The sequence below is a fragment of the Coffea eugenioides genome, chromosome 3 (assembly GCF_003713205.1).
Source record: "Coffea eugenioides isolate CCC68of chromosome 3, Ceug_1.0, whole genome shotgun sequence".
NCBI lineage: Eukaryota > Viridiplantae > Streptophyta > Magnoliopsida > Gentianales > Rubiaceae > Coffea > Coffea eugenioides.
In genome coordinates, this window is record NC_040037.1 from 2,435,007 (window position 1) to 2,503,570 (window position 68,564).

Here is a 68,564-nt window from a genome sequence, read left to right on the forward strand (position 1 = left end):
TAATATGGCTCAATTGCCATTTCAGTTTGTACGTGGCTTGCTTTTTTTTTTATATGTATTTATAAATCATGATGTTATTTACACTTTTTTTCCATTCTATGCTAATCTGTTTTGTTGGTGATCATTTGTAACTCCCAAATTCTTGGCTTGCAATCAATGGTTTATGTCTTAAGTTTCAAATAAAAATATATAAATGAAGAGTTTAAACTATAGGCAAATAAATGAACTACTTTAGAAGGGAAAGAAGTAATTTTGTATTTTGTAAAGCAGAGGTCAGTTTCACATTGCTTCACATAACGATATTTACTGCAGTCAAATTATTCCTTTCCCTTTTTTTGATTCCGGCAAACTCATTAAAAACCAAGAAATGAACGAAGACAAAAATATTTGGTCACTTCTATCCTTCTCTCCATTCAATAGACACTTTATCTTTCAAAAACAGGATTAAGAGAACTAAAAATCAATTCATTGTATATCATATTTCATTCATATATAGAAATGCAGGACACATGTTCTTAAAACTCTTAATCCACTTTCGATTTCTTTTCTCCATGCATTGAAGTTCCATTTGATAGTAATACATGGCAACAAGAAAAACAAGGAAGACTAATAACATGAAAAAAAAAAATTGAAGGGCTTAAACTGTAGACAAATAAAAAAACTGCCTTGAAAAGAAAATAGAAAATGAGTGTGTTTTTTTTTTGTTATGTAATAATTTTGTTTTCTTAAGCATATTATTAATCAAAAATCAAAGCCATATTTTGTTTACAAGATAATAATAAAAAGTAAGAAAACCTATTGTAGGTATGATGAAAGGTCAAAAATTCCATTTTAGAAAATCATGCCCGTAAAAAACTGATAATTTTTTTCAATAAAGAAAACACATAAAGAGCTGGTAGTTTATGGGGATCGGTTAGAAAAGCCATAAAGAACTAGTAGTTTACGGGAAAAAGGTCATGTACTTTTATATGTAACTATCAAGCACTCATTGTTTCTTTTTTTTTTAAGTCATTTATATGTGATTTAAAATGCAAACACTTAATTATGAATTAAAGGCTTTTAAAACTTAAGATATAGACAATTGGTTGTAATACAAGAGTTTTGTCTTTGACAATTTTTTTCCTGCCATTTGTATATAATCAAAACTATTTTTGTTTTCATGGAATTGGAATTTGGTCTTTTTTGTCTATATTAGTTAGAATTATTTAGAAAGAATCAAAATAAAATTGATGTTAAGTTGCCGAAAAATACAAATACTTAGTTAATCTATATTTTCTGTGAAGTTGAAGAGAGTTGTTAAGTATACTATATTTTTTTGTTTTGCCTGTTTTTTATTAATACGCTTTATTTTAAAAGAATTGTTGCTACCCAAAAAAAGACGCTTTCATTTTTATTCGTGTATCAATTTGTTGTTTAAGTAGCTCTTAATTCATTTTGAACTCTGCTGATTCTTTAATGCGTATCGCATTTGTTCTAAAACTTTGTTGATTCATTAGTAATGCTTCGATCCACTCTCTGTACAGTGTACTGAATCTGTACTATTTTGGTAGACCTCAGCTCCACTTCATCCTCAGTAGAGCCACAGAAGTTAGTAATTTTTATTTGATAAAGAAAACACATAAAGAGCTAGTAGTTTATGTGAAAAAGGGTTCTTTTACTTTTATATGTAACTATATCAAGCACTTATTGTTTCTTTTTTTTTTTCAGTCATTTATATGTGATTTAAAATGTAAACACTTAATTATGAATTAAAAGCTTTCAAAGATCCATTCCTTTTAGACTTTATTAATAATCAGCATACTTTTTCTGCATAAATTACTATTTTTATTACTTCAAAATTGAGTAGGGTATTTTACACTTTCATCGTGGGAAGCGTGTTTATGCCTTCTAGTATTAATGAAACTTGGCATAGATAACCCACGATCAATAAATCACGCCAACTACACTCAATTTCCTTTCCCTTTGTTCTCTCTAGGTGTCTTTCATTTAAGTTTCGTGAAGAAAAATGCATGTTTCATCCCTATTATTTGGGAATTGGACTATTTTGGTATCCATTGTTTCGGTAGAAACACATTTCGTCTTTTAAATTTGGATTTTTGACCAATTCAGTTTTTTGATAATTAATTACTCAATTTAAGCTTAAATTGATAATTAATCACTCAATTTGAGCTCAAAAGTTAGTTGCTAATTATTGTAAAAACATTAATTTGCTAGTCAATTGTAAAACATCTTCTCTGCCTTTTTGCTAACCCTTTCCCCTTTTCAGACAAATTTTTTCTTTCTCTTTTGGAGGCTAGCCTGCCTTCCTCTAATTTATTTTCCTTTGTTTTAAATAATAATCTCTCCATGATATTTTCTGGTGGGAATATTTTCTCTCAGAGTATTTCTTAGTGAGAGTTTTTATCTCTATTGGATTTTTCTATTGAGTTTTGTTTTGTCTAATAACTTCCTTCTGAGAGCTTTTCTTATTTTTTATTAGATTTAAGATTTATTGTATTTGTTTTGTTAGATCTAGAAATTCTTAAGTCTGTTATGTCAGATCTAATGTTTTTCCTAGGCCAAATCTGTTGCACATCAAATCTGACAGTTCATGACATGCACAGAACAGAGCAAGAATGATTCACGTGATTAGAATGTGCTTTGGAATTTCATGGTGTTTTCTTTTTAGAGCAAATTATCCGGATGCCTCGTTAAATTTTTGCAATCGTCGAGTTTTGGTTACTAAACTATTAAATATCTGGTTTTGGCCACTGAAATATCTAAAGTTAAGACTCGAGACTATTCCGTTAGATTTGTATTACAAAGATGTATGAATAGTCTTATTTTCTTCAGCTTGATCTAATATTAATCATGAATTTGTATTACATATTTTAGACGTTAAATAAATTAAAAGCAGAAGCACAAAAGTAAGTGACAACTATAGCTTTAGATTTAGACAAAAAAATTAATAATATAATTAGTTAGTTTTGAATGACTAAAAATCACTGACCGTCACTCAAATTAATAGTGATGCAAGTGTTCTTCTTTTAGACCTAGGGATGGCAATGGGGGCGGGTGCCCGCCTCGCGGGGGTAGAAATGGGGCGAGGCGGGAGCGAAATATTTACCCCCGCCGGGCGGGGGATGGGGCCCGCATAAAAATTATATATATACACACACACACACACACATACACACACAAAAAAGTAAGTAACAACCATGACTTATGAAAAGATGTTTGTCTAAAAACCTTAATGAAAATGTAAATACGAGAGCCTAATGGAACAAGAATTCTTTTCATGACCTATGATATCATTTATAAGCAGTTCCAACAACCATGACTTTGTTTTTCCCTTCATTTTGCTAATTTTCTCTTTTATGTTTTTCATTGATCTTTGCCTTTTGTTATTTCTGAATTTTAACTGTTCTTGGTATTTTTGGTTAGTGTTTAGGAATTCTTCCTCTCTCCTATTAGTTCTTAAAAATGTTTGGACATATGAGAAGAGTTTTGCTTTTCGTAAGTTGATTTCTTTCCTTGCGGGGGATCGCGATGGAAACGGGGCGGGGGATAAGGGGAGTTATTTGACAACGGGGCGGGGGACGGGGGAACGATCCCCCGCCCCACCCCCGCCCCATTGCCATCCCTATTTAGACTCTCTTATTCTCTCCCACACCCTCTTTATTTGAACTGTCAGACTTAGAATTTGAACAATGAACCTGGAGAGCTCTTTTTTTACCACTGGACCAATCCAAATGGTTTAATAGTGATACAAGTATTCATTTGATGATTCCTAAAATTTGTCACTCCCACTAAAGTATCATTTCTCAAATTTGTTTCACTCACTAAAGTTTTTCTTCTTTAATTTTCTCAACTTTATTTCAAGTCTGTTATCAGTAATGTTTTAAAATTCATTAATAAAAATATATTGAATTATGCAAAACAAGGTTTCTGCTACTTCTACACAAATCATTTTCTCAAACTTATGTGTTTAACAAAGATTAATAGTTTTGATAATTTCTAACAAACAAAATAAACACTTTATAACTTTAACTGACCATTATGTGGAGCGCAAATCCCAAATCCCCAAAAAAAAGTAAGCCCACCAGATTTATTTCGAGCAAGATACAATAGATTTTCAAGCAAGGCACCAGAAACGGTTCTTTCTGAGGGTTCGGGTACCATTAAAAAGAACAAGAAAAAGAATAGATTTATTTATGAGGGTAGGAAGGCTTTTACGAGAAGATCATATCCGTCTTTTATTTTATTAGTTTCAATCTATAAATTTCTCGTGTTACTATTCTAATGTCCAATCTTTTATTTTACTGTAGAAATCCCCCAATTGAATTGAAACTAGTCATGAAAATGTGTTGAACAATTTCAGAGAACGCGACTATCTCACACATACAATCTCGTGCTCTGAGACTCCTAGTTTTCTATTAATGGTTACTGTTAATGATCTCGTATAATTCAACATGAATAGCTACCATATTTTCATCGTTGGTATAAGAATTAATCAATGTTTGAAGTGAATAAGATAATGTAATGCAAAATAATTCTTACTACAGTTTATGATACATGAATAAAGTATAATTTAGAAATCAATCAAATTGTAAAAACATTCTATTATATCAAGAAATTAATTGCACAATCAAAGAGTGGAGTAGGTACTAAAAGGTGTTTAGTTTGCAATTAGTAAATCTAACATCAATTTATATAAACTCAAACAAAAAGTCTAAAACTCAATTCGATACTTTCCTGCTGCATCTTCTTTAAGAATGGTACGAAAATTACATTTTTTTAATAAATTTTCTTTGACTTTTCTCTCAATTTCGTTCAAATTATCTTCTGTAATATCCATGGTCTTGACTTTGCCTCCTTTCTCTCGTACTTTTGCTTCTTCCAAATTGCCGAACAAATTCACAATTGAATCGGCAGCTTTGTTGGTGAAATCCTTCACATACTCCACACGGACTTTAATTTATCGCATCTCCAACTCGAATTTCAAAAGTTATGAATTTGCTATTTGCAACCAACAAGAAAAGAAGGCGATGAGAGTAAATCTAACACATTCATTTAAAAACTTTAAAGGCTATACAATAGAGTTAATTAGCAGAAAGAACACTGACATATATTTTAAAATTACTAACATAATCAGTTTAACATGCTCCTCAATAGTAGCAAGTATAATTCCATTCGCAAAGTGCACTGCCTCATAATTGTTACACTGCACCAACAGCTTCTCGTATTGCTTACAATGTCCTTGTGCAACAAAATACTGTAAAACTCCAATAATAGCTTTGAACTCTACATCAAAAATATTTTTCGCGTTCTCAACAACATCAGTCCATCTCTCACCTTCCATGAAAGAGATATAATTTCTGTATAATTATCCACAATACCCTTTACTCACAAGACCACCACGATTGAATATACCATCTACAGAACATGTCAACTCCTTAAAAAGTTAAAATATTTTCTCTTTCATCAGCCCCAAAACATTAAAATAAGTATAAGAAATAGCAATCCACTATATCCTTTACCCACAAGATTACCAAGATTGAATATACCATCTCCAAAACATATGAACTCCCTAAAAAATAAAAATATTTTTACTTTCATTAGTTCCAAAACATCAAAATGATTACAAGAAATAGCAGAATAAGAAACTTACTTCTCATCTTGTGATTCTTTCCATTTTCCAATACTTGGGGGTCTCGTCAACTTCTTCACAGGTGCATCTATATCGTGCACCACTTGAATGTTGTATTTCTTTATCAAATTGCACAATTCTCGTCTTTTTTCACAAGGCACGGAAGCGAGCCACCAACACTAACTGTTTAATGAGATGACTATGGATCGGGAGCTTTCTGTGATATTCATTGTTGGATGCAGCGAAGCAAGCTTTATTACGTATTTGACCTCAAACTCCAACGTCGTTTGCTTAAATTAAAACGACACTTGAACATGTATTAATGATATAGTTATATATTGTTAGTCTTTTTAATCATAACTCATAAATTATATAAATTACCAATGTATGAAAATTTTCTAGAATGTTGCCATCTTTCATCTCTTTTTCACCATGTATTGGTTGTGAAGGACTTGACTTACTTTTAATATCAGCATACTTTACAAACAAATTCAAGCCTATATCAAGAAAAATGAATACATAATCAATTCCCATCATTTTCTCTCTAACTCTATTCTCTAATTCTGCTCTCACTCTTTCTATCTTTTTTATTTCTTTCTTTGTTAGACCTTTCTTTAAACCCTGGGTGCTTGACTCTAATCTTCAACTTTTGTTCCAATTGAAATGTTCTTTGTGTATTTGTTGATGCTGTGTTTGTCCTATAGTGTCCATGGCCTTGGCAATCGCTCGACGTTTATTGCGCAACATCATAACAACCCAAGATTAGTCATTACTTTTATAACTTGATAAAACGTTTTGGCGGGTGATAATGTTATGGTCTAAGAAAGAAAGAAACAAAAAGGATAGAAAGAGTGAGAGCAGAATTAGAGAATGGAATTAGAGAGGAAATGATAGGTATTGATTATGTATTCATTTTTTCTTGATATAGGCTTTAATTTATTTGTAAAATATGTTGATCTTAAAAGTAATTCAAGTCCTTCACAGCCTATACATGGTGAGAAAGAGATGAAAAATGGCAGCGCTCTAGAAAATTTTCGGACATTGATAATTTATATAATTTATGAGTTATAGTTAAAAGGATTAACAATATATGACTATATCATAAATATATGTTCAGGTGTCGTTTTAGTCTAAGTAAACGATTTTGGAGTTAGAGGTCAAATACGCAATGGAGCTTGTTTCGTTGCATCCAACAATGAATATCACAGAAAGCTCCCGACCCATAGTCATCTCATTAGACAGTTGGTGTCGGTGGCTCGGTTCCTTGCCTTGTGAAAAAAGACGAGTCTTGTGCAATTTGATAAAGAAATGCAACATTCAAATGGTGCACGATATATATGTACATGTGAAGAATTTGACGAGACCCCCAAGTATTGCAAAATGGGAAGGATCACAAGATGAGAAATAAGTTTCTTATTCTGCTATTTCTTGTAATCATCTTGATGTTTTGGGACTAATGAAAGTGAAAATATTTTTACTTTTTAGGGAGTTCACATGTTTTGTAGATGATATATTCAATCGGGGTAATCCTGTGGATAAAGGATATAGTGGATTGCTGTTTCTTATACTTATTTTGATGTTTTGGAGCTGATGAAAGTGAAAATATTTTTATTTTTTAAGGAGTTGACATATTCTATAGATGGTATATTCAATTCTGGTGGTCCTGTGGGTAAAGGGTATTGTGAAGAATTATACAGAAATCATCTCTCTTTCATGAAAGGCGAGATATTGTTGAGAACACGAAAATATTTTTGATGTAGAGTTCACAACTATTATTGAAGTTTTGCATTATTTTGTTTCACAAGGGTATTATAAGCAATACAAGAAACTGTTGGTGCAGTGTGACAATTATGAGACAGTGCACTTTGCGAATGAAACTAGACTTACTACTACTGAGGAACGTGTTAAACTGGTTATGTTAGTAATTTTAAAATATATGTTAGTGTTCTTTCTGCTAATTAACTATATTGTATAACCTTTATATTCTTTAAATGAATGTGTTAAACTTACTCTCATCGCCTTCTTTTCTTGTTGGTTGCAAATAGCAAATTCACAACTTTGAAATCCGAGTTGGAGAGGCGAGAAATTAAAGTCTGTGTGACGTATGTGAAGGGTTTCACCAACAAGGCTGCCGATTCAATTGTGAATTTATTCGGCAATTTGAAAGAAGCAAAAGTACGAGAGAAAGGAGGCAAAGTCAAGACTATGGATCTTACAGAAAACAAGTTGAGCGAGGTTGCGAGTGTCGCGCCCCACTTTTCGATCGTCGAATGTATGTGTGTGAAGTGTGGTGTGTGAACGTGTGCAAAGTAAAAGTAAAGGCCATGGGACTTTGGAAAGCGACGATTTGGCCAAAAAATAGTTTTAAAAAGGGTTTTGAAATGAAAAGTTTGGAGTCGCCACTTGGTAATGGTTTAAGGTGTACCAAGTCACCCAAAAATGAGTTTTAAAGTCAAGTAGTAATAAACCCTTTTTAAAACGACTCCTAGTCTACGTAAACCAAAGAAAAAGGTTCGGGAGTCACGTTTGACAAAGGGGAAGGCAAGGATAGAATCCAAGGCACCCCTTTGACCTAGCCAAGGCTAGTTGCGTTGATTTAATCAAAGATTTTCTTGTTTTAACCAAAGAATTTATTACATTTGAGTGCTCTACATGAATGCAAACCCTAGACCTAGGGGAATTGGAGGAAATTTCCCTTCAAAGGTTGAGTGGTGCCAATCACATTAATTGTGAAGCCCAATATCAATCCTTTGAAGAAGTCACGAATAATGCAAGTGGGATGCAAATGAATGAAATGCATGCGTGCAATGTGAGGACATGAGTTTGAAAAAGTAATAAAAGAAAATAAATATGTAAATGAAAGTGTGTACGTGAGTGGGCAATGTACGGTATGTGAAATGATAATATGAAGTGCATGTGTGCAAGTAATGATAAAAGTGTTCGTGTGCAAGTGAAGAAACTCAAGGGTGCACGTGTGCAAAAATGAGGAAAAGTGAAAGTGTAATGATGGAGTGGACTTTAGAATGCATGAGCCTAGGGAATTCATGCATATTGGGACGGGGAGACCTATATCATGACTCAATTTGCCCTTTTATAGAGAGGATATAAGCGTGCTAAGACTTTAGAAAAAGCCACACTCGTCTATATCCCATATTTAAGGGGACTCTCAAGCAAATGAACCCTGTTACTAGCATGAAATGCAAAAATCCTAAAATGGAGGGAAAAGGGGTTCGAGGAGCATGCCAAGTGATAAAACTAAGAAAAATGCATGATATGTGGTGAACAAGCAAATGATGTGCTAATGAAGGGAAATCCCTAAGGGTCTAGCGTTGGACTAGCCCATTCTATGAATTCCGACTAGCCTTGGACTAGCGGAAACGTACATTCATCCATTCCATTCATTCATGGCTATGAAAGCAAGTAGACATGCCAAAATACTCGTAAACACATAGCACATAGCATTTAGCATGCTCGACTAGATGCAAGAGCCTATTAAAGCAATAACATGTAGCAACAAAAACAAGCAAGCACGGGGAAGGGGAAATGGACCAGATGCACTCCGAGCACTATCTATTACAAGCCAAGAGGTGTACACATACCCCATAAAACTTAAATAAAAGGGAAAGGGAAATGGACCAGATGCTCTCCGAGCACTATCTATTACAAGCCAAGAGGTGTACACATACCCCATAAAACTTAAATGAAGGCAAAAGCAAGTAAATGCACGCAAAGAGGTAAGGAAAGCGAAGTAGACATGCAATTCACATTTAGCACATAGGAGCACGTAGGAAAAATAACTCAAAAGTATAGAAGTTACCTCCCTTGCGATGGAAATCGAGTAAATGAGATATTAGCTTCAAAATAATAAAAAAGGTCAAGGTACCAATTTATTTAAGAAAAATCAAAAGAAATGGGCAAAACAAAGCTCACTTGATCATGAAGCCCCTAAAGTCATGAATTAAATGCAATTGAAACAAAGCATAGTAATTAATTAAAACAAACAAACAATGAAGTTGTAAAATTAAAATTATCAAGGACCAATTTGATGAAATTCTTTAATCGATTGGGTCCTAGTGGAACAAGGGGAGACTTGGGGGGCCAAAGTGAAATTTTAGAAAATAGTTTCATGCAACTTTCATGCAAAAGACGTAAGAACTCATTCAGCAACAATCATTCATTTTTCTTTCCGAAAGCTTTCTGCAGTCCAAGACATATTGCTACTTTCATTTTTCACAAACATGTGTGAACTTTAACACAAACTTGATTAAAATTCTTCCAAACAAACATCCAAAAAACATGTCAACAACTTCAACATTCAATCAAACCAAAGCATAAAAGAAAAATCATGCAAATGCCAGGAAGAGAAATTCTGCAATTCATGTATGAAGCTTGCTGCAATCCTATCTTCTGTTATAGCAACAACAATAGCAACCAAAACAAAACACTTGATCTTGCATAAATGAAGTCTTTTCATGTAACTCTAATGCTTAGCCATCATTATAACTAGATAACATAGGATTTGGAGCCTAACATAAGATCATGCAGCTGGATGAATCTACTCTATTCTACAACAAAATCTGGAAATTATCTAACAAAGACAAACAGCCATAAGCCACGGCAAACTTTAAACAACTATCTCAACAAAGATCCCTCCCCAAGTTCCCATCAACTTCATCATCCCCAAATACTTCATCATGCATGCAAGAGCCAAAACGAAGATGATTTCTATGCAAATTTGGTACAAAAACCATTCCAGCAACAAAAGACTTTCAGCAACAACGAATGAAACTTGCTGCAATTTTTGCAAGCTTCTCTAACAAAATCATTCGCAAACTCAAACAAAAAACTATACATTTGTCAATCTAAAAACCACAAGGACTTCATCCCATTTTAATTAATGCCATCTAAACAAATCGTCTGATTATCCAAACAGAAATTCTCACAACAACCGAAAACTAGACAAAGGTCAACATCTTGTAGCTTAAGATGGAAACGTCAAAAGCCAACATTCACTTAACCAAACCCCAAGACCATTGAGCATTGACCCATCCTAATCTTTTGATGAATTCAAACCACAAAAGACAGCTTTTTCGCAATATCAGAAACAAATAAAACCCGAGGAACAACAATTCATTCAAAAGAAAAGGAAAAGCTCCCGCAAGAATTCTGAAATTTCATGAAAGTTTTAGCCAAAGGAAATTGTTTCCATCTATAAACAATGAGGGACGTAAACGAGTATGGGAGAGGCTCAGAAACGATCACCTGAATTGCTGGGCCGAAACAAAAGTTTCTGCTGTGTTTTCGTTCGGTGCAGTGCAGGCAGAGCGGCTCCTTTGTGGCCAGATTTGACGATCTTCCCGTTGTTATTTGCGAACAATTTCTGAACAAGAAACCTTCCCCTTACTCCCCACTTGGTGCAGAAACAAAAATCCAATCGGATTGAACAACCAGACCGGAGATAATCATGCCGCAAGGTGTGCCGAAAATCAGCCCGTTCTGCCGAAAATTTTGCAGAAAATTTCTTCTTCCTTGTCTGATTTTCTGTTCGCCTTTCTACCCTAGCCGCTGCTCCTTTTCTATCCACCCTCTCTTGGTTTCTTTTTCCTTAAAGCTCCCCCGGATACTCAAGACTTCATCCGACCTCCCTTTCAAGTTTTCAGCCGCCAACCTCCTATGTTGCTCCTTTCTTCACTCTATCTCTCCAATCCCAAACTCTCCAGCCGTCCCCCTCCTCTCAAGTCACAGACTTTTCTCAGATTTTTCTTTTGTCGGTTTTTCCTTTTCCAAACCCTCAACCCCAGATTCTAGCTGTCAACCTCTCTCCCTTTTTTCAGTCGACTATCCCCCCTTTCTCTTTTGTTTTCTTTCTACCGTCGTTAACTGCCCCCTCTCAGTTTTCCTTAGCCGGCCGTGTTCTCTTTCTCTGGTTTTTTCTTTTGCCGTTTGTTCGTTCCTTCCCCGTATCCTCCCTAAAACTCCCTTGCGGCTGTCCATCCTTTTGCTATTTATATGGGAACTTCCAACCCTAAACCTTCAGCCAGCTCTTCTATATTTACAGCCCAAGGGGCTGCCCGAAGTCCTCCCTTGCAAGCTGCAAAAACGCAGCTTGCAAGTCGCGTTTCTTTTTTTTTTTTTTTTTAACTTTCAACTTAATAAATACAGAAATGATAAAATATAAATAATAATAATAACAAATTGCCAAAAACCAAGTAATAATAATAAGAATGAAAACAAATAAAAAAAACAAACTAAATAAATAAATAAAAACAACAAAAATGTCCATTTTTCCAAATTTTCTTCATTTTTCCTTTTTTCTCTTCTTTTTTCAAAATAACTTAATAAAAATAACTAAAGTGCAAAAAGGTTGCATTTAAAGAAATAAATATATTTTTGTGAACAAATTTCCTTTTTCCCTTTTTTTCCATTTTCATTTTCATTTTTCTTTCAAGAAAGCATTGAATAAAAACAAAATGACTAAAACATATTTTTTTGAATGCTTTTCTTTTTCTCTTTTTTTTCTTTTTCAACAAATTCTATGATAAAACTTAAAAATAAAAATAAAACTGGAAACTAAAAACTAAAAATGAACACGACAAATAAAAACTAAAAAATGAAATTACACCAAAAATTTGGTGTCTACAGTTTGCCCCTCTTTGTCTGAGTTTTGAAAAAACTTGAGACAAAGAAGTAGACACCAAATACTTACCAGTGTTATTCGGTTGCAAAAATGATCTGAACGGACAGGAATTCTAAAATGGGACTGACCCGAACATGAATTTAAAATTGGGGATAGACCCACGGGATAGACCCGGACAGAAATGTAAAATTGGGATAGACCCACGGGATAGACCCGAACAGAAATTTAAAATTGGGATAGACCCAAGGGAATTTAAAATTGGGATAGACCCACGGGATAGACCCGGACAGAAATGTAAAATTGGGATAGACCCACGGGATAGACCCGACAGAAATTTAAAATTGGGATAGACCCACGGGATAGACCCGGACAGAAATGTAAATTTGGGATAGACCCACGGGATAGACCCGAACGGGATAGACCAATTGTAAATTTGGGATAGACCCACGGGATAGACCCGGACAGAAATTTTAAATTTGGATTAGACCCACGGGATAGACCCGGACAGAAATGTAAAATTGGATAGACCCACGGGATAGACCCGGACAGTAAATTGGATTGTTAGACCCGGACGGCGATAGACCCGGACTGAAATTTAAAATTGGGATAGACCCACGGGATAGACCCGGACAGAAATTTAAAATTGGGATAGACCCACGGGATAGACCCGGACAGAAATTTAAAATTGGGATAGACCCACGGGATTTTTAAACAATGAATTGAGTTCTTACCTGAGAGTAATTCAAACTTTTGTACCAAGAGGGAGATTTGGATCTCTATGGCTAGAACGATAGCTGATGTTGTTCCTTATGACCCAATCTTTGCCAAATTATCACTCCGTCTTTGCTTACTGGGGAACTTTTCTGACGTCGATTCAGGTGCTAATAGAAGTGTGGTTGTTTGTGTTTGTAAATGCAATGTTCCTGCAAGACAAGAAGAAATAATGGACTTGCCACCATCATTCGATCCGGCTTGCCTTGAGAATCGTGTAAACATGAGTCTTTTGATGCCTTTGCCAACTTTTGCTGCGGCATCTGCCTTGGTTGAATTTGTAATTTTGAAACCTTTCGATTCCGGAGACCAATAAAGTGCGCATTTTCATGTCACCAAATCCATGTAGCAGCTTGGTTGTATTTTACTCACTTTAAAAGATGATTGAATCCCATATTCTTGCACAAACCTTAGGGTTTATCATTCATCCGAATCCAATGGTAAAAGAATGATGCATGAAAAAATCAAAATATATGGAAGGTGATTTCCTATGTTCTGCATGGAATGAATATGTCAAAGAATGTAAAACACATCCAAAAATGCCATGAATACAAGCACATGAGAAAAGATGTATTTGGAAAAGAATATTTTACAAAGCAAAACAGTTTTGGCCAACAGATGTCATTTTCAAATCTTTGGATATTTTTGTTCTGGAATTTAATATTGGCAGAAGTATGACAAAAATGAGAAGAAATCCAAATGAACCAAGTCACCAGCTGTTCCTCCTCGTGCTTGCTCGTTGCAAACAACTTGCCTTGGCGCCCTTTCGGGTTTTCACCAAGGTTGCCCCCACCCCTTTTGTTTTTGTTTTTGTTTTGTCTTTTCTTTCTTTCTTTCTTTCTTTCCCTTTTTCCTTTCTTTTCCTTCCTTCTTCGAGGCGCCCTTTCGGGTTTTCACCCTAAAAAAAACGAAATATCTCGACCATGATCGACTCAGAAATGTGAGTTAGAGATTTCAGGCATCAGTAAAATGCACTTCCCTTGTAAGATTAGGCGAAGGCCTTATGAACATCACTTGCCAGTTGATTAGCAAAATTCCTAATAGAAATACAACAAGTGACGAAAGCCAGGACTTTGGGCTTTTGTAATGAGGTCAGGTGGGGTGTTTTCAAGAAAAGTTGAGGCTTGAAAGCAAATTTGATGAGAGGTGTGAAATAACCTGAGATTGCACCATTTTGAGATCATCTCCGAATTTTGAACAAAACTGAGGAAATTTGCCCCAGTTTAATTGAATTCTTCTCTTTGTGCTTTTCATTGCATTTTTCACTTTTGCATTTTTCTTCAAAAACTAAATTTGCCCCAGTGTGGGGTTTCCTTTTCTTTCCGATCATCTCTTTTCAAAATGAATTTGCCCCAGTGTGGGGTTGGCAATTCTCAGGGGCTGCCAAACGAAAATTTGTCAATTCTGATGGCTCAAAGGGGACAAGTAGGGATAAAATGCTTTAAATGTAAAAGAAGAGGGCCTGACTTGCATTTCGCCATTTGCATTAATTTCTAAGGAAAATTTGCATGATCAAATGAAAATCTTCTTGCACATATCTGATTTGATGGGTTGAGGGAATGTTTGACCATCCATCTCCGCCAAAATGAGTATTCCGCCAGGTAATACCTTTTGGACAACGAACGGCCCTTTCTGATTTTGGGCGAATTTGTCTCTGCCTTCGTCTTGTATTGGCAAAGTTCGCTTGAGTGCTTTGTCGCCTTCCTCAAAATGTATGCTGATGAAACTTCTTGTCGTAGGCTCAGGCCAGGCGTGTTTGTAACATTTCATGACAAACGGCATTCTTGGCTGAACTCCCATTAGAGTGTGCAAAGATTGAATTTCTGCTACTGCAAACGAGACTGCCTCCAACCATCTGTACACCTTGACACATGGTCAAACTCTTAATCATCTCCTTTTCTGCTTTTGTCCAAACGAATGCTGATTTATGTCCTTTTGACCTTATTCTCAGTGCCAATGTGAACAATTGCTATGGCTTCTAGGTTTGGTTCGAATTTCTCCTCGTTTTGTTCAAGATTTTTTTGAAAAAGAATCAAATACTTTCTCATTATCACTCTCGCTTTGAAATTTGGGTTCCAAAATTCTCAAGTCGTGAGTGAGATAGAGATTGCCATTATTGAATTCCAGAAAAGTGATATCCAAAGGGTCAAATAATTCTATCTTTGGTCATTTGAAAGAATTAACGAATTTAGAATAATAAGCAAACAAATATACAACAAACAAATGAACAAGCAATATGACCGAAATATAAACAAACGAATAAACAAAATAACCTGACAAGAATGACTTGTGCATTTTCATAAAACCTTTGATTGAAAGCAAATGAAATAAAACTTAAAAAAAAATATTTACATGCGCAAATTTTAGTCAAAAGTAAAGATGTTTTCATTAGCTAATTACAGATGCAAAAGTTTTTTCCTCATGAATTCGCATGAATAACAAACCCCCTTTAGGTTTACCGAAACTCCTTCTGAATGGGTAGAAATTCGGCTGTCCAATTGGAAATTGATCCCTCAGGGATATCGGGAAATTCTGCATCATTTCCAAACACTTCAGCCTCACTTGATGAGTTTTTAGCAGGCTCCTTAAATTCCGTATGGTCCATAATAACCCCAATGGTGTTATCGTACTCTGGCAGGGGGTTCTTATCCACATTTGGCGCTTGTGCCTCTTTTCTTCTAATTACAATCTCTCCTGCTTCAATCATATCTTGCACCTTGTGCATAAGTGCTCTACAATCAGTGGTTGGGTGGCCGGGTGCTCCCGAATGATAGGCGCAAGTGTACTGAGGATTGTATCCGGCAGGGACGCCATGAGAGTAAGTTGGAGGGAGAATTATGCCAATTCTACCAGCAGCCTTTAATTGTTCATACAATTGGTCCAGAGGCCTGCCTAGGTTGGTGAATGTTCGGCTACGGCTTTGATTGTAAGTTTTAGTGTGTTGGGGATAGTTGTAGGTAGGTCTGTTTGGTGGAGAAAATTGTTGATTGTAGGGAGGTCGGGGTCGAACTTGTTGGAAGTTAGGCTGAGATATTTGAAAAGGGGCTATAGACGAGTTGGTGTATTTAGGGCGAGGACGAGGTTGAGTGGTATTAGGGTGATGAACAGGATGAGGGTTCGAATGATAAGGGTAGGAGTTTGAGTAGGTAGGGTGCTGTCTAGGCCTGGAGCTTGGGACACGGTTTCGATCACAAACAAAAACGATTTCCCCCTTTTCCTTTTGGAATTGTTGCTTTTTCCCACTGCTCCCTTGTCCTTGCAAAGCATCCAACTGCGATTCGAGGGCAGAGACATTACCCGTCCTATCATACTTGTTAAATTTAGGGGTTTTGAACCTCTCAGGCAACCGCACATTCGGCAAAAGGCAAAGCTTATCGTAATCCAAAACTCCTTGCTTGTTCAACCCCTGACTTTTCCCCATAAACTCATCAAAGCGGTCAAGGCGCTTGAGCAGCTTCATATCAACGGGAGTGGAAGATTCCCCCATTTCTGGCTTGGTTTGAACAGTGTGGTCTGGTAGGAAAGGTTCAGCAGCAGGGTAATAAAAGGTATGTAGCTCAGGTGATATATTTGAAGTAGCTTGGGGTTGTGAGCCTTGCCTGCGAGTAAGAAAAGATGAAGGATTAGGAGGGTAGGCGTATGGCAAATTTGTGGTGGGATAGGCGAAAGTTTCCTCGGGTGGAATAGGGAATGATGGAGTATCAGTGACTTGAGTTGAAGGGATGACAAATGATTCTGGCCCCGATTGACTGACGAGTACTGGCTCGGGTTGAACTCCGCTACTGATAAGCTCATCGATTAATTTCTTTTGGGTGGCCATTTCAGATGCCATCTCACCAAACTTCGTAAGCATCTCGGTCAGTTGGACCCCCAAACTTGCAGTCTCAGGTTGGGCTGTAGTAGCAGACATATCCGACTGTTCCGGTTCTGAACTCATGTTTACACGATTCCTCTGGGCTTGACTGCGGGATCGCGTTATGATGGGGCTTCGACGAGAAGCTATGTTTAAATATTACCTGCGAATTTTGAAAGATTGCCTTTAAATTCAACTCTCGCTTAGATATTCCAATAAAAATAAAGAAAAGGAAAAGAAAAAGGCAAGAGTTAGTAACTATCCAAAAAATTCGGATGCATGTCCTATTGGGGAGCCCTTTTTATGCCAAGGGTAGGCCTAGCATGAAAATGCGATCCTCCAGAGCAGGCACTATACAATACCTGATGGATCCAATCAGCTTATGGAGTGAAAATAATTTTGAAAAATTTGGCCCATTGGAATAAGAAGAGACGTTTGTCAAAATGAGGACCTCGTCCGAAGGGATTGATTACCTTTGATGTGCAAAACGCATGGGTTTGACCTTGACGAACTTCCTATCAAAGAGATTGGAATTCGTTGATAAAATTTCTCAGTGAATTACGGGTCAAAACCCCAATTGATCAAGTGATTGGATGCAATGGACGGTTTTCTTCAAAATTGACTAGATTTCCCAATTTGGAATTTGACAATGAAACCCCAATAGGGCAAATGGATTGAATGAAATTGACAATTTATTTAAAATCGATCAAATTACCCTAAAAGGGAAACAGGTCAAATGAATTCAAAGAAATTTCAAAATTAATCAGAGCACCCTAAAAAAGGGTGAATTGATCAAGTAGATTAAACGGACCTTGATTTATTCAAAAACGGCTCGGTTGCCCTAAAAAAAAGGTAAATTGGCCAAATGAATGAAATTGAATTAGTGACTTGTTCAAAAATCGGCCGAACGACCCTAAAAAGGGTAAATCGGTCAAATGAATCGACGATTTAAAATCGATCGGATGACCCTAAAAAGGGGAAATTGGTCAAATGACCCTAAAAAGGGTAAATTGGTCAAATGAATTGACGATTTATTCAAAATCGACCAGGCGACCCTAAAAAGGGTAAATTGGTCAAATGACCCTAAAAAGGGTAAATTGGTCAAATGAATTGATGATTTATTCAAAATCGACTAGGTAACCCTAAAAAGGGTGAATTGGTCAAATGAAATGATGATTTATTGAATGAATTGGCAAAATGGATTGGTTGAATTGTCTGGCCATTGGTTATTTCAAAATTATTGAGATGCATTAGCCTATGAGCTTCTAAAAATCAAATTTTGGCCTCAATTTATTTATCGTCTCAATAGAAGGAATCATTTGTGAATTTCTTCAAATTAATGTCCTTCACGCAAGGGATTTTTACCAATTTTTGATAAAATGGCCAAAAAGTGATTATTAGATGCTCATATTCCACAGATCACTCTATGAAAATGATCGGATCCTACCTTACCTTGTGCACTACCCCTTTGGATGGTACAAAATGTAAACGTGCAAGTCTCTTTGGATTAAGTATCCGAGACACAAGGTGGTTTATTCCTAAACACGGGATTCCCTATGTGGCATTCCCTTTCTATGGTTTATGCATGATGCCATTTATCAAAGCTAGGTAAATATGTGACAAACATGAAATGTGAGCTAAAGGACATAAATAATGCAACGGGGGGAAAAGGGCTAAACATGAAATGTATTTACTGAAAAGTAAGTGCAAAGACTGAAATTTAGACATGTGAGCTATCTAGTGGGTGAGTCACTAAAAGAGTGCCAATAAGGCCTCTTATTGCTAAGGCACATGAATGCAATCCAAGAAAACAAAAGAAATGGTTAGTGCAGTTGATAGTACACATAACACATTGGGAGAAATTAAGAAAAGAAATACGATAAAAGCCAATAAAAGGGGTGGAACCCCTTCCCTCGTGCCTAATTGTGCTTAAAAAAGGGTGAGGCTGACTCTAGCCTAGGAAAATGCTAATATGGATGCATGAGGCTGGGGTTCACTAATGCAACTAGACTCGATAAGTCTCGGCTCCCAAGCCTTCAGACCTAAAGGCGAAGGGTCATCACTCCCAGGGCCTTTGATCGGTGGCTCGAGTGATCCCTTAGGTAGCGCTATGGGCGCAGAGCACACCAGCCGCCTACCCAAGGCAATCGATCCTAATCCTATAAGGCGGTGTGGGAAACGCCCACGAAAAAAAAATAAAATGGGATAAAGCAAGTAAACGTGCACGTATGAAGTGTTCCCCTATTTTGAGGGAAAGGGGTGAGAACCACGCGAGGCTCTAAAGGTGACACACACCCCCCCAAATGCAATGCAAGCGCGAGATACATACATCCAATCAACCAAACATACACACGTGAGTGAGGGAATAGTTTGATACGCGCGCGAGGCAAAAAGTCCTAAAATAGAAAATGCAACCCTAATATCCAAATGCAATGCATAAAAAGGGTAGAAAAAGGAAACGAATGGTTAAGTCAAAATGCTTGGACCCACTTAGGAGTCCCCAGTGGAGTCGCCAACTGTCGCGCCCCACTTTTCGATTCGAGTGATGTGTGTGTGTGAAGTGTGGTGTGTGAACGTGTGCAAAGTAAAAGTAAAGGCCATGGGACTTTGGAAAGCGACGATTTGGCCAAAAAATAGTTTTAAAAAAGGGTTTTGAAATGAAAAGTTTGGAGTCGCCACTTGGTAATGGTTTAAGGTGTACCAAGTCACCCAAAAATGAGTTTTAAAGTCAAGTAGTAATAAACCCTTTTTAAAACGACTCCTAGTCTACGTAAACCAAAGAAAAAGGTTCGGGAGTCACGTTTGACAAAGGGGAAGGCAAGGATAGAATCCAAGGCACCCCTTTGACCTAGCCAAGGCTAGTTGCGTTGATTTAATCAAAGATTTTCTTGTTTTAACCAAAGAATTTATTACATTTGAGTGCTCTACATGAATGCAAACCCTAGACCTAGGGGAATTGGAGGAAATTTCCCTTCAAAGGTTGAGTGGTGCCAATCACATTAATTGTGAAGCCCAATATCAATCCTTTGAAGAAGTCACGAATAATGCAAGTGGGATGCAAATGAATGAAATGCATGCGTGCAATGTGAGGACATGAGTTTGAAAAAGTAATAAAAGAAAATAAATATGTAAATGAAAGTGTGTACGTGAGTGGGCAATGTACGGTATGTGAAATGATAATATGAAGTGCATGTGTGCAAGTAATGATAAAAGTGTTCGTGTGCAAGTGAAGAAACTCAAGGGTGCACGTGTGCAAAAATGAGGAAAAGTGAAAGTGTAATGATGGAGTGGACTTTAGAATGCATGAGCCTAGGGAATTCATGCATATTGGGACGGGGAGACCTATATCATGACTCAATTTGCCCTTTTATAGAGAGGATATAAGCGTGCTAAGACTTTAGAAAAAGCCACACTCGTCTATATCCCATATTTAAGGGGACTCTCAAGCAAATGAACCCTGTTACTAGCATGAAATGCAAAAATCCTAAAATGGAGGGAAAAGGGGTTCGAGGAGCATGCCAAGTGATAAAACTAAGAAAAATGCATGATATGTGGTGAACAAGCAAATGATGTGCTAATGAAGGGAAATCCCTAAGGGTCTAGCGTTGGACTAGCCCATTCTATGAATTCCGACTAGCCTTGGACTAGCGGAAACGTACATTCATCCATTCCATTCATTCATGGCTATGAAAGCAAGTAGACATGCCAAAATACTCGTAAACACATAGCACATAGCATTTAGCATGCTCGACTAGATGCAAGAGCCTATTAAAGCAATAACATGTAGCAACAAAAACAAGCAAGCACGGGGAAGGGGAAATGGACCAGATGCACTCCGAGCACTATCTATTACAAGCCAAGAGGTGTACACATACCCCATAAAACTTAAATAAAAGGGAAAGGGAAATGGACCAGATGCTCTCCGAGCACTATCTATTACAAGCCAAGAGGTGTACACATACCCCATAAAACTTAAATGAAGGCAAAAGCAAGTAAATGCACGCAAAGAGGTAAGGAAAGCGAAGTAGACATGCAATTCACATTTAGCACATAGGAGCACGTAGGAAAAATAACTCAAAAGTATAGAAGTTACCTCCCTTGCGATGGAAATCGAGTAAATGAGATATTAGCTTCAAAATAATAAAAAAGGTCAAGGTACCAATTTATTTAAGAAAAATCAAAAGAAATGGGCAAAACAAAGCTCACTTGATCATGAAGCCCCTAAAGTCATGAATTAAATGCAATTGAAACAAAGCATAGTAATTAATTAAAACAAACAAACAATGAAGTTGTAAAATTAAAATTATCAAGGACCAATTTGATGAAATTCTTTAATCGATTGGGTCCTAGTGGAACAAGGGGAGACTTGGGGGGCCAAAGTGAAATTTTAGAAAATAGTTTCATGCAACTTTCATGCAAAAGACGTAAGAACTCATTCAGCAACAATCATTCATTTTTCTTTCCGAAAGCTTTCTGCAGTCCAAGACATATTGCTACTTTCATTTTTCACAAACATGTGTGAACTTTAACACAAACTTGATTAAAATTCTTCCAAACAAACATCCAAAAAACATGTCAACAACTTCAACATTCAATCAAACCAAAGCATAAAAGAAAAATCATGCAAATGCCAGGAAGAGAAATTCTGCAATTCATGTATGAAGCTTGCTGCAATCCTATCTTCTGTTATAGCAACAACAATAGCAACCAAAACAAAACACTTGATCTTGCATAAATGAAGTCTTTTCATGTAACTCTAATGCTTAGCCATCATTATAACTAGATAACATAGGATTTGGAGCCTAACATAAGATCATGCAGCTGGATGAATCTACTCTATTCTACAACAAAATCTGGAAATTATCTAACAAAGACAAACAGCCATAAGCCACGGCAAACTTTAAACAACTATCTCAACAAAGATCCCTCCCCAAGTTCCCATCAACTTCATCATCCCCAAATACTTCATCATGCATGCAAGAGCCAAAACGAAGATGATTTCTATGCAAATTTGGTACAAAAACCATTCCAGCAACAAAAGACTTTCAGCAACAACGAATGAAACTTGCTGCAATTTTTGCAAGCTTCTCTAACAAAATCATTCGCAAACTCAAACAAAAAACTATACATTTGTCAATCTAAAAACCACAAGGACTTCATCCCATTTTAATTAATGCCATCTAAACAAATCGTCTGATTATCCAAACAGAAATTCTCACAACAACCGAAAACTAGACAAAGGTCAACATCTTGTAGCTTAAGATGGAAACGTCAAAAGCCAACATTCACTTAACCAAACCCCAAGACCATTGAGCATTGACCCATCCTAATCTTTTGATGAATTCAAACCACAAAAGACAGCTTTTTCGCAATATCAGAAACAAATAAAACCCGAGGAACAACAATTCATTCAAAAGAAAAGGAAAAGCTCCCGCAAGAATTCTGAAATTTCATGAAAGTTTTAGCCAAAGGAAATTGTTTCCATCTATAAACAATGAGGGACGTAAACGAGTATGGGAGAGGCTCAGAAACGATCACCTGAATTGCTGGGCCGAAACAAAAGTTTCTGCTGTGTTTTCGTTCGGTGCAGTGCAGGCAGAGCGGCTCCTTTGTGGCCAGATTTGACGATCTTCCCGTTGTTATTTGCGAACAATTTCTGAACAAGAAACCTTCCCCTTACTCCCCACTTGGTGCAGAAACAAAAATCCAATCGGATTGAACAACCAGACCGGAGATAATCATGCCGCAAGGTGTGCCGAAAATCAGCCCGTTCTGCCGAAAATTTTGCAGAAAATTTCTTCTTCCTTGTCTGATTTTCTGTTCGCCTTTCTACCCTAGCCGCTGCTCCTTTTCTATCCACCCTCTCTTGGTTTCTTTTTCCTTAAAGCTCCCCCGGATACTCAAGACTTCATCCGACCTCCCTTTCAAGTTTTCAGCCGCCAACCTCCTATGTTGCTCCTTTCTTCACTCTATCTCTCCAATCCCAAACTCTCCAGCCGTCCCCCTCCTCTCAAGTCACAGACTTTTCTCAGATTTTTCTTTTGTCGGTTTTTCCTTTTCCAAACCCTCAACCCCAGATTCTAGCTGTCAACCTCTCTCCCTTTTTTCAGTCGACTATCCCCCCTTTCTCTTTTGTTTTCTTTCTACCGTCGTTAACTGCCCCCTCTCAGTTTTCCTTAGCCGGCCGTGTTCTCTTTCTCTGGTTTTTTCTTTTGCCGTTTGTTCGTTCCTTCCCCGTATCCTCCCTAAAACTCCCTTGCGGCTGTCCATCCTTTTGCTATTTATATGGGAACTTCCAACCCTAAACCTTCAGCCAGCTCTTCTATATTTACAGCCCAAGGGGCTGCCCGAAGTCCTCCCTTGCAAGCTGCAAAAACGCAGCTTGCAAGTCGCGTTTCTTTTTTTTTTTTTTTTTTTTAACTTTCAACTTAATAAATACAGAAATGATAAAATATAAATAATAATAATAACAAATTGCCAAAAACCAAGTAATAATAATAAGAATGAAAACAAATAAAAAAAACAAACTAAATAAATAAATAAAAACAACAAAAATGTCCATTTTTCCAAATTTTCTTCATTTTTCCTTTTTTCTCTTCTTTTTTCAAAATAACTTAATAAAAATAACTAAAGTGCAAAAAGGTTGCATTTAAAGAAATAAATATATTTTTGTGAACAAATTTCCTTTTTCCCTTTTTTTCATTTTCATTTTCATTTTTCTTTCAAGAAAGCATTGAATAAAAACAAAATGACTAAAACATATTTTTTTGAATGCTTTTCTTTTTCTCTTTTTTTTCTTTTTCAACAAATTCTATGATAAAACTTAAAAATAAAAATAAAACTGGAAACTAAAAACTAAAAATGAACACGACAAATAAAAACTAAAAAATGAAATTACACCAAAAATTTGGTGTCTACAGCGAGAAAAATTAAAGAAAATTTATTGAAAAAATGTAATTTCGTACCATTCTTAAACAAGATGCAGCAGGAAAGTATCGAATTGAGTTTTAGACTTTTTGTTTGAGTTTATATAAATTGATGTTAGATTTGCTAATTGCAAACTAAACACCTTTTAGTACCTACTCTACTCTTTAATTGTGGAATTAATTTCCTGATATAATAGGATGCTTTTACAATTTGATTGATTTCTAAATTAAAGTTTATTCATGTATCATAAACTGTAGTAAGAATTATTTTGCCTTACATTATCTTATCCACTTCTAACACTGATTAATTCTTATGCCAACGATAAAAATATGGTAGCTATTCATGTCGAATTATACGAGATCAACAACAGAAACCATTAATAGAAAATTAGAAGTTTCAGAGCACGAGACCGTATGTGTGAGATAGTTACGCACTCTGAAATTGTTCAACACATTTTCATAATTAGTTTCAATTCAATTAGGGGATTGCTACAGTAAAGCAAAAGATTGGACATTAGACCAGTAACACGAGAAATTTATAGACTGAAACTAATAAAATATAAGACGGATATGATCTTCTCATAAAAGCATTCCTACCCTCATAAATAAGCTCATTCTTCTTTTTCTTCGTTTTAATGGTACCCGAACCTCCAAAAAGAACCGTTTCTGGTAGGGGTGTGCAAAATCGAAAAATTCGATTTACTGACCGAATTCGAATTGAATTCCAAATTTCGAATTCGGTAATGAGATTTTTCAAATTGAAATTTTAGTCAAAATCGGAATTCGAAATTTCTATTTTGATTTCAAATCTTTTTTTAATATATATATATAATATAACATTTATATTATAATAATAATTTTTATATTCATGAATTCGGTGAAATCGAAATTCCTTTCAATTTCGTTTTCACACATATATTTAATATTTTTTATTTATATATGTAATATAATTTTTATATAATAATAATTTTTATATTCATGAATTCGGTGAAATCGGAATTTACCGAATTTCGAATTGAATTCGGAACGAATTCGAATTCGGAATTGGTGAATTCGAAATCGAAATCAATCGAAAATTTTGATACCAAAATTTCGAAAAATTTCGATTTCAAAGTTTCAAATTACCGATTTCGATTTCGATTCACACCCCTAGTTTCTAGTGCCTTGCCCGAAGACCTATGTTGTCTTGGTCGAAATAAATCTAGTGGGTTTACTTATTTTTTTGGGGTTTGAAATTTGCGCTCCACATAATGGTCAGGTAAAGTTACAAAATGTTTATTTTATTTGTTAGAAATTATCAAAACTATTAATCTTTATTAAACACATAAGTTTGAGAAAATGATTTATGTAGAAGTAGCAGAAACCTTGTTTGGCATAATTCAATATATTTTTATCAATGAATTTTAAAACATTACTGATAACAAACTTGAAATAAAATTGAGAAAATTACAGAAGAAAAGATTTAGTGAGTGATACAAATTTGAGGAATGATACTTTAGTGGGAGGGACAAATTTTAGGAATCGTCAAATGAATACTTGTATCACTATTAAACCACTTAGGTTGGTCCAGTGGTCAAAAAAGAGCTCTCCAGGTTCATTGTTCAAATCCTAAGTCTGACAGTTCAGATAAAGAGGGTGTGGGGAAGAATGAGAGGGTCTAAAAGAAGAACATTTGCATCACTATTAATTTGAGTGACGGTCAGTGATTTTTAGTCACTCAAAACTAACTTATTATGTTATTCTTTTTTTGCCTAAATTCTAAGTTATAGTTGTCACTACTTTTGTGCTTATGTTTTTTATTTATTTAACGTCTAAAATTTGTAATACAAATTCATGATTAATATTAGATCAAGTTGAAGAAAACAAGACTATTCAAACACCTTTGTTTACTTCACATTTCTCTCAAAATGAGTATTAAGGTCGTTTTCATTCTAGAATTTCTCTCAACCAACCTTTTTTCTCATTTCATTCCTTTCTATGGCCTTAAAGTCTAAAGAGAATATTAGTGCCAACCAAAAATAGAGAAGCACAATAAAATAAAGGGGACAAACAAGAATATAACATTATTCCAAATAATTGGCCATCCAATAGAGCCAGCGTTATTAATATAATGGCTATAATTCTTTCAATTTACGATAAAGTAGGCAAAATTCTTCATGCGGAATCTTTTTTTTTTAGTGAATAAAGTTCATATTTAATATGAAACTAGTGAAAGGATCCCAATGAAAGAATTATTAATCTTATCTCCCATATTAAAGTTGACATTTAAGCATTTTCTTGCAGAAGTAATAGAGTTGTTAATATAGTAACTAAAGTTCATGGTTAAATGATCTACTAAAAATAGTTCGTAGTTCATCCGAACCAAGTGATTCAATACTCTAGCAAACAAAATTTTCCAATGGTTAAATACTCCAAATGAATAGTGGCTCCATGAGAATAGGCAAAGTTTTCAATTTAGTTGAAATATTTGAAAATTTTGTTTGTATACCAATAATAATATTTCCTATTCATCACAAAATTATTTGAATATCGACCAAACTTTTGAATGAATAACTCTTATCTCTTACTACTTATTCTGTACTACAAATATGTAGTTCAGTTTTCACAGAGAGTTTATAGTTACATTTGTTTTATGATCATTTACCTTCTAAAGGATTAACTAAGAAAATAACAATTAGACCTCCCATTGGATTTGTACCTTCTAAAGAATTAACTAAGAAAAGAAAAAAAAATTAGACCTCATATTGGATTTGTAATTTCATCTTATCTATTTTAGGATAGTTCTTTTTCGTCTTATATATTGGACTAATACATTTTAAGGTTCAATACAGGCACAGATCCTACTATGGTCTCCATATCCACAATGTAAACAATATCTCTTTTAGGCATAAACTTGTGCCTAATCCTATCAATTACAGTCTCTATAATCTTATACCATTACGCTATCCTATGATGACATGTGACCTTGGTTTACTATCTACAAAAATAGTATAGTCTATGTTGGTATTCATACCCTATCGATTTTTTTTTTCGGGAAACGTTAGATAATCATACCCTATCGATTGGTCACCCCTCTTACTGCTTAAATGAGCTGCAAATACGTCACAAAAGCCTTTTGAAAATGTCAAATAAATTTGTCAATACAACTAGCACGTTATCACAGTTTATAGTTATATTTCAACAAGGTTAATGTTCCAACACTTATATATTAATTTATATATCAGACACCCCTTTATATATAACTCATTGAGAGATATTTTTGTATATTATATATAAATTTGTAGCTAAAACCAACGGCCCTTTTTGTATGGCAATTTCGAAATCTTGAAGTTTTTAACGGTGCAATTGCTTAACTGAACTGACGAAGGGTGTAAACGGAGAAAAAATAAATGTTGGGGGGTAAAGTGAGAAATGACCTATACTTAAAGGGGATAAAGTGCGATTAACCCCTCAAATAATCAGTTATTCAACAAAGAGTTATAAAGTTTCACCTCTTATGCTCAAAGACCACCTTTCTATTTCAGTAATAGAAACTATAGAATTTTCAGTAAAAACAGAACATTTGGCAAATATGTCTTCAGGAACTGAATGTCAGTAGGCACAACTAGTAATTAGATAAGTTGTACACAATTGCTGTGCAAATGCACAGTACCTAATCCAACAACTGCATTTCTTTGAACTAGAACATATTAATTAGGAAAGCAGCTGTCTAATATCAAACAAGTGCAGAATGAACAAAGGTATAAGGAAAGGTGTCCAACAATTTAAAAAAAATAACAGATTTCAAGTTTTGTAACTGCTTTCAGTCACGTATTTCAAGTTTCCAGTAAACTTTGATGTTAGTAGCAGTAGCTTATGCACAAACAAAGGTTTAGTCACCAATCAGTTGATCTATTTATTCAAAAAAAAATTCACAATAATTTGTCAGCATTTTAATAATTTCTGACCACATCAATTGTATGAGAATTCATGAATGTACCAGTATCCTAGTTAAACTCTTGATTAATAACAAGAACAAGTAATAAAATTTCTTGTAAATTGCATGAGTACTTACTGCTAATTCATTGAAAATCTCATGCTGGATATATTAGGCAATTAAAGACAAAAATTTCAACAATTAAACTTTGCTAGCTCCAAAATATATGCTTGGTAAGGCTACAACAATAATAGAAATAAAAAGTATAATCTCGCTTCTCCAAAAAAGAAAAAAATAAATTTATTTATTGAAGATTATACCACAAATTTTTCAGCAAAAGAACAGAAGAAAATCCATGAGAAATAAACAAAAAGATCAAAATTCATGAAACACACATTCTTAATGGTACCCGAAGTAATGGAAAGAAATGTTTCTGATGCCTTACCCGAAAACCTATTGTGCTTTGTTCGAAGTAAATCTAGTGGGCTCGCTTCCCCAAAAAAGAAAAAAATCATTTATTGAATATTATACCACAAATTTTTCAGCAAGGGGTTCGCGTACCATTAAAAAGAAGAAGAAGGTGTATTTCATGGATTTTGATCTTTTTGTTTATTTCTCATGGATTTTCTTCCATCCTTTTGCTGAAAATTTTGTGGTATAATTTTCAATAAATGAATTTATTTTTTTCTTTTTTGGAAAAACGGACCCACTAGATTTATTTCGAGCAAGGCACAATAGGTCTTCGAACAATGCACCAGAAACGGTTCTTTATGGGGGTTCAGGTACCATTATTTCGAGTACCATTAAGAAGGTGTATTTCATGAATTTTGATCTTTTTGTTTATTTCTCATGGATTTTCTTCTATCCTTTTGCTGAAAAATTTGTGATATAATTTTCAATAAATGAATTTATTTTTTGATTTTTTAGGGGAAGCAGGATTATACTTTTTATTTCTGTTATTGTTGTGACCTTACCAAACATATATTTTGGAGCTAGCGGAGGTTAATTGCTGAAATTTTTGACATGAATTGCCTAATATATCCAGCATGATATTTTCAATGAATTAGCAGCAAGTGCTCATGCAATTTACAAGAAATTTTACTATTTGTTCTTGTTATCAATCAAGAGTTTAACTAGGATACTGGTATATCCATGGACTCCCATACAATTGATGTGGTCAGAAATTATTAAAATATTGACAAACTATTGTGGATTTTTTTTTGAGTAAATAGATCAACTGATTGGAGATTAAGCCTTTATTTGTCCATAAACTACTACTACTAACATCAAAGTTTGCTAGAAACTTGAAATAGTGACTGAAAGCAACTACAAAACTTGAAATCTGTTATTTTCTGAAATTGTTAGACACCTTTGTTCATACCTTTGTTCATTCTGCACTTGTTTAATATTAAACAACTGCTTTCCTTAATTAACTTGTTCTAGTTCAAAGAAATGCAGTTGTTGGACTAACTACTGTACATTTGCACAGAAATTGTGTACAGTTTATCTAATTACAAGTTGTGCCTACTGACATTCAGTTCCTGAAGACACCTTTGCCAAATGTTCTGTTTTTACTGAATATTCTATAGTTTCTATTACTGAAATAGAAAGGTGGCCTTTGAGTATAAGAGGTGAAATTTTATAGCTCTTTGCTGAATAGCTGATTATTTGAACTGTTGGTGATACTTGGATCACAAAAATTATTATCTCAGGGCATTTAGTTGGGTGCATCGATTCCATTTAATTAGTTTGTTAATTGATCTTACAGTCATTGTGAACTTAAACTGAACTGAAAGAACTTGCATTTTAATGCAACTTAGAGATTGGCTGTTGCATACCTCCTAAATAATTAGCCTTATGTATTAGATGTCTGAGATTTATCTTGTCAGACTTGATAATGATTGAACAACTTTAACAGATTTGTCTTGGGATATATTGTTAGTATGCAAATAAAACTAGCTCAACATACAATTTGGTTAGCGTCATGCCTATTAGTCTTAAAGCTACAATTTGCTAATTGTTTTGGCTATCTTAAGGGTGTGATTATAGGTGGCAAACCAACCCACTTAACTAAATTTACCCATATCCGTCCATGAATAAATGGGTATGGGTATCTTAAATTTTTGTATATGGGTATAAATGGGTTACCCAATAACACCCATTTAACCCATCAAACCCAATTAACCCATTTAGAATTCTCTTCTCCCAAGTCTCTTCTCTTCCCCCACCCCTTTTTTTTCAAATTTTTCATTTTGTCATGATGTTAACTAATTTTGTTTCATTATTATTATTATTATTATTATTTGTTGGTTTTATCTTATTATTTTATTTTCTCTTAACTTGTTAACTTGCTCATTTTTTAGCATTACCAATTTATGATAAGTTCTAGCATCTTTTCTTATCTTTCTAAATTGAAATTTTAAATTTTATATATGAAAAAAAATGTTAGGGGTTCAAAATTTTTGGATTAAGTATTTATATTAACTTTTATAGTACTTAGTTCAAATTTTTATATTCTTATTATTCAATTATTAAATAATATGTAATTTTGTGACATAGAGTATAAATGGAAAAAAAAATTGGTAATTAGGCTTATTGAACATTATAAGTAAATATTTAAAACTAATGATGGGTACAAAGAGCGGTTTAAATTGATAATTTAGTTTGCAAAAATGAATTTAAATGAGTTTATAAAAAGTTAAAATAAATGGGTTATAAATGGATAATTGAGTTACCCAATTCATTTTTGACTTACCCATTTATACCCATTTAATTAAATGGATATAAATGGGTTGACTTACTTATACCCATTACCCAGTTTATCCAACCCAAATCCACCCAAGTCACCAATTTTGACATCTCTAGGTATGATAAACAATTAAATGTATTTCTACCTCATGTTACACTTAAAAGAATAGTAAATAAAAATGGGGATAAAAAACAAGAAAGGAAAATCCCTTTGGCCAGCTTTTCAATGATTCCTAAACCTGGCAAGTGGGGTTTGAATATGTTAAACAGGTTATTTGTGCATCTCTCTCTCTCTCTCTCTCAGATGTGCACGAACACAAGACGTTTTACTTTTATTATTTTATAGCAATAAACAATTGAAATGAAGTTCGCTGCTTTATTTTATCTTTTTCTCAGTTGCCGATTATTCTTCTGAGGTCTTAATCTTTCTGTATTTGCGCTTCTCTCGTATATCAGAAAGACTTCTTCTTCTTCTTCTTAATGGTACCCGAACCCCCAGAAAGAACCGTTTCTGGTACCTTGCCCAAAGACCTATTGTGTCTTGCCCGAAATAAATCTAGTGGGCTTGTTTTTTTTGAGGTTTTGGGATTTGGGCTCCATATAATGATCATGTAAAGTTACAAAGTGTTTATTTTGTTTGTTAAAAATCATCAAAACTATTAATCTTTGTTAAACACATAAGCTTAGGAAAATGATTTATGTAGAAGTTGCAGAAACTTTGTTTGACATAATTCAATATATTTTTATCAATGAATTTTAAAACATTGTTGATAACAGACTAGAAATAAAACTGAGGAAATTAAAGAAGGAAAGCTTTAGTAAGTGATACAAATATGAGGAATGATACTTTAGTGGGAGGGAAAAATTTTAGGAATCATCAAATGAATACTTGCATCACTATTAAACCACTGGGGTTGGTCCAGTGGTCAAAAAAGAGCTCTTCATGTTCATAGTTCAAATCCTAAGTCTGACAGTTCAGGTAGAGAGGGTGTGGGGGAGAATGAAAGGGTCTAAAAGAAGAACACTTTCATCACTATTAATTTGAGTGACGGTCAGTGATTTTTAGTCACTCAAAACTAACTTATTATGTTATTCATTTTTTTGTCTAAATCTAAAGCTATAGTTGTCACTTACTTTTGTACTTTTGCTTTTAATTTATTTAACGTCTAAAATATGTAATACAAATTCATGATTAATATTAGATCAAGCTGAAGAAAACAAAACTATTCATACACCTTTGTTTACTTGACATTTCTCTCAAAATGAGTATTAAGGTCGTTTTCATTCTAGAATTTCTCTCAACCAACCTTTTTTCTCATCTCATTCCTTTCTATAGCCTTAAAGTCTAAAGAGAATATTAGTGCCAACCAAAAATAGAGAAGCACAATAAAATAAAAGGGACAAACAAGAATATAACATTATTCCAAATAATTGGCCATCCAATAGAGCCAGCGTTATTAATATAATGGCTATAATTCTTTCAATTTACGATAAAGTAGGCAAAATGCTTCATGCAGAATCTTTTTTTTTAGTGAATAAAGTTCATATTTAATATGAAACTAGTGAAAGGATCCCAATGAAAGAATTATTAATCTTATCTCTCAAATTAAAGTTCACATTTAAGCATTTTCTTGCAGAAGTAATAGAGTTGTTAATATAGTGACTAAAGTTCATGGTTAAATGATCTACTAAAAATAGTTCGTAGTTCATCGGAACCAAGTGATTCAATACTCTAGCAAACAAAATTTTCCAATGGTTAAATACTCCAAATGAATAGTGGCTCCATGAGAATGGGCAAAGTTTTCAATTTAGTTGAAATATTTCAAAATTTTGTTTGTATACCAATAATAATATTTCCTATTCATCACAAAATTATTTGAATATTGACCAAACTTTTGAATAAATAACTCTTATCTCTTACTACTTATTCTGTACTACAAATATGTAGTTCAGTTTTCACAGAGAGTTTATAGTTACATTTGTTTTATGATCATTTACCTTCTAAAGGATTAACTAAGAAAATAACAATTAGACCTCCCATTGGATTTGTACCTTCTAAAGAATTAACTAAGAAAAGAAAAAAAAATTAGACCTCATATTGGATTTGTAATTTCATCTTATCTATTTTAGGATAGTTCTTTTTCGTCTTATATATTGGACTAATACATTTTAAGGTTCAATACAGGCACAGATCCTACTATGGTCTCCATATCCACAATGTAAACAATATCTCTTTTAGGCATAAACTTGTGCCTAATCCTATCAATTACAGTCTCTATAATCTTATACCATTACGCTATCCTATGATGACATGTGACCTTGGTTTACTATCCACAAAAGTAGTATAGTCTATGTTGGTATTCATACCCTATCGATTGCTCACCCCTCACTTAAATGAGCTGCAAAGACGTCACAAAAGCCTTTTGAAAATGTGAAATAAATTTGTCAATACAACTGGCACGTTATCACAACTTATATTTATATTTCAACAAAGTTAATGTTCCAACATTTATATATTAATTTATATTTTCTGATATTCAAAATTTCCATCCTATAGCTCTTGGCAAGCATTTATATTGTTGAATCATATCTTCGGAAAACTCAACAAGTCAATGTGATTCATGATAACAAAATACATTAGTTTGATCATGACCTAACTAGAGCTGTTAAACGAACCGAACTGTTCGGTATTCGGTTCGTTTCAACACGTTCGTGTTCGTGAAAGACCCGTTCGAAACTTTTAACGAACCGAGGTCGAACGATTTTTTTTGTTCGATTAATAATCGAGCGAACACGAGCATGTTCGCGAGTTTTAACGAACGTTCGCGAACATAGACATAATTATCATTTGACAAATTTTATGATTAATTTTATGGCTAGACTTTTATATTTGGAGGATTTTATTTGTTATTTTTATGTTAATGTTAGTTATATAGTTAATGAATAATAGAATTTAATCACTTAGTGCTTTAATTATTTTTTAGAATGATTAATGATTTGTATGACATATTTAAGGTTTAAAATAATTTGGATTCGAGCATTTCGAGCATGTTCGCGAACAACTCGTTTATATTAAACGAATCGAACACGAACTCGAACTCGAACATGAACTTTGCTTAACGAGCCGAACACGAGCACAGGTTTGGAGTACGAAAATTAACGAATGAACACGAACGTCGTTCAAATACCTTAACGAACAGAGCTCAAACATGAAATACTCGGTTCGATTCGGCTCGTTTACAGCTCTAGCCCTATCCATATGTTTTGATTCAGAATGGTCTAACAAAGCACTTTTTAGGAAAATATTTGTAGTTGTCAAACCCCCGAAAAAGCAGGAAAATTATAATGAACAGGTATGAAAGACAAAGCTTATCACCAAATTTGACAAGTAAGACAGCAGTTTTAAAACCCAAGCGGCGAACCTCTGTTTAAACCCGGCAGCCGGATTTAATGCTCGAAATCCATCCATCCACCTAAACAACAAAGAGGAAAAACCAATGAGAAAATGAACAAAAAATTAAAGACCATGTCCAAGTACTGAACCAGATACTTGATTAACAGATTTTGACAACTAATTAACGTAAAAAACAAGTCAGACCTGCAACTCAACACACTCACCTTCATCTAATCATCATGAAAGAATTCATCAAATCCATAGTTGGAATGAATTCATGAAATTATCGTGTCTATTATCTTTTCTTTTTTGTGTGCAGCAGACCGGTAGTTGGTTGACACCTGATAGTGCTCTCTTCTGTAATGGCCACATCCCCCTCGTTCATCATCCCACCACAGATCATAAGTTGGACTTCAGTAGATCTGGATAGGATAATAGAGTTCTGTTCCTCCCTAACTATCGGCACAGACATGATGCAAAGCGGGGCTTGGAGGTGGCTAGCCGAGCCAATCAGAAGAACTGTAAAATACCAAATCGCGAGAAGATCAGGAATAAGAGACGAATGATATAAAAGCGATGAAGAATTCAGGATTCATCCTGGTAGCAGAGAGAGGGGTCAAGGTTTCTTGCTGGGATGCAATGAAGGTTCTAGTCTGCCAAGAGCAAAGCAGGGAAGAAGATGGAACGAGAGAAAACTGGGGAAAGGAAACTTAAGGACTGCTATGCTATGAAGTTAACGAGGGTTCATTGAGCAGAAACTTTAGGCAGCGAGGAGAGCTTGAAAACAGGAAACTTTGGGTATTTTACTTTCTTACCCAAGTGCAACTTGTGTAGTATTTAATTTAACAGTGACGATGACACCGATAAAAGCCCTCACTGATAAAATGGTGCATGGAATTTGAATACTTGCGTTGCCAAAAATGTACTTAAACAGCACGATGAGCCTGAGGAGAAAACAGTAATTCAAGCTTTCACTGAGGTAGTTGTAACTTATATTAATTCTAGTAACGTAGGAATTACATTTGGACTCCTTATATTTGAGCAAATAACTTATATAACCCTAATGTTTGGAAAATAACAGTTACTCTCTTTGATTTGACAAAAAAAAAAGCAACGTAAGTTTTTTTTTTTACCCTTCCGCACCTTCTCATGCCCTTTTCATCCCCAACCATCAGGTTCATGATAAAAAGATAATAATATGTTATAATTATGATGCCCCTCAATTAGAAAAATTTAGTGCTTTATATGAAATCAGTTGATCGACAATAAAAAAAAAAAGAGAATATTCTAACTGCACTAGTAATTCCTTTCCTTTTTTTTTAAACAAAAAAAATCGTATACTTTCTTTATCGAAAACTTTTTTGAAATCAATTAGCAAAAAGTTGCAAACATAGTGGGATAAATTAGTCAAAGCACCATCGCTTAGGGCCCTAGGTAAAGGCTCATTTCATGCAAAACCAGTATTAGTTATGTCATAAGGTTTTGAAGTCCCTGAATTATGAGGACAAGGTCTTCAAACCATAATTTTCACATACAACACGTAAAAAATAGCATATAATTGATCAAATTCTTAAAATTTTGTCACAGGGCAATGCTTTCGTGCTCTAATTAGTGCTATCCTTCGTAATGATTAGATATTTTCTATAGAGCTCAAAAACCAATATATACGACAAGTGAATTATGTTGAAGTAAAAAAGAGTCCGTTCTTTTTTACTTCAGGTCCAGAAGATTAGTCCGGCAAAGGTGGGATACTCCTGGGTTTGACAAGAAAAAAAAAAAAAAGAGTCCGTTCTTTAATTTGATCAGATTAGAGGTCAGTTGGTCCAAATAAACAACAAGCAAATATGCAGTAGACAAATGCTTAGCCTTTTTCTTTTTTTTTTTTTTTGGGGTGATAGAAGTATGGTGGTTCCCTTTATTACCCCTAAACATATGAACATGTTAATTGGGCTTTTTTTTTAATGATCTAACAAGTGATTAAAAATGCATCTTGACTAAGATGTTGCGCGTTAAGTATGTTGTCGGGGTTGTGAAACTAGAAAAAGAATAAACTATAAATGTGACTGGACCAGGTATGAAAATTTTCCACTGTTTTTCAATGTGAAAACTCAAGACTAGCCATGCACACGTAGTCGAATCTCCCTCCTCATTATGGATGCAACTTTAACGTTAACAGCCATGGCATTTTGACCAAATTAGAATAAACCACAGACAAGGATCAAGAGTCAAGACGGCTGTTAGCAACTAAGCATGTGAAGTCACGGTTGCTTCTAGCGTGGAAAGTAGACTGAACTCTCCACCGTGGGGCGTGGGCAGATGAAGTCTTAACAAGACAACTCAGCGTGGACATCTTTCACATGTCAATTGGGGCCCAATTGAAATAAGGCAACCGGCTGTAGGGTTGGCTTAACAAACCTGGCCTTGATGATGGATGGAACCCGGAAATCCTGACTTCCTTGCATCAAGACCTGAGTTTTGTTATTAGTTAGGGCAAATTATCCAATTGGCCCTTGAACTCTTTGTCTAAGTAAAAATAAGTCCCTTATCTATTTTTTGCTGACTTTAAGCCCTCAAACTTGTAAAATTGGGTACCCATGACCCTTTTAGCCAGTTTTTCCGGTTTTGCAACCGGAAGGCCAATTCACACGAATGCCAGTGTGCTTCTTCAAAGGGCATTTTTGTCCGCATTTTCTAAGTAAAAAGGAACAACTTCTCCTTCTTCCCTCCATCTAACCTAACCCAACCGCTAACTTATTCAACAAACGAATTGCAGAGGGAAGAGAGAGAAGTCTGCAAAGAAACTAAAAAAGGGAAGAGGGAGAGGGAAGTAGAGGAGGAGAGAGCGTGCGTGGTGGTGGAGTCGTTAAGGGAGGGGCGGAGAGGGGTTCTGCGGCGGGCGGAGAACCAGCCGAGGAGGGAGGAGGAAGGTGGGTTAGGATTCGGGAGGGGTTGGAGTGAGCGAGGGAGGTGCGAAGGGAGGGAGAGGAAGGAGGTGACGGTGGCTGTAAGAAGCGGAATGGCAGTGCCAGCGTCGACATCAGCGGAAGAAGGGTCTAGATTGGAGGTGGGATCGTCGGAGAGAGAGGAGGTGGCGGAGACAGTGACGTGGCCGAAAAGAAGGCCGTGAATAGCCCCGGGGGAAGAGGAGAAACGGAGGAGTAGGGAGGCCAGTGCAGGACCAGAAATTTGGATCTTGTGAATAGGAACGTCGTCCATGCTAATTCAGCTCTAGGATTCTCTCTAGCTCAAGTCAGATTTCGCAGACAATCCTCTCTGTTTTTGTGTCTCTGTAGAAGTAGATCAGGCGGTAGCATGGGACCTAAATTGCTCGCCGGGTTGGACTGGTGGGCTGCTTTAATTCAACCCTGACAGCTGGCCGGATTTGAGATTTTGACAGACACAGGCACTTCTACTACATAACCATTTGGATGAGTTTATAACCGTTGTTTTGCTAAATATTACATGTTTTGGTTAACTTTTGATTTAAGTTGATTTAAGTAGATCTTGGGCACTCTTATGCACAGCGCGAGGGCCAAAAAAACTAGTTTTTCTATAAAAGCCTCATGAGCTCGGAAGAGATGGTCGAGGCAACGCATTGTCTCGCCACCACTGGCTGCTAGTTTTCAGAGGCAAAAATTGATCAATTATAGACTCCTGGACTCGATTTTGAATGCAATTCCCGTCAAGTGGCCGGAGAGCCACCATTTAGTAATCTCACTATTCTCTATCCAAATGATTTGTCCTGGAATTTCTTTTGGTTTAGCGAATGTTGAGCTCCCTTTAGCTCTTCTGCTCTACCACTTTGACTGGAAACTCCCCATTGGCCTCAACTACAACGACTTAGACATGACAGAGACTATTGCGGTAACCGCATCAAGGGAAAACAACCTTCTCTTGTTAGCCACCATGTGTGATCCTGATCTCACCCTCCAACATTCATACCATTTTATGCATTTTACCAGGATAATTTGCATTTTGATGTATGATAGATATTTGCAGATATTCTGCTCTACTTCCCTCTCCTTCTTCTTTTTTTTTGTTTCTTTGCAGACTTCTCTCTCTTCCCTCTGCAATTCGTTTGTTGAATAAGTTAGCGGTTGGGTTAGGTTAGATGGAGGGAAGAAGGAGAAGTTGTTCCTTTTTGCTTAGAAAATGCGGACAAAAATGCTCTTTGAAGAAGCACACTGGCATTCGTGTGAATTGGCCTTCCGGTTGCAAAATCGGAGAAACTGGCTAAAAGGGTCATGGGTGCCCAATATTACAAGTTTGAGGGCTTAAAGTCAGCAAAAAATAGATGAGGGATTTATTTTTACTTAGACAAAGAGTTCAAGGGTCTACTCTGTTTGGATAGAGGATTATTAGCCAAAATTTATTTGCTTACATCATCATTACAATTTCCAACACACCTTTTTATCTTTTCAATTACCTTTTTATCTCACATACATCACATCACAAAAAGTGCTACAGTAAAAATATCTCAAATAATTTACAATCCAAACAGAAACATACCAGTCCCGTTTTCAGAATTACGATCCCCAGCTTAACATGCCGTGTTGGTACCAACTGGGTTATGGTTATGAAATTGGTTTCTTGTTAATTATTATTACAAAAAATATTTATAATTGAAAAATATTCAATTCTTGCATACTGAATAATAAATATTTATAGGAAAAATCGTTTAAAATGTTTTTCACATTTCGTTAAATGAATTTTTTTATCTTTTACTTTTAAAATATTAACTTCATATCTCTTACAAATTCAAATTCACAATTTTTTGTCCCAACCTAAATTTCAAGCACTTTTTAGTCTAAAATTATCACATGACTCATATGTAATAATTTTATATACAAAAATGTCAAAATTTACTTTTTTAGAGACAAAAATAAATATAAATTGACAAAAATGAATATGGTATCAAGTTAGATCTTGTTTGTTTAAGTGCAAAAATGAATATGAATTTGATCATTTGTTTAATTATAAATGGGATAAACTTTTTTGCCTATAAAAAAATGAACTTTTCTTTTTGCCATGATAAAAACTACTTTTATTTTAACTATCTATAACTACCCATGACTATTTTACTTTTAACTATTTAAGTATATGTTTTCAACATAACTACCCATAAATATTATAACTACTAATATAAAATTATTTTATGAAAAATATTTAAAAGATTAAAATTTGTTTTCATAATAAAAAATTTTATTTAAAATATATGATCATAAATATTATATATTTTTTGATTGCACACACATTGGATGTGCATGAGCACTAGTTATAATCGAATTCCAAATCTCACTCCTAGTGATAATGCAATTGTTTCAAACAGTGAATAGCTCCCCTACTAAATAATTAGATTGTACTAAACTAGGTCCTAAGTCTGTCATTAGTTGTAATGAACATGACCGACTACAAATCACAAATTTGACAAGTGCAATATCAAATTTCGAGTCTTTTTAACTATTAATATTTTCTACTAGTTATAATGAATATGATGGATTATAAATCACAAACTTGATGAGTACACTAAATTTAAGACATTTTAACTATTAACTCGGAAGCAACGATGTTTAGATGTCAAATTATGCTCCCATGTTCAATTTAACGTTTTTAGATAAGGGTTTAAAGTATATATGAGGATCATTTTGATTCGGAATTTTTCAAGCACCCAATGACTTATTGTCACCTAGGTTTCTTTAAGTGCTCCATCTTAATAATAGTGTACGTATATTTACACAATCTTCACATTTAACGTATTTGTGATTATTTATATGGTAGAATAATTCACTAATATAATTACTCAATTGAAAATTTTCATGTACATACCTTTGTGTAATCATCGATAGTTGGGATAGCCATTACATTTACAAATTATAAGAATAGTATTTTTCTTAAAGAAAAAAAAGTTGGTTAAATTATATTAAAAAAGAATTAAAAAGGATAAATGCAATAAAGGAAAAATGCTTTTGAACCAATAAATAGTATTAAAAAATTAAATGACAAAAATTGGATAAATTACTTTAAACAAAATAGAAAAAAAATACCACTTTAAAATGTCTTTCGAATTCCCAAAGAGATAAAGACGTCATTTTAAAATAATTGGAAATGTTGCATTGGATCAAAAAAATCTCACGGATACTCGAACTGAAGACACGAAAGCAGCATCTTTATTCCTTCATGAAAACAGGCTTTATCTTAATTCTTAAGGAAGCGCCAAAATTAAACTACGCCCCTTGTTCATTACCTGTTCTAGCCTGTCTTCGGTTGCAAATTTCATTTTTTGTCTGTTTTCTGGCCCACCTAACTGTGTTGTCCTACTCCTATTACTTCTTCCCACTATGCAAAGATGACTCAGCTTTCCACCATAGAAGCAACCGTCAAGTCACGTTCGCTTACATTTTTGTGGTACCCACGTTCGCTTAATTGAGAGTACTTGTTACTTTTCCCGTGATGGGCTGGTACTGCGAGCGAGAACATCGAGAAGGTGGGGGCCTGTACTATTTAAGCGTCACCACTTTATATAATTTATTATTAGACCACTCCTTTAGACCCTTTTTTTTGGGATAATTTCAGAAACCTCACCTGAATTTTTTGATAATTTCAATGAGCTCTCCTAAAGTTTAAAAAATTACACTTACCTCTCTTGATTTGATAGTTTTAGTAACAAAATCTTAAAATAATATTTGATTTGGTCAAATTTTTAAATGAATACCCAAATATGCCCTTGTATAATAAGTTTTAATTTACTTTTCTATACAATTATAAGATTATCTAGTATAATTATAAGGAAAAAGCGCCAAATTTTTCATGTCGATACCTATTATTTGATAAATAACTATAATAACAATTTTATCACTATGATATGATACTTTTGATGGTGTATATTATTATGGAGTTAGGTTTATAAGATAGAAAAAAAATGTTAAAATAATTCATTTAGAGTTTATGAATTTTTTGAGTAGTAGAATTATCATAATTTAGTAGTAGTTTTAGCCCATTTGATTTATTTCTTATCTCACTATATATCTTTCCATCTATACGTGCATCATGCATCATGGTCAAAGCACCGATAGTTAGCGCAAATAATTTTTTTACCCTACCAACATAACCACATTTTACCACATGGCTACTTATGAGCACCCAAATGTTGTAATAATTATCCATAACGACTCTACAAAAGCATACTAATTTTAGAAAAGTTAATATAAGTATTATTTTTGTAAAAAAATTATACAAGTACTTATATATCTCTCATATCTTTATAATAATAAAGTCTATGTAGGTAGTTAACTGGGTGTTAACTTTGCGTGTTTTCAAAATTACCCTTATATCTATTATCTACTAACCCTTATCCCTATTCTCAATCTCTATTATCCATTAAACATCTTTTGTCACTTCTTAAACTTTCATTTTTATCATCAGAAAAACTAAATTTTATCCTAACTATCCAATTATATATAACCAACATAATTTTTGTTGCAACTATCAATAGGTTTAAATATCCAAACTTTTTATTATAAAAAAAATTTAATTACCAAAATAACTACCAATTGACATAACTACCAAGACAACTATCAACTTATTTAAAAAAAATTCATAAAAATTAATTTATTCTTAAATTGCACACGCATGGGTGTGCCTTTAGCACTAGTCATATATAAAGCATGAGGAGGGGGTTTGATGTTAAAATTTTGTCTCATTTTTAGATTTTTCAAATTTATCCCTATAAAAAATAAAATGTACGAAGGATAACTACTAATTTTGTAACCTCTAATAACTTCACACCCAATAACTTCTATTTGCTTTTTATTTGTTTGTAATAAAGGGTTGTATAACTTCTTAAAAAAAGAAATTAAAAGATAACTTAATTTTTTTCTTAATTGCACATCCATAGGGTATGCTTTTTCTATGAGTATCTCCCTATAAAATAAAGCATGAGCAGGGATGTGGTGTTAATAAAAAGTATCATTATTTGTTATTTCAAAAATATTCTCCCAACATTTACCAATATTCACCCACATCTTATCCGAAAAATCTTCTACTCCTGCATAAATACTACTACAATTAACTAATCCACCAATGAACATTACATCACTTTTTAAAAATCGTACTTTTTTCTAAAATATGCACACACATAGCGTGTGTTCCACCCACTAGTATGTGTAAATAGGGAGGAAGGGGTTTGAAGTAAACATTTATTGTCACTTTATGAACTTCTATTTGCGCTTATAAAAATTATTTTTACTTTAACTATCTACACATATGTTGTCAACACCCATGATTGTTTTAGTTTTAACTATTTAAGCATATATTTATAACATAAATCTCCTTAAGCATTATAATTGATGGTATAGAATTATTTTATTAAAAAAATTATAAGATTCTTTTGGGTGAGTAGGAGGATTTGAACTCGAGACCTATCACTTACACTTTCTTTACTCAAATCATTTAACAATAAAAATTTTAAATAAAATATATGACTATAAATATTATGTATTTTTTATTTACACGTATATAGAGTAATAAAATAGTGCAAGCTGATATAAGGGGTATGATGTGAACTTTTTTTTGTCACTTTTTTATTTTTCCTTATTTATCCCTCACTAAAATGCTAAATAGTAGAACCCTCCAACAACCATAAATAATTTTTTTAGTTTAACTATATGAAAAAAAAATCACATTACAGCCTAATAAAAATTTTGAATAACTGCTCACTATTTTTCCTTATAAAATTTTCATTTAATTTGCGCAGACATATATAAGGCGTACATTTCCCACCCGTCATTATATTTACTCGGAACAAAACACGACAAGTACAGGTCCTTGATCCCAGCTGTCCTCTCCCCCAAAAAAAGAAGAAGAAGAAGGCCTCCGCTGCGTAGTCTGACTGAAAAGTAGTACCAGCAATAATGAGGGTTTAATGATAGGAATTTTGTGTTTACGGGTACCCTAGCACAAATTTTTAGGATGCATAATTTATTTTTACTAAAACTACTTTTTTAAGGAATAGATGAGAGATTTAGCAGATTTTCGTTTTTGTGCAATGTTCTGTTCTGTGTATCATACACATTTCTTCTGTCCGTCTTTTAGCGTACATATGATAAGGGATGTAATTAAATGTCGCTCAAAAAAAAAAAAAAAAAAAACACCTTACCCCGAGGAGAGGACAACAAAAAAAACATCATCAATCTTGTGACTAGACGTGAAGTCCTTTGAATTTGAGAACGGAATGTGAAAATTTGAATGCTGATCAGCAATATTTTTGTGAAAACGGACGATGAAGAAGCAAATAACTTGCTTTCAGAAAATAAAGGGAATGTAGCGTGGTCGTAAAAGATAGTAATTAGATGGAAAGGATAAGTTTCAAGAACTTGAAAAGATCCTCCTAGCTTAGAAGAAGACTATTAGGAAAAAAAAATTAAGAACGGCGTGGTCCATTTCACAACTTGTAGCTCAAGGAATTTCAACTGATCCATCATTGATCACTAATAATGGGATTCCGAAGTTATTCTGCTGTTGATGGTGACAAAAACATCTTGAAGATTCAAGAGGCAAGAAAAGGAATGTTACTATTTTGGTGCCAAAGAGTAGAACACAAAACGCTCGCTAACCTATTTAATAAGTAACTTTCAGAAATATCAAATGGAGATTGAGCTCATGCAATAACAATAATAATACTAACAAAAAAAATTCTTGCACGGAACAAAACTGTGGCATCAATGTGGCCACAGCTTCTCCACAGAACAACGGGCTAACGAGCGCAACGGATCTTCGATCTCACATTCTGTGCCACTCTCTATCACACTTTTTATTATATTGTTATTTCTCCTACATAAATATCATGTTTTAATTCTCTTTTATTTCCTAAAGATCCAATAACTATTAATTAAGTAATACACAAAATTTAACAAACTCAAAATATCAAAATGCATAAAAAATGAGATTTGGCTCTTCCGAAGATCACGCAAAACCATCAAACCCCTCCATACATAGCTTCCTTAATTTGGCTTTCAAACAATAAATGGGTTTGTTTGGATTGTAAGTTATTTGGGATTATTTGGGATATTTTTACTGTAACACTTTTTGTGATGTGAAGTATATAAAATAAAAAGGTAATTGGAAAGATAAAAAGATGTATTGGAAATTGTAATGATGATGTAAGTAAATAAAACTGGGTAAATAATGCTCAATCCAAACAAACTTGATACTCCCTTCGTCCCACTTTGATAGTCCCGTTTTCCTTGTTAGTCTGTCCCAAATTATAGTCCACTTTCCAATTGAAAAATGTAGTTGTATTTTAATTTTTCTAAAATGCCCTTATTCAATGTAAGTTGTTGTTACTATAAACCTACCCCATTTAATGAGAGTTGATTCTTTTTTTACCATCAATTCAAGTTCCCATAAAGTTGTACTCTATTTAATGTGAAGGTATTTTAGAAAAATAGCAATCTAAATTTACTTTTCCAATAAAATTAACTATTTTTTCTTAAACTGTGTGAAAAAAGAAACGGGACTATCAAAGTGGGACGGAGGGAGTGTAATATTTGCCATAACTTGATATAATAAAAAAAAATCTTTAAATTCCGCGTGTGCACTCACTTAAATTGTACGGTGCAATAATTTGCACACTACTGTTTAACTGTCAACCACTAGCTAGTACTTGACCGCGTCAATCGACTTTCTTCATCCACATGGGATGCCTGCAGCAGAATTTCCATTTCGATACAATTATACAGGTATAGGCGTCAAAAACGAAAAACCCACCATTGATTTTACTTGAGTTTCTTTTTCTTTTTCTTTTTTGGGCCTCTCATCTCCACTCATCCGTAGTTCCTTACGTGGCACTATGTCATACACACGCACATGCTTCCATCACCATACCTGCCACTTGACCGCGTCATCCACAGAGACGAGGATATGCCCCAGAAGAAGTGTCCGTCTGTGTTAGGCCTGTCAATCGGACCTAATGAATCGGGCTTTGACGAGTTCAAGTTCAACTCATTTAATTTGAAACATTTTCGAACTTCAAGCTATGAGTTTCGGGTTCGTAAATGTGAAATTCATATTCAATTCACATAATATTCGGGTTGTGAGGCTTAATCAGGCTTAGCCCAAACTCATTTATTACTCCTTAATTTCCTTAATATAATTACTATAACTATTAAGTTGTAAAACTAATTTAACATTTACAAGACTATAATATTAAAACTAAACATGAACAAATAATAGTTCTTAAAAAGTATATAAACCAAAATTTTTTTCAACAATATTTATATTTAATCCGTTTAAAATGCATGAAAAATAGTAATAAAACATGCGATCATAAGCCAATACATGTTTAAAAGTTGAAACTTTTTTTTATAATCTTGTGATTTAAATCCAAATATGCTTGATGATTTTTGTGTTAGTAGACCAAAAAAAAATCAACCAATATTATGCCAATACAAAAATTTACTCAACCAATAAGAAAAATTAGAGATTTAGTTATGCATTACTAATATTGACTCTCAAGAAAGCTCATGAAAGAGTCTTTAGATGTATTTTTGTGTTTTGTAATTTATATATATATATTTAGTATTTAGTAATAATAAATTTGGATATATAATTATACATAATATCAAAATATAAATATTATATATATAGGTAATTAAAGGGTCGGGCCTATATCGGGTTTGAGCCTAATAAGGCCCAAGCTCGACTCATATTTAATTCGGGTCTAATTTTTAGGCTCAATCTCAGACCGGCTCACTAAATGATCGAGCTCATCGGGCTTTTTGTCGGGCCAAACGAGCCGAGCTCGGGCTGGCCCAGTTCCATTGACAGTCCTAGTCTGTGTACTGTCACAACACAAAAGCCCGATTAATTTTACTGCGGTTCCTCTAGTACTTATTTATATCTATATAAATTTGAGAAGAGATTTTTAGCATGGTTAAGTTAAAACTAGAATTTTGTCTGTATCTCAGCACGGTTTCTTTTATTATTTATTGTAAATTTATATAAATATGAATAATTTAAATATAAAAATTAACAACAATCATACATGTTCATTCATATTAACTTTAAAAAATTAATGTATTCTAAATGTTCAATTATTTACTAATTTTTAAAAATGTGTTTACATACTTTCATTAAAGTATAAGAGTATATATCAAATAATGTATCCCATATAAAAAACTTGGTAGATATTCTTTTTTTATATATAAATATTTTTTTAGATAATTTAAATTTTTATAACGACCATAAACCTAGAACTATAATTAAGTAGAAACCTAGAACTATAATGACCATAAACCTAGAACTATATATTCACATTTAATTAAGTAGAAAAGATCCAGCTATCCAATTTTTTTTCATCAATAAATATTTAATTGGTGTAACAGTTAATTCTCGTTTTTGTACTACGTTAATTCAAAATTAATAAAAGAGATGATAAACAATTTGAATACTAATCAATGATATAGTGGTAAAAGGAAGTAATTTATGGAATATGTAAAATTTTAATAATTGTGATTTGAAGAAGATTTTACTAAAGTTCTACGTAATAATTTCATAGAAAGCATTAAGATAAGATTAGTTATTTTTAAAAGTTATTTTAGATATCATTAAGATAATATTAGTTATTTTTAAGCTATTTTAAAATTAGAGATAATTTATAAACATAAAATATAATATTCAATATGGGTAAAAGCCAAATGACCTATAACCCATTAATTTTTTTCAATTAGGCATGCCACATAGGAGTGAAAAATAACTCTAATTAAAATAGTTACTTTCATATATATATATATATATATATATATATGCGTGTGTGTGTGTGTATATAGATGCTTCCAACTGCTAATCCTTGTTTCATAAGATTTTGAATTTTTTTAATTGTTATGTATCTTTTCATGTCTTTTGAATTTAAAAAAGTAAGAGGATGTTCTACTTAAATAGGAATTTGGTTTGATAACTATTAATATGAGGGTAAATAAAGAAGAAACATTACCACACCTATTAAAAGTAAAAAAGTAAATAACAATATTTTACTCTTCAACTTAATAATTTTACCTAAAATGGCAAACTATATAGAAAACAAAAAAGAAATAATATTCATTAGTCATAGATCTAAAAATCAAGAATGGTACTATTCATTAGGTTTAAATTATGAAATCACTAAATCAAAAAAAGATGTCCTATCGGCCTTTCAACATGGAAAAATATAAAACATTTGACCCTAAATTGCATCTATTTAATTTGTATATATCTGATCCAAATTTGACTCTAATCAAATTTGAATAATAGTGCAAAACTCAAATGCTAAGAATAGCCTTGGGTATTATTCATTATTTTATGTATTCCTTTTGTTTTCTTCATATGTAAATATGTAACTATTATATATATATATATATATATATATATATAGTAGTCAGGGCTTCGTTTGCATTTTCGGATGTCAATACTTGCAACCATTGTGTTCAATTTTCAATTTCATATGATTTTCATATTATGAGATATATTGCAAACATGTTAAACCAAATTGCAAGTTATGATTTTCTTTTGTTTCAAATTTTATCTTTTCAATTTATTTTGAAAGTACAAATATAAGTACATTTTAAAAATGTAAAACCAAATTACAAGTTATGGAAATTTTTTCTTTTACTTCAAATGTTAACCCCTCAATTTGGAGATTGACTACAGATTCAATCACAAAATTTCTCCTTTGAAAATTTGAAAACATTTAATTCATTTTTTTTTGTGTGGCCAAATCAAAATTAATATGAAAAATAACTAAGTTTAGTCTTTTTTGTACTTTTGTATTGAATTTTCTTTTTTATTTTTTACCCTGCCCAATTTACTTTGTAGTAGTGTAACATTAACAATATGTTAAATTATGTTTTCAATAAACAAAAAGAGAAACTAAAACTCTCAAAAGTAGGAAATGACAATCGTAATTACTACTATTTTAAAAAAATCCCAACACAATAGTATATACATATGTGTACATGTAATTCTCATAAGCATACAAGAGACAACTAAAGATTTTTTATAGCATAATATATCTTAAATGAAAAATTGTAATATTACTTTATTCTAATTTGGCCGAGTGGAAGAAGAAGAGAGGTGTAAGAGAAGGAATTGGAGAAGGCTAGGCTTGAGGGATGGAGGTTGGGACAGAGGGGGCCTCTCCAAGGGTTTGGGAGACTAATGAAGAAAAAATGGTGGAAGATTAGGGTGCGGGGATAGGAAGTTAGAGGAGAGGGGAAAGGAATATTGAGAAGTTAAAGAGTGGCGAAAAGAATCAAAAAAGAATATGAACTACAAAGTTGGGCGGATAAAGGGGAAAAGAAATAAGAAAATTGTGGGATATGACAGAGGTGTTTAAAAATGATAGGAAGAATGGCACTCTGATTGGAGATGCAAAGGTCATAGGAGACCGTGGATAACCAGCTGATAAGTAAGAGAGGATAAAAAGGAGATAGTTTTTAATATTTCTGAAAACTCTAATGACACATCTTACAAAGATTTTTTTAATCTATATTAAAGTCTATGAAAAATATTATTTTATAAGCACTTAACAATTTTGAATGTCGAAGAAAAAAACTTTCTAAAATCGAGGAAAATGAATTAGTTATAATTTATGTTTTTTATATTATAAATTTTGATATATGGTTATAAATTTTGACATATGGTTATAAATTTTAATCTATATTGTAAATTTAGTATAATTTTTTTGCTTTTTGCATATATTTTATTTTGTATTACAATATGTAAATATATTATTATTATTATTTTAAATTGAAATATAAATTCGTGCATAGCACGGTGGACATGCTATTTTGTGCCATCAATTTGGGGACTGCACTTGACAAATAAATAAATTCCTCTTGACAAAGGGAAATGCGTTCGTACTAATAAATCAAGTTAACAGCAAGTTGTCGATGGTGATGCTGATGACATATATAGGACATTAATTAATGCATCAAGAGTGCGAGTTTCAATTTTCAATAGGAGTATTGAATTTATCTTCTCGCCTTAACAAAATGTAAATTTAAACTTGATAAAATTAATGAAATGTCGCCATTGGTAAAACTATGGGTTAACCTCACACTACTATTTTGTGTTGTTCTCGATTTTGGACCATGAAACAATTCCTCTTCTGGGACACTTACATGCATGGACTGAGGCCGCCGACTCAAGCGTGGGCTAATTACTCGGAATATTGTCAAAATAAAAAAAAACGGATATTTATGGCTCTGACAATGGTGTGGTCTTAAACTAGCAAAAGCAAAAATTTTTTTTTTTAAAAAAAAACAGCACTGACTGTCACACCATTGTCAAAATTGTAAATGTTCGAATTTTTTTTTTGTGGCAATACTCTGAGTAATTTAGAGAAATTGGAGGTGGCCACGTCTGTTTCAGAGTGGATGATGAAGTGACGCGCACGCGTTCCTACTGTACTGTACCTACAGAATTAGCGCATGATGCATGAGAGAACGTCTGGACAAATAAATAGGGGTTGGACAGGACATTTCTTGGCAGTTCTGTTAGATGCATTGATTGCAGTAAAGAGTTCCACTGCCCCGCCCAGTGCGATTTGACGAATGGGCCAAGAAAGTGAAACGTCAGAAAAGTGTGTGTGGCAACTGTTCTTCTTTTAATGACGAAAAAATTACTTAGGTGTTTTTAGCTAAGAGGGATAATTAATTGGGTCAAGTAAGTGCGAGAAAATTAGGTATGAACCTAACTAGATGTAGATGCGGAATGAGAAATTACTGTTCGGCGTTTGGTGACTCCAGTAATGGGGCAACAATTTCTGCATATGAGGGTTTGAGGACAAATCGAACACCCATTAACCTTCTGGTGGTGTGATGTTTATGAAATAAAAAGGGTGAAAGACAAGGAAACTAAAAGGAAAGAAAAAAAAAATTATTAAGCTGAGCACGGTACACATATATAATGCATATATGCCGCGTGCTCTGATCCCTTGAGAAAATTCTCAATAAATAGGAATACCATTATTATTTAAAAAAAAAAAAAAAATGAACCAAGTAGAGAGTGATCTCTCAGACCAGAAAGCCTGTCAGGGGAAAGCATCATACTACATAACTCCTAACAAACAGACTTTGCAGCTCTTCCTACACGGCCCTGGAATTTCCGGTGATCCCACCATATATTCCGGATTTTTCTTGCATTCCCCTGGGGCTGCCCATCTCTCACAATTTTCATTTGTATCTAGTGGATCCCAAAATCTTGTCGAAGTTATCTACATGAATCCACTTTGTTGCCGACCATTTCTCACCTTCAATCACCGGGCAACCCCCATGAAGACCGATAGGGTCTGGAATGGCACTTGGGTGCAGACTGAAGCCTTAACTTAATTAAGAATTGATTTTTCCATGGGGGAAATTTTGGAATTCATATTTATAGAATTCACCTTGAATATGAAGTCAAAAAATTCATACAATTGAATAAGGTGGGTAACAAGTTGATTATAAGGTAGCATTGATCAATGGAATTTGGGCCAACGCTGAATAATTTGTTCATCTTTTCACCCATAATCGGTGCAGTCGGTTAAAATTCAAATTCCGGGTGAATCTCCTGGTAACAGTTCCTGGTCACCGTGAGCCCACAGAGATGCTCTTTCAATTTCCCTCGTTCTATCTGGTTTCAGGCATGCATAATTCTGCCCACGGAAGGTAGAAGCTAAAAAGAATGAAGCTACAAGAGTTTTCGGGGTTTGGTGACTCCAGTAGTGATGGCAATTCATTAATCTTTGCAATGGGGCAACAATTTCTGCATATGAGGGTTTGAGGACAAATCGAACACCCATTAACCTTATGATGTCCTACTTGTTCGTTGAAAATGTAAACGCAAATGGCCCGATATAAACTGGAATAGTCAATAGGAATGAGCGATTATAACGATGTGGTGTGAGTTAATTTCAATCTATTGTACTAATGGCATGCTGTAAAGCCTCGAGCCTATGCTCGTCATGTACATTTCTTTTGACTAAGCAATGCAATCTACCGTACCGTACTGTTTCATCAAAAAGCATTATATATGTATATAAACTGGAACCCCAAATCGATGATTAAGCTAAATAGGGTGAAGAGAAGGAAACTAAAAGGGAAGAAAAAATTATTAAGCTTGAGTAGAGTAAATAGTAAATACAATGCATATACGTGTGCTCTGATCTCTTGAGAAAATTCAGAGTAGCAGTCACGCCTAAAACCCTCAATAAACAGGAATACCATTTAAATAATGAACAAGTACAGTGATTTCTCAGACAAAAATGCCTGTAGAGTGGAAAGCATCATACTACATAACTCCTAACAGACTTTGCAGCTCTTCCTACACGACCCTGGAATTTCTGGTGATCCCACCATATACTCCGGATTTTTCTTGCATTCGCCTAGGGCTGCCCATCTCTCACAATTGTCATTTGTATCTGTGCAATTATCAGTGGATCCCAAAATCTTGTCGAAGTTGTCTACATGAACCCACTTTGTTGCCGACCATTTCTCACCTTCAATCACCGGGCAACCCCCATGAAGACTGATAGGGTCTGGAATGGCACTTGGGTGCAGACTGAAGAACAAAAGTGCATCTCCTTTGTGAGGTTTCACTAGAAAGTTCCAATTTTTGCGGGAAAGAAATATCAAAGGGTCAATCAAGAATCATTGCTGAATCCACAATATCAGTATATATTACCAAAGCATGACTAACTCTAAGGCCTCACCTGCGATACCTTTCTTCCCACAGTCTGACAGATCCTCATCACTAGTCATAGATCGCCGACGGGATAAATCCTGCAGAGTTTTTTTTTTTTTTTTTTGGGAAATTTTTATTTAGAGAACAGAATCCCCACAGGACCATGAGACCTTAATAAGATGCAGGGAAAAATTTCTACAAATATTAACAAATGAATATCACGTTAGATGATGAGAAACAAAACAGTACATGTACCCATAAAGCAGAGGTTTCACAATTTCGCATAAAACACTTGTCCTGCCTCTCATTCATTATAGTTTCGCAAGCCCTAGCTAGGGCCTTTCAGTACTGATACTAAGAAAAAACTTTTCTCTGGTATTGTGAAATTAAGCCTTTGGCACATCTAGCCTTTACAAATCAAAAGCACAACTTTTCCGTAATTAATTTCTAAAAACTAAATATCATACAGACCCAAAGCACAACTAACCATAATTAATTTCTGGAAACTAAATCTTACAACTAATTATCACCAAAACTTATAGGACTAAAAGTTCAAAGCCAGTACTGATTTATACTGCACAAAACAGCTGGCACATTAACCAAAAGGTTTGTGCATAAGGAAACTCACCAAAAAAAAAAATGGATAAAGAGTAATTGATTTTGGCAACACATAAGAAATGATATTAGTGTTAGAGCAAATGGAATAAAAAGTCATATCGTGTCAACTAACCTCAGCATTAGGAAAAACTGTTTCGCCCCCTTTTTCAACATCAGAGAGATACATCAGTACTGTGGCTATACGGTGTCCTCCACGAGCAATATTCACCTTGTCGGCAAAGTAATCATAGTGCGGATCATATTTCTGTCCATACTCATAATGAAGTACTTGTATGTCTTCACCATTCTCTGCAGAAAGGAAGTAATATGAGCCCCAATTCAGTCAACTAGCAATCAAACCCTCCCATCATCCATGCACCCATAGTTAAAGCACACTTTGGTGGTCTAGAGGAAATTTTCACAAGACGCTAGTCAGATAAGAAGGTTGAAGATGAATGAGAGTGAGAAAGCAAGGACTCTAGCTGGACCAAATTCTTTGGATTTTGCCAAAAAAAAAAAATCTTTCTGCCCATGATTTGCAAACCAAACCATTTGTCCTCATTTCCACAGGGAAGATGTGTTATTTAAGCGGAGCCATACGGGGTTTCAGTATTTGAGGCTCGGATAGCTAAGGGGAATTTGCTGTTGAGACACAAATCTTAACAATAACCCAGAGAAATCTTTTAAAAAGGTAAGCTGCCACACGACGTGATATCAAAGTAAGTATTGCACATAAATGGTGTACATGCCAGCATCTCAGTCATTTAAAAAGGGGAAAAAGATTTTTGTGGAGTGCGGCTGCATCTTTGTAGTGAGCTGAACCCAATATTTCAGGCCGCAAAATATTGATGTGAAAGAGGAATTTCCACTACTGGAGCTCGGTTTAACATGAAGCACACCTTTAGGTAAAAAGGTCCATGTCGCAATTTTCTCCTCTATACCGGCAACAATGGGATCCTATTGGTATGAGAGGGAATGAGAAAGAATGTCAGAAAAAGAAGCATGGAGTTAGCAATAAAATAATCAGTCAACTAGTATAATTGGGACTGCAGAAGTAACAGATATCATGTTTTACAGTACATGCTAGTTAGTCCAGTTTGGAAGCATGGAAAAGGAATGATATAAATAGCTATTGCCTCAGTTGATCTTACCAGTTGCCTCCCAAGGGGGAAAATTAAAATAAAATCCACAAAAAAAAGGTCCAGGATAAGCCATTATGGATAGAGCTTCTTAGATCCTCATCATGCATTTACTAAAGTGCCGTAAACCATGAAAAATTTGGTAACACATGTTGCAGATAAAATATAGACAAAACACAGTAAGGTAATTATAAATTTCAAAACCAGCAGATCCAAATAATGCGAACGCTGTCAAAACTATGATGAAGTCATGAAAGGATATGCTGGAGGGCAAAAACTTCAGATATTCGAGTTTCAGACTACAAACCAGAGTGATATCCATAAGCTATTATCTATTTCAACAGGCAAATCCTTGATTGATCAGTTATGAATTCAAACAAGTCACTATCATGTGGTTTGTTTTTAGTGATTTTCTGTTAAAATAGTAACTTTGCAGATTTGGGGCCATTCTTCCATTCCTGCTCGTATACCTTCTTCTTGATTATTGAAATTATATTTGCCATGTTTAACACAGATAAATTTGTAGTGGAGTTCCCACATATCATGATTGCAGATCAATGGATTAGCACGTCTTCTATCATACCGCCTTAACTGAGTCTCTAATTCTTCAGTTACTAATATAACAAGTGATGCAGTTTGTGCAAATGTTGCTTCTTGAATAAATATTGCATAAACAGGATAATTGAACTGCATTTCACGCGCAATTATCCTCTCTTAATTCTCCAATTTAAAACTCAAAGTTCCAATGATCAAATCCTCAATAAAAATTCCAAAAACAAACTTAAATTACTCCCACCATTTTTTTTCTTTTCCTTTCTTTTTGGTGGGTGAAAAAACCCCTCATAATAGATCTAACTTCATCCAGCAAAAAATAATTTTGGAATACATTACTGACACTTTGATCAGGATATAAAGGTAAATTCAAAAACCACTAAACGAACAGGGGATAAAAGTCGAACCTTTCCCTTAGGAATAAACATGCCGGAGCTAGTCCGAACCTCGCTGAGCTTACTTTCGCCAGATAAATTATCCGCCACCGCCGATCTCTTCAGCTCCGATTTCGCCTACTCCATCAACAATGACGCCAAAAAAAGAAACCAAACTTCAATATTCCAAAAAAATTGACAAAATTGGGGGAAAAAATAAGCAATTGAACTTACCAGAGAAATCAAATGATTGCATTCTTCATCCGTAAGAAATCCCTTATACACAAAAGCCCTGGAAAAGCCCCACAAACAAATAAAGAAGTGATCAAATTTAAACTACTGAATAATGTCGTTAAAGTAATTCAAGTTACACCATTTACTGGTCAACGTTAATAACAATACCTGGGTTTCCATGAAATTTGTTTGACCTTCGAGGGATTGATAATTGAAGAGCTCCAAGATGTAGCTACGATTGATAATGAGATGGAAAGGAAGATTAAGAAAGAGGATCGCGGGAATTTCATTGCGGAGCTGAGGGTTAAGGGTATTTTGTCAGGATTGGAAAAGTTTTTCCGGGAATAAAATTTAATGAAGTCTTGACTTTATTTTGGAGAAATGTTTTGCTGATGTGTTTTCCCACGCCTTTGACTTTTAGTTGTCACTAGGATTTTCTACAATTGATATTTGTCTAAAAATTATTATGAACAATAAGTTAATTGTGCACAAATTTGAAACAATTTTATCATTTTATCCTATCATATATAAATGTATATATATATTTCTTTTTTGATCATGTATATTTATATTCAATAAAAGGTCAATTTTGTCCCTAAACTTTTTCAATACTGTCAATTTAATTCTTAACTTTTGCTCTTAATCACTTTGATACTTGAACTTATTTTATGGTTTCGATTAAGGACTTTTGCAGTGCCACCACCTAAAATTGATGCGGCTTTTGCTTTATCAACTAAATAGGGGTATTTTAAAAATGTCATTTACGGCATCGTAATAAATCAAGTAAATCGTGTAAAAAATTACAAGATTGAAACTTCAAAAAAATTTATGTGGTGATTTTTTGCACGATTTAAAAGTATTATCTGGTAATTTTTAAACGATTTATTTGTTTTATTACAGTCTTGTGAATGGTGTTTCCATAATACCCTTGCTTAATTAGTCAATTAGAAGACAAATCAGTTTTAGGTAGTAGTGCCACTACGGAGTAAGTTCAAGTATCAAATTGGTCAAAAATAAAAATTAGGAACTAAATCGACATCAATAAAAAAATTTTAAGGACAAAATTGGCCATTTTTCCTTTAAATTTCTTGCACTTTCAATTTTTGTCACAAGATTTTAAAATTGTGGGATCAGCATGAATTGTTTCTTGGTCGGTGGATCCTATCCCCTAACATGACTTGGGTTTTTTTTTTTTTAGTTAATTTAAAAAAAATTTTACAAGCTTACTGATGCAAATTTATACAGAGGGGACAGGACACAGCCATGAGTGGCTTTTGGACCAAGCTGCTAATCGAGCCGAGTCGAACTCGAGCACATGATAATCGAGCTCGACTCGAACCTCCAATCGAGCTCGCTCGATTAGTAATTCGAGTTTCAAAAGCTGTTCGAGATCGACTCGTCAAACTCGGTTGAAAACTCGAACTCGAGTTCAAAATCGAGTCGAGTTGAGCCCTTATCGAGAAAAGGAAAGAAGGTAAAACTATCAGATACACAATGAAATTACGATAATGCCCCTACTATTCGAGCCTGTCGAGCTGTTAGCGAGTCAAGTATAGCTCGACTCGTTTAATATACGAGTATATATACAACTCGAGTTTGACTCATTTTTTTCGGTAAACGAACCGAGTCGAACCCTTATCGAACCGGGTCGAGCTCGGCTCGCGAGCTACTCGATTCGATTAACAGCTCTACTTTTGGTGCCACCCTTGATGTGAGACTATTTTTTTAAAATTTTTTTCTCATTCAACATTAGGAATGCAAACATATCAAATTGACAGCTTGCATGCATTCCTTCAATAGAATGCCAACTTTTACCAAATGAAGTATGAATAACGCCATTAATGAGCTCTGAGTATCCAAACCCAAAAATCCCACCCCCACTAACTACAACAATTTACAGGCAGAGCAGGGTAGATGTGTTGATTAGACGCCCATGGTAGCCTACACCCACGCATTAGTTGGTGGACTTAGTTTTATCATCATCATGCATCATACTTGGTACTTTTGTTACATGACGCCAACAATTCAAAACTTCAAAAGTGTATCAAAATTCATGGAGAATTAGTTTTCTGTATTCTACTATTACAATCATTTTCCCTAAAATATGGTTGATGTAAAAGCTGGTAATCCTTTTCTACAGGATTGAGCATAAAAAGTGTAAATACTACAGCTCTAAGAATCTCATCGCTTTTCCTTCTACATGTCAGCCGGCCTCGTGTTGGTTATATAGTATGTACAAAGCATTTTCAAGACAGACCCTCCTGGAAAAAGTCTAGTCTATGCTGGATTTTCTCATGGCATAAGAAGAAGAAGATGATGATGCATGATCTTAAATCATGCAATGACAATGCTATTCAACCTTCTGTTTCAAGAATGCCCTCGCAGTGCCACTGCTTGATTGAACAAATCTTTACTGCTCCACTGCAACCTCATTTTGTTGGCCTGCATCATTCACACATGGCATTGATTCGTCGATGGTGTACAGCTCCAAAGGATATGTCCTCCTGAGGGCAGGCCTTTTTTGGAACTTTTTCTTGCTTTGCAAGAAGCCTTCGTCGCCTTTTAACATCCTCACCACCTGAATACATGAATTTCTACTGATTTAGAGACGTGCAGGATAACAAACAGACCAAATGGATGATAATCTACCGATAATGAGTTAGCAAAGAGTGTTGATAAAGTCTGCACATCAAAGCTCTATCCTGTCTTCCGGTGGGAGTGTCGAAAATACAGAAGAAATGTTTGAAGAAGCTGCTTTTTCAAGATAGTTTTGAGTCAAAACATCTTTTAATGCCCAAGAAAATGGGCAAAAGATTCAGTCTCATTCTGCTCTCGACTTCAGTAGAAAAATTTACTTCTTGAGTTCAACCAAAGTATACAATTTTGCAGCTGATTGCTTTTTGACTGGAACTATAACAGTTTCTTATTTTCTCGGGATAATCTAGGGATAGAAGTGCAGAAAGAGTCCACCTAAAATATTTTAAGTTCCTTCCACCCAAAAGCATGATAGTCATTATTATAGCATTCTTATCAATGTGCGGTGCGGCCTAAATTAGGTCTTTCAAAACAAAGCCTGCATAAATTTCAGTGGTATTTTAGGGAGAAGGACGTGCCTGGCTCATCTGAGGCCGTTCTGTTGAAGATTGTTGTATGCACAAAGAAGCAACCATAACTATGCGATTCAGCTGTTCTGCGTCATAAACACCACCAAGTGATGGATCCAGTAGCCCCTCAACGTTTTTGCTTATAAGAAAAGGTTTAGCCTGCAACAAAATAAGTCGCATTTTCTATCAGTTTTTCACCAGTCCGACAAACAAGCATGGCTTTTTTTTTGCTAAAAGTGCATATAACTAGATGTGTACTTATTTAAACAAATATCATAAATTTCTACATACCCACATCACGACACTGTTATTTGACTTATCCAGTGCTGGACGTCCAGATAGGAGTTCCAACATTAGCACTCCAAATGCGTAGACATCAGTTTTCTCGTCCACCGTGCCGTGCAAGAAAAACTCAGGAGGAAGGTAGCTGTCATTGCAGGATTAACGTTAAGAGCATAGTAACAAAGATCAGATTTATAATCAGAATTACGACAAGTAGTATCATATCTGACAGACCCGAAAGTGCCTTCAAACTGTGATACATTCAGGTGACTCCACTGATCCGGAAGCCACTTTGCAAGCCCAAAATCCGAAATCTGCATCAAACTAAAATTTTAGTATCCAGAACAATCACTTCAAGAAGAAGTAGAAGTAAATAACCAAGTAAAATTAGTTGTAGAGGATAAAGGACAGCAATATCTATTAATCTTTCTTGGTTTTTTCTTTTCCTGAAGTTACCTGAGGCTCAAAATCTTCTGTAAGCAGAACGTTAGCAGCCTTAATATCTCTATGAATTATTCTCCTTTGACATCCTTCGTGTAGATATGCAAGGCCAGAGGCTATTCCTACAGCAATATTATATCTAGAGCCCCAGGTTAGTTTCTCCTTCTCACCTGAACCAGAAGTCCAAAAGAACCATTAAAACTAGATTGTTCTGCATAGTGAAAGAAAAATAACATTGGCAACAAAGACAAGAACAAACCATTAAGGAGGGAGGCCAGGCTTCCATGAGGAGACAAAGGAAGGATAAGGTGCATTCCCCCTTCAACCCCATATCCAATTACACTAGCAATGTTCGGATGGTTGACATGTACTAAGATACCTAGCTCAGATAAATAGTCTGCTGTCATCTCCTCAGGGCTTCCTCTCGTCAGCCTTTTAATTGCTACAAGTTTTCCATCTTGCAGGTGACCCTTGTAAACTTCAGAATAACCTCCCTCCCCAATCAAATTATCTTTGATTAGGCATGCCAGAAAACAAAAAGAAATGTGAGTTGCATAGAAGTGCTATTGAAGCATATGATGAATTCATTGTATACCACAGACAAACACATTGTTTATTAACATGCAATTCAATCCTATCATGCAATTGATCACATTTCTCCAGAAAGCATGAAAAGTAGGAATTTAGAAAGCTGTATACCATGGCTGAAGTTGTCAGTTGCTGTTTGGAGCTCTGGGAGAGTGAAATTCTTCCAAGAAGCTTCAAAGCAATGACACAACTGAGAATCTAAATTGGGAGGTAGCGAAGGTAAACTTTGCGTTATGTTCCTACTTTTTTTCCTTGAGATCTTCTTGATGGAAGGTAGAGAAGGGAAAGATGGCATCGAAGGATGGAATGGATTGAAACCCACTGGTCCTTTCTTCAGTTTACGAAGAAAACCTCGCCATTGAGAATCAGATTTCCCCTCGATTTCACCCTGAGAATCTGAAGTACTGACCTCTGAAACTGGTGTTTCAGATTCTAGCTCACCCGTTGGAGCTTTCCTGTTGGTAATCTCATCTCCTTTTGCCTCCTCAATAGTCAAACCTTCCAACTCTAGAGTATGAAGGTGAATGTCAGTAATACTAAAACAGAAGGCTTCTCTTGTTGTGGATGTGGAAGCATAATTGCAGAAGTTACTAAGAACAAAATAGAGAACAAAATTGTGGATTTTGCAGTCAACATGAGTTTGAAGAAACTGGAGAATTGGGTAGGTGAAGAGGATATATATTTGAAGCTGGAGACTAACCTTCTGCTGATAGAGAAATCGAGGAAAGAGAAAACAGATATTTCTGACCAATCTGAAAGAGATCCCCTTGTGAATTTCCTTCTGAGACGTCGCATGCACTCTCGCTGGCAATTACAGTAAGAGACATCTCATAGTTAGCGGACGACGAATATCAAAGTTGAACTGATTCTGACTACTGATCGAGTGCGAATACAAACACTAACAGAAACTATGGAATGAAAGGGCAAAACGTTGCAGGATTTGTACACTGCCATAACAGTCAAAAACTATGAAGGGACAAATAAGAATAGGGGAAGGCCGTCAAATTAATCAATAGCTGAGAAAATAAAGAGAGATATCTTCCTCAACTGTCCAGCAAACACAATGTGAGATAAAAGAATGACAGAAAATGTTGGGGCCGTTATTTGATCTGATAAAATTTACATCTTCATGGCACTTATGCTCTGACATTAAACTGGTTTGGGAATTAGCTTATAGAATCAATGCCTACAAAATCTGCAACAGCTCGGATTTTTTATTTCAGATATCTGTTGCTTTTCACAGCCCCTGCTCAGGGGAAATGAAATAAACGCCACAAATATTCAGCAAAACATCCACATCCGTCAAACCCCCATAGACGGGTAAACGATGGTAAACACTTGCACAACAGATAGACACACATTGATGCGACTCATAAAAGGAGCTAGCAATCCATTTGACAGCCACATATCAACAAATGTTTCGCATGCAATTATGTATCAACATGAATCATTTATTAACAGAATCCCACGAACATCTATCCTTGGAAAATATTAACCTACTACTATGTTATACACACGTAATTAAACCCAATATGGAAGGCATCAAACCGGAAACTGATGCAATGCCTGATCATAAATATGTCATGCAGATATAATAGACCCCAAAATATATATATATATATATACCGATAAGAAAAACCAAGAAAAGGTATAACACGTATGATTTGCAGCTACAAATACAATGTACCCCCAACATCGAAGAAAAAACACATCCCAGAATCAAAAGCATGAAGAGTCGACGCTGAAAAATAGTAATGTTGAATTACCATGAAGATGTTGAATGCTCCGGTGAACTTCCCATGGTTCCAGAGAGACAGCAGAACCTGCGGCTCCAGGAACCAAACGTTGGAAATGCAAATGTGAGTCTGCAAGCTGTGAGAGAGAAAGAGGAGGAAAATAGCGGACGTACGTTAATATCTTGAGACAAGATTTTCTTGAGACATCCCAATCAAGAATGCTGAAAAGTCGGCTCTATATATAATCCATAGTTTTGTCTAATTTAAAACTCGGTTTACACACGTTTAAAAAACGCAAAAAAAAAAAAAGGAAAGGAGTTGAAATATACTGATAACAAAAACTTTTACGTGTTTAAAGCACGAAGAGAGATTCCGTAGGATATTTCCTGTATTCAAGATTGGCCTGTAATATAAGGATAATATTATTAGTTGCTCCCCCAGCTAACAACAACACCGTACGATGATGGTACGTAAACGACACAAACTGCCTTTTTATAGCTCCTAAGTTTGTGTGCATGCTATGGAGCAAAACCCAATCCAAAATCTTCACCCGACGGAATGGAGACAATAATGCAAACTTGAGCAATTTTTCAAATTTTATCAATATCCATTTTATTATAATATGTCATGAAAACTAGAACAATTTTCCAAATGTTATCAATATCCATTTTATTGTATGTCCGGGTAACGAGTACTTTTACTGCAAAAATCTTTGTTTTTTTTATTTTTTTGTAATTATTCCGGTCTATCTGTAATTTTGTGGCTTTCCTTTTTTTTCTTCTGACTCTGTGTCAACAATCAGCATTTATAATCCATGGGGTACAGTTACACAATGCATAAAGCATATACGGGATTTTCATTGCATGAATCTGTATATATAAGAGAAGCATCCCTCGTCCTACAAGAGAACTTGTATACGTTCCCCAATAAAACTACATTGCTGGAAGCTGTTTGCTTTCCTTAACAAAGAAAAAAACAATATAGTACATTGTAATTATCAACATCAGAGGTGCAATTATGCACCTGTTGCCCATTCTGTGCATAATGTTGTACAGAATCGCACAAAAAGTTGACTCGTACTCTGCAGTCTGCAACAAGGTCTACATGAGAAGCTGTGTGTGGAACAAGCAAATGCTTCGTGGCCTTAGATACATTCAGCTTCTTTCTTTTCAATGGACATTACGAGTAATTAACCCCTCAAAGATAGCATAAAGATCTTTGTTTTCTGGGCCAAAAATCTCATCAGCCTTCTGCAATGTTTCCTAGGATGCCCAAGATTACAAGGTATCAGAATGAGATGACACCAAAAAAAAAAGGGATGGGTATATTAGCTTCTAGAAGGGCTGAAGCAAGATACCTCCTTCGTTTGCTTGTGGGAATTCAGTTCCTTAACATTTGCCAGAAATGCCCCAAACTGTTCGTATGACAAACGGCTCCTAATAAAGCACAAAAAATCAGATTTTCAGTAATCCTTTTAGATGCAACGACGATGAAAAGGGGTGAACATTAAGGCATCTGATACGACATGAAATAGACAGATGAGAGCTGCCAGTTCTCCAGCTTTGGCAAAAATACCACTTCAGAAGAAACTAATACAGAAAAGCATATTCTTACCTTACTCGGCGAAAGAATTCTTTTCCATCAACCCGAGTACGACCTGAATCAAGCCAAGCAATAGAAGCAACATAAATGGCAGAGATAGCACCCCAAAAAAAAGGGCTAGAGGAACAGCAGTACAACCTCTTGGGTTTGAGGGAGAGGGATGACAAAAGTGAATGGCAATGCAATTATGCACACTTACTTAGTGAACAAATTATACTTCAATCTTTAAACTGAAATCCACAGATCATTTCAAGATGGTCTGACTGAACAGATATTATTTTTGTTTCATGGTGTCCTCGCACTTTTTGCCCATATCAAACTGACAGATTCTTAAGGTTGAAAAAATTTACATATAACCAGCACCTTTAAGTTTCTTATACCCGGGACTTAGTTTAAGATGGGAAGGAAGTTGTTAAATCAAACACACAATTTTAGCTCTTGTCACCTTTTTTAGATAAAAAGAAGCACAGGATTCTGTTTCGAGTGAAGGAAGCATTTCAAATTCTGGATTTCAAACACATCACTCGTCAATAGATGTGGCTATTTCTTACCATTCAAAATTTCTTCTTGAGAGATAGATAAGAAAGGAACTAACCAGATTGTGATCCTGTATCCAAGCCAGACATTGAGCTATGCTGGCTTGCAGGCATAGGAAATGCAGAAGACCGGTCATCAAACACGCCCCTTGTGGTTGAAAATGAAATCGAATGTCTCCTTGGAGACAAAGGTTTCGGAGTCCGTGTTGGAGAAACAGATGCGGATAGACTCGGAGGGGAACCAGGAGGAGTAAGCCGAGGGGTGTTAGTTTGGGATGCTAACAGCAATCCAGGTGATATGCGGGGCCTTGAGGCTGTATGATTTAAATAATAATAGTTAGCTACATTGGTCTTTCCCAGGGAAGAGTTTCTTGGAGACACAGTGAAAAACTTTGACATATATGGTCACATGTTATATTTGACCACAATGAAGTTAACTACTTTCAAATTCCAAATTGGCCCCCATATTATCTTTAACTCTTCGTACGCTTTAAGACTTGTGCAATGATCATGCCGGTTCTGCCCCTGTAGGCCCATATTAGAGATCTGAATTTCATATCTGAAAGGACTCTGAAGATGGCTGATTTGTTTTAACATAGAATTTTAGCTAACACACACACCTTCAGTATCATTATCCTCCGGACATGAGTTTCCAATGTCAGAAAATTGACTTTGCATTGAAGAAGTTCTTGTAGGTGGCAAGGAAGCATCATCTCCTGAAAGCTTAAAAGGAGCTTTTGTTAGAGAGTTGAATTCATCCAAAAGTTCTGCTCAGAAATCATCTGAAAGAAAGAGGAAATGAAGGAAATCGGAAATGAGAAAAGAAGACATAGAATGTGTTACTTTAACTAGAGAGAACGGTCAGCATGATACACCAACAATCTCAATAAAAATAGCTTATGAGATTGCATATTATTCAGTCCAGATTGAGTACTATAGAAAAATGGCTTCAAAAAATTTGTTGCTCCTCTGTACTAGGTTTGAAACACTTGCATTAACTACTTTCAGCAGAATGAGCATTTTTCTGTTAGAAATTGGACCACGTGAGATCCATCAAATGGCTAGTAAAAAGTACCTGCTTGGCTTCTTGCTTGCACGCCAGCAACAGGAAGACCAGCTGCAGCTGCCTGACATATCGATACAGAAGAAAACGACATTAGAAGATTCTCTTCAAACTCAGGCCAGTAGCGACATTCATGCTCGAAGCAACTAAAACTCAGAAAAATTTCCTAATTTTCAGCACTGAGTGATAGGAGATTTATGTTAAAGACTTGTAAATATTCACATGAAAGCAAAACACAAAAAGCTAAGAAGTTTTTGACCCCTCAGATCATTGTAAAGTATTTTAACTTACAGAATGGTCTTCATCATCTTGGAGCGATCGCACGAGTGTCTTTCTGAAGGCTTCCAACTGCAATTAATTGACAACTTCTAGATTAGAATCAAGGCCAATTTTAATTTGATATGAAGTGGGAATTCTTGCTCCTAGGATCTTTTACCTTTTTTATTTTGAACTATATTTCTCTTTTAAATAATGATAAAATTTGGGTAATCATTTGCAACCCAAAAAAAAAAAATGGCGTGATTTGTTAGCTCAATGGATCTACCGACTCTCCAAGCAGTCATATGAAAATCTTCTCTTCCATTAAGTTCGTAAATAACAAAATTACCTCGGTTTCGACCCACAAACTCCTAACCTCTTGTAATTAATCACATTGCTAACCATAGCCATTTTTCTTTCAAACAAAATTCATCAGAATTCTGAAGTCATTTTAACACCGTCTTTTTGAAGTTAAGAATTATCTCAACCCAAAAAACCAAAAAGAAAAAGCTTTGGACCATTGTTTTTAAGTCTTTTTCATTAAGGTCACGTATTAGTAATAGAATTGTAATAATGTGAGCATAATAAAGGGAACAAAATCAAAATTATAAGTCAAGAGCAGCTGTAAATTCAGTCCTAAAAATAATATTAGTTTACATTCCATATGACCAAATTAAAATTAAAATGACAAACTTTAGATGCAGAAAAGAACTACATAAACTAAAATCAAGTAAAAGTAATCAATCCCCACAAACGCAATAAGCTTACCCCAAAGGGGGGAAAAAAATCTAAAATTTACCATTATGTACTGCCACTTGCCTTAGCAACATCGCGGTTAAGCTTTTTCACAGTGTTCGTTAGCGTCTCATTCTCCTTCAGCAGTTTCTCCTATTCAATTAATTAAAATCATGAAGAAGAAGAAGAGGAAGAAAACTTTAGCTCTAACTTATAAGTAGTAACTGGAGAAGTAAAACGGTTCAAGTGGGTCGGTTGGTTATAAGAATCGGACCTTTTCTCGGTCAGCGAGGGTGAGTTTGTCGGAAGCGTCGGAAAGGGCGGCATCGAGGGACTGAAGCTGGGACTGAAGGTCGGCGATGATGGCGTCCTTCTCGGTGAGCTTGTGACGGAGAACAGACGCCTCTGATTCGAGGGAAGAGACACGTGTCGAAAGGGCAATGGAGGTGATTTTGCGTGCAACATCCAGCTGTTCAAATGGATCCGGCGGCAGTACTTCTAGCACTTCCTCGGGAAGGTCGAAGTTGTTGTTCGGTCCTCCCGATTCTTTCGACAACATCTTTTTTGTTTTTGTTTTCTTGTTTTTCTTTTTCCCCCCTCTTTTTCTCTTTCTTTATTTTTTTTTCTCTTTCCTTCTTTGAAATTGTTTTTTTTTTTCTTCTTAATGTTTGCGGAGGGAGGGGCTCCCATTTTGCCTGCAGAGGACAAGAGAAGACTTTCATGGGATAAGGAGTTTCGGCTCATACATATATGAATGGTTAACGTTTTCCTGTGTACTTGTGGTTATTCTTGCTTCCTACCAAAAGTGATTTTTCTTTTTCTTTTTTTTAAACAAACGGCCAAAAGTCATATTTGATTTGGAATATTTTTCGGGTGGGTGAGAGAGGGGATGGAACTTGGAAGTGGAACCTGCAGCAGTGCAGCTAGCAGGAAAAGATATAGAACAATTTAAACCATTTTTTTTTTTTACTATAACACCAAACTATTGATATTGAAGAATTCCCAATTAATACTTTTAGTCCATGTTTAAAATTTGGATCAAGTTAAACACTTTACAGGTATTATGGTTTGTAAGTGCACAGTTAGAGACTGAGAATATTTGAAATCCTAACCATTATTTGCAAAGTCACGAAGATTTTCAGACAGTTATTTGTAAAGTTGGTATACAGCTTCACTAATCTTGTCACTGAAGAGGGATAATAATAACCTTGAATCGACTTTGAAAAAGGTTTTAGATTTCATGATTACTCCTATAATGCTGCTAAAATTTGGTTATCTTCCGTTTGGATTGCTAATCTCAAGAGTTTTTGTAAAAAGAAATATACTATAGCGATTTGATATATATATAAAGTAATAAAATGATTGAAAAATATGTTCATGAAAAACGACAATCACAATCCAAACAATTTTTCTTGTGGTTGATTTAATTTAATTCCGACGCTCAAATCAAATACAGGAAGTTGATAAGTAGTTGGTGGAAGGGAAGGGAAGGGAAGGGAGACCAATGACTCAGGCAATAAATGCCTTGTGATTTGGCTAATTGATTAGAATATAGGTGTAAAAAAGAAAAGTCAGACACTTGCGGATCTGACAGAGTTCATGTATAAAACTATGGGTGCCGGGCTGAGACAGCCCGGCACCTGACAGAATTTTTTTTTTTTTAAACATGTCAGGTGCCGGGCTGTATCAGCCCGGCACCTGACACATTGTTTTTTTGAAAAAAGATGTCAAGTGCCGGGCTGACACAGCCCGGCACCTGACATTCACTCAATTGAATTGAGTGAACATTCACTCAATTGAATTGAGTGAATTGCAATTCACATCGAATTGAGTGAATTGCAATTCACTTTATTTGTTAAGCTAGTTGATAAATGCAATTCACTTTAATTGATTTAGTGAATTAATTAGTTTAATTAATTGAGTAAATTAATTTTAAGAGATTCGATTAAATGCATTTAATTAAGGTGATGAATTAGGTTTAATTTGTTATTTATTAAATATTCATTTATTTGTTATAAATGATTTAATTATTTAATTATAATGCATTATTTGTTGTTATTTAATTACACTTTATTTGTTGTTATTTGTTATACTATTTGTTATTATTCGTTGTTATTTAATTACCCTTTATTTGTTATATTATTTGTTATTATTTCTTATAATTATAGAATCGCAATTATTTATTTATTTGTTATAAATTATATATATTTGATTCAATTAATTATTCAAATAAGCATATTAATGAGGTTCTAAAATGCTATCAACACTCGTCTCTAATAGGTATAACATGTCAAGTGATAATTGCTTGGTGATTCAAGTATATTGGGGTGGAAAAATTATAAACGAAGGAGGGTCAATTTCATATGATCCTTCTATACCGAAACAAGTGTTGTTCCTTACAGAGATGGTAGGTTATGATGATTTGGTAGACAAAATATATAATCTTCTGGGTTTAGATCGGAATCTTCTGGGTAGACAAAATATACAATCTTCATTACATGTTTGCTAAATATCAAATATTATAATATGGGAATTTAGCCTTTTATTATTTGAATGCTTATCGTTATTTTTATATTTAGCCATTTCACCGTTGTCATTCTATGCATTTTTTCCTCTTTTTTTGGTCCTTTTTTTTTATATATTGCACAATAAATTTAGTTTTATAAAATTATAGTGAACATTAAAAATTACATAAAAATTCTAACAAATTATTTCTCAACAATTTGAGAACTACATCTTATTACAAAATGAATGGTATATTTTGTTTGAAAAACATTTTCGTAGTTTAACATCCTATAGGAGTAATTAGTGATTTTGCACAAATCTATGTTCTTCATTTTCTTACGTTTCAACTTTGAAATGTAAATTAATTAACTTAAATTTCAAAGTATTTAGTACTTCAGGTCGACTCAGCTTTTTATTAAACTTTTTTTCTTGTTTTGGTTTTTTGATTTTTTTTTTGTATGGGAGATTTATGAAATTATCCTCACAATACAAACTACGAAAAAAATTCAGAACTTAAATAGATGTTCTATTAGTATGCATTATGTTCAATTGGTAAAATGCAAAATTTCAATATAAGTACCAACACGAGAATGCATACAAAATCTAAAATGTTCAGGGTTTAGGGTTTAGGGTTTTGATCTTTAGGGTTTAGGGTTTTAGGGATTAGGGTTTTTAGGTTTAGGATTTAGTGTTTAGTGTTTAGGGTTTAGAGTTTAGGGTTTAGGGTTTAGTGTTTAGTGTTTAGGGTTTAGGGTTTTGATCTTTTGCATGATGCAACGTGTCACAAATTGCGATTGATAATTACTAATCATATCACATTTTCAGCCTTACGCTATTTTCTTGAGAATAAAATGAGAAGCTATAAATGAAATAGGAAAATTCAAAATTAAAAGAATATGAATACTAGAGAATTGTATTTCAAGTCAAGTGATTTGAATTCTAGTGGGAAAGTTTCACTAAGAATTTTTTGTTACTCGGCACATTTTGTTTGGTAGACTTATTAATTTTTTTTATTTTTCAGAAAAATTCGATCAAGTACCGGGCTGACACAATTCGACACCTAATAGATTTTTAAAAAAAAATTTCCTGTCAGGTGCAATTCTATTATTATAAGAAATAATAACAAATAATATAACAAATAACAACAAATAAAGGGTAATTAAATAACAACGAATAATAACAAATAGTATAACAAATAGCAACAAATAAAGTGTAATTAAATAACAACAAATAATGCATTATAATTAAAT

At 34.5% G+C, this 68,564-nt stretch overlaps 4 protein-coding genes and 1 long non-coding RNA gene across 6 annotated transcripts; all 5 read right to left on the reverse strand.

The window, feature by feature from the left end:
• Positions 1-33,755: 33,755 nt before the first annotated feature.
• Positions 33,756-34,597, reverse strand: LOC113766809. Its single transcript, XR_003467796.1, has 2 exons — positions 34,099-34,597; positions 33,756-33,953 (listed from the first exon to the last, which is right to left on the reverse strand). It is a non-coding gene; the product is annotated as an uncharacterized LOC113766809 (long non-coding RNA).
• A 2,028-nt stretch (positions 34,598-36,625) lies between these two features.
• On the reverse strand, positions 36,626-37,090 carry LOC113764966. The gene has a single exon (XM_027309014.1). It carries the CDS (start codon positions 37,088-37,090, stop codon positions 36,626-36,628), a length of 465 nt encoding a protein of 154 aa, XP_027164815.1.
• A 13,898-nt stretch (positions 37,091-50,988) lies between these two features.
• LOC113765434 (prolyl 4-hydroxylase 2) lies at positions 50,989-54,808 on the reverse strand. Its single transcript, XM_027309609.1, has 7 exons — positions 54,633-54,808; positions 54,465-54,522; positions 54,264-54,368; positions 53,065-53,122; positions 52,299-52,474; positions 51,597-51,666; positions 50,989-51,482 (listed from the first exon to the last, which is right to left on the reverse strand). The coding sequence occupies exons 1-7, from the start codon at positions 54,752-54,754 to the stop codon at positions 51,187-51,189; spliced, it is 885 nt and encodes a 294-aa protein (XP_027165410.1). The 5' UTR covers positions 54,755-54,808; the 3' UTR covers positions 50,989-51,186.
• Positions 54,809-56,531: 1,723 nt separating this feature from the next.
• On the reverse strand, positions 56,532-59,706 carry LOC113764967 (receptor-like cytosolic serine/threonine-protein kinase RBK2). Its single transcript, XM_027309015.1, has 8 exons — positions 59,580-59,706; positions 58,991-59,386; positions 58,551-58,802; positions 58,307-58,461; positions 58,085-58,164; positions 57,860-57,995; positions 57,578-57,727; positions 56,532-57,042 (listed from the first exon to the last, which is right to left on the reverse strand). The coding sequence occupies exons 1-8, from the start codon at positions 59,704-59,706 to the stop codon at positions 56,875-56,877; spliced, it is 1,464 nt and encodes a 487-aa protein (XP_027164816.1). The 3' UTR covers positions 56,532-56,874.
• A 1,734-nt stretch (positions 59,707-61,440) lies between these two features.
• Positions 61,441-65,407, reverse strand: LOC113765546 (uncharacterized protein At4g15545-like). 2 transcript variants are annotated; one of them, XM_027309767.1, is made up of 9 exons: positions 65,084-65,407; positions 64,894-64,962; positions 64,108-64,164; positions 63,829-63,880; positions 63,374-63,469; positions 62,813-63,067; positions 62,230-62,272; positions 61,973-62,051; positions 61,441-61,877 (listed from the first exon to the last, which is right to left on the reverse strand). In XM_027309767.1, the coding sequence occupies exons 1-9, from the start codon at positions 65,366-65,368 to the stop codon at positions 61,785-61,787; spliced, it is 1,029 nt and encodes a 342-aa protein (XP_027165568.1). In that variant the 5' UTR covers positions 65,369-65,407; the 3' UTR covers positions 61,441-61,784. The 2 variants fall into 2 exon arrangements, with proteins under 2 accessions (XP_027165568.1, XP_027165569.1); XM_027309768.1 differs by lacking the exon at positions 62,230-62,272 and having other exon boundaries at positions 61,786-61,877.
• Positions 65,408-68,564: the final 3,157 nt, after the last annotated feature.

What these genes read in the sequence shown, in the direction of transcription:
- LOC113764966 (XM_027309014.1), bottom strand. Translation starts at nt 37,090, where the DNA reads ATGGACGACGTTCCTATTCACAAGATCCAAATTTCTGGTCCTGCACTG.
- LOC113765434 (XM_027309609.1), bottom strand. Translation starts at nt 54,754, where the DNA reads ATGAAATTCCCGCGATCCTCTTTCTTAATCTTCCTTTCCATCTCATTA. An exon ending in ATGGACCTTTTTACCTAAAG is followed by an intron (nt 52,475 to 53,064) that starts GTGTGCTTCATG and finishes TCCTTTCTGCAG; the next exon opens with AGAATGGTGAAGACATACAA. An exon ending in CAGTTTTTCCTAATGCTGAG is followed by an intron (nt 51,667 to 52,298) that starts GTTAGTTGACAC and finishes AAAACTCTGCAG; the next exon opens with GATTTATCCCGTCGGCGATC.
- LOC113764967 (XM_027309015.1), bottom strand. Translation starts at nt 59,706, where the DNA reads ATGTCTCTTACTGTAATTGCCAGCGAGAGTGCATGCGACGTCTCAGAA. An exon ending in AACTGACAACTTCAGCCATG is followed by an intron (nt 58,803 to 58,990) that starts GTATACAGCTTT and finishes GCCTAATCAAAG; the next exon opens with ATAATTTGATTGGGGAGGGA. An exon ending in CAGTTTGAAGGCACTTTCGG is followed by an intron (nt 57,996 to 58,084) that starts GTCTGTCAGATA and finishes CTGCAATGACAG; the next exon opens with CTACCTTCCTCCTGAGTTTT.
- LOC113765546 (XM_027309767.1), bottom strand. Translation starts at nt 65,368, where the DNA reads ATGTTGTCGAAAGAATCGGGAGGACCGAACAACAACTTCGACCTTCCC. An exon ending in TTAACCGCGATGTTGCTAAG is followed by an intron (nt 64,165 to 64,893) that starts GCAAGTGGCAGT and finishes AATTAATTGCAG; the next exon opens with TTGGAAGCCTTCAGAAAGAC. An exon ending in AAGATGATGAAGACCATTCT is followed by an intron (nt 63,881 to 64,107) that starts GTAAGTTAAAAT and finishes TCGATATGTCAG; the next exon opens with GCAGCTGCAGCTGGTCTTCC.